General features: G+C 40.3%; 5 protein-coding genes across 5 annotated transcripts; 3 read left to right on the forward strand and 2 right to left on the reverse strand.

The window, feature by feature from the left end:
- Window positions 1–9,495: 9,495 nt before the first annotated feature.
- Window positions 9,496–28,221, forward strand: pip5k1bb (phosphatidylinositol-4-phosphate 5-kinase, type I, beta b; the record flags this gene model as incomplete). The annotated part of the gene is made up of 13 exons (XM_079222366.1): window positions 9,496–9,564; window positions 10,330–10,460; window positions 12,832–12,949; window positions 15,607–15,759; window positions 16,044–16,343; window positions 22,028–22,230; window positions 22,565–22,648; window positions 23,453–23,501; window positions 23,630–23,714; window positions 24,346–24,504; window positions 25,684–25,810; window positions 27,827–27,950; window positions 28,101–28,221. The coding sequence occupies 13 exons, from the start codon at window positions 9,496–9,498 to the stop codon at window positions 28,101–28,103; spliced, it is 1,605 nt and encodes a 534-aa protein (XP_079078492.1). The 3' UTR covers window positions 28,104–28,221.
- Window positions 28,222–29,649: 1,428 nt separating this feature from the next.
- On the reverse strand, window positions 29,650–48,622 carry LOC306739935 (ceramide transfer protein-like; the record flags this gene model as incomplete). Its single annotated transcript, XM_079222025.1, has 18 exons — window positions 29,650–31,285; window positions 32,518–32,653; window positions 33,598–33,727; window positions 33,994–34,122; window positions 34,228–34,298; window positions 34,384–34,516; window positions 34,803–34,898; window positions 35,606–35,683; window positions 35,940–36,032; window positions 36,239–36,325; window positions 36,497–36,589; window positions 38,847–39,004; window positions 39,153–39,236; window positions 40,220–40,358; window positions 40,615–40,722; window positions 45,705–45,821; window positions 48,185–48,319; window positions 48,533–48,622. The coding sequence occupies 17 exons, from the start codon at window positions 48,620–48,622 to the stop codon at window positions 32,526–32,528; spliced, it is 1,869 nt and encodes a 622-aa protein (XP_079078151.1). The 3' UTR covers window positions 29,650–31,285; window positions 32,518–32,525.
- A 2,216-nt stretch (window positions 48,623–50,838) lies between these two features.
- Window positions 50,839–57,292, forward strand: polk (polymerase (DNA directed) kappa). The gene is made up of 13 exons (XM_079221695.1): window positions 50,839–50,910; window positions 51,047–51,199; window positions 51,686–51,817; window positions 51,955–52,105; window positions 52,273–52,494; window positions 52,750–52,874; window positions 53,113–53,279; window positions 53,370–53,402; window positions 53,518–53,614; window positions 54,369–54,540; window positions 54,683–55,678; window positions 56,550–56,598; window positions 56,698–57,292. Exons 1-13 carry the CDS (start codon window positions 50,854–50,856, stop codon window positions 56,792–56,794), a joined length of 2,451 nt encoding a protein of 816 aa, XP_079077821.1. The 5' UTR covers window positions 50,839–50,853; the 3' UTR covers window positions 56,795–57,292.
- Window positions 57,293–57,940: 648 nt separating this feature from the next.
- Window positions 57,941–63,331, forward strand: ankdd1b (ankyrin repeat and death domain containing 1B; the record flags this gene model as incomplete). The annotated part of the gene is made up of 15 exons (XM_079222646.1): window positions 57,941–58,115; window positions 58,694–58,794; window positions 58,916–59,014; window positions 59,123–59,221; window positions 59,494–59,598; window positions 59,714–59,815; window positions 59,954–60,052; window positions 60,531–60,629; window positions 61,180–61,278; window positions 61,463–61,561; window positions 61,673–61,771; window positions 61,898–61,993; window positions 62,323–62,524; window positions 62,759–62,890; window positions 63,011–63,331. The coding sequence occupies 15 exons, from the start codon at window positions 57,941–57,943 to the stop codon at window positions 63,064–63,066; spliced, it is 1,662 nt and encodes a 553-aa protein (XP_079078772.1). The 3' UTR covers window positions 63,067–63,331.
- A 232-nt stretch (window positions 63,332–63,563) lies between these two features.
- On the reverse strand, window positions 63,564–71,738 carry poc5 (POC5 centriolar protein homolog (Chlamydomonas); the record flags this gene model as incomplete). The annotated part of the gene is made up of 13 exons (XM_079222647.1): window positions 71,687–71,738; window positions 71,213–71,296; window positions 70,605–70,755; window positions 69,144–69,251; window positions 68,780–68,979; window positions 67,750–67,926; window positions 67,394–67,498; window positions 66,487–66,666; window positions 65,921–66,104; window positions 64,512–64,636; window positions 64,200–64,301; window positions 63,813–63,983; window positions 63,564–63,698 (listed from the first exon to the last, which is right to left on the reverse strand). The coding sequence occupies exons 2-13, from the start codon at window positions 71,294–71,296 to the stop codon at window positions 63,564–63,566; spliced, it is 1,722 nt and encodes a 573-aa protein (XP_079078773.1). The 5' UTR covers window positions 71,687–71,738.
- Between the last annotated feature and the right edge of the window lie 351 nt (window positions 71,739–72,089).

Below are 72,089 nucleotides of genomic sequence, written 5' to 3' on the forward strand. Positions count from 1 at the left end.
CTGACAACAACTTGATATGACAAATGTTTTTCAAAGAAATATTTTTTTCAGTTTAACCTAATTCTAGATCATCTCAGCTTTAAACATCTGGGCATCTTGGTGGTTTAGCAGCTGAAGAGTGAAGTGTATCTGCTATGTCCTGGGTCTGACTTAACCTCTTAACCCTTTTCATGTCATTGTCCTGTGTCTCTGAACTGCAAAGTGGCAAATAACGCAATATGTTACAATATTTTGGGACTGTACTTTGAATATTACAGACACCAGTCACTAGTTTGGATCAAAGTGTGAAATGGTAATTGGAGAAAATGAATAATTATGCAAATCAGTCTGGTGTGCTTTAAGGTGTTGCACAGGATTATGAGCGCATGGTTTGCTTTAGGAACTTCCTATTTCTTCCTTATTTGACTGGGAGGCAGTGAAATTAGCCAAGCTCGGTCCAGGATGGTCAGCTCGCCGCAGAGGATCTTTGAAAGGGAAAACAGCACATGCAAATCCCCTGCTCTCTCTCCTTGAGACCAAAAACACATGAGCTCCTGTGCTGTGCTGCCTGCTGCCCTGGCACTGATATGCTGCTTGTGAGAGTCAGCTGCATCTGTGCATGATTATATAATATTTGACCTCGGAGTCGTGGTAGAAATGCCATAGCACTTTCGAGCCAAAACCTTGTCAACACAAATTTATATTTTTTCTGTGACTTTCAGCTCTCGTTGGCTCTTATAGGTGATTATATAAATTGGAATGCTACTGGAAGTAATCAATAGCACTGATTCAAAAGCACAGTGACACTTTTTTAAGCAAGCAGTTTATCGTTTTGCTGCTGAGCTTCCTGTGAAGAGGTAGCACAGCAGTTAAAAGTTGTAAGGTATAGTCTTGTGATTTTGGGTCAAAGAGCACTCTACTCTACTTTACCATGGGATCTCATAGGAACAAAACATCAGGCATATGAGGCTCATTAAGAGCCTGTTACATAAGTCAGTGCTCTGAACAGTAGCTCTCATCTCTCTCTCCCTCATTCCTGATAATGGTCCGACTGGCCGATGTGCCTTGTGTCCACACACGGGTGTGACCTGTTGGGTCTTGTTACATTCAAGATGTTCTGATAAAAAAAAAAAATGCCTCACTGTGTTGTGATAATGAAATCCGGCACCTCATAATTTTTGTCTGTGTTTAGTTTGACCTCTCTTCCTACTACACCCACTCTGATTCTCCTTCTCCCAGTCCGGTCTACAGTGCTATAGTCTGGGTCAAAGTGCTAACGTGCTATGTCCCAGTTGCAATGCGATGAAAGCATGACAGAAGTGTTTGTTTTCTTTCCAAAGCTCGTCATATCAGGTTATTCAGCACCATGCTATTATTTTCTTGTTGCTCGTCTCAGCTCTCTTGTGGCAACCTTTAATCAGATCACTTTAGCGAGAGACAGTGTATTTCATTAAAGGATGAAATATAAAATTATTTGCAGGTGGTTTCCGTTCAGACAATGTAACACATTATTCTATTCTATTCCCTTATCCAAACCAGGTATCCTATTCAGGTTTGCAGGGGCGCTGGAGCCGATCCCAGCGGACATTGGGTGAAGGCAGGGTTCACCCTAGACAGGTCGCCCGTTTATCGCAGTGCCCATATGACACACAACCATTTACGCTCACAATCGCACCTACGGGCAATTTGGAGTCTCCAATTAACCTGAGCGCTTTGGACTTTGGAAGGAAGCCACGCTGCCACAGAGAGAACATGCAAACTCCACACAGAAGGGCTTTAAAAACAAAATGTGTGGTCCAACTTTGTAAGGACTTGGTTTTAATTCCTGTAGTGGACATTATTTTAATTTATTTAATTTAAGTTTCCTATGATTTCAGATATCATTCGGGAATCAAACAAATCTGATACATAAGATATCTTTTAACATACACACTCAACACAAACATGTATGTTGAAAAATGAATTGGGACACTGGTTATAAAGGAAATTACAGGAATTGTATTTTTTATGTTTCTGTAATGCATCGTCTTGACAGCGATAGTGGAAAGAATGGTCAAGCCACCCTGGAATGAAACCAGGGACACAATGTTCAGGATATTTGCACTGATGAGGTATGTACCGTAGCCTCTTGGCCATCGTGTCAATCAACCTGATACAATGTCTTATTACTTGGCCGATACATACAGTGATACTGATAAATCTGGGTTAAGTTAATTTAGCCCAATATATATATACTGTCCATATCATAGCATCAACTAGGACCTACATATGTGAAGCATTAACAAATGTTTTTACTAGATGAAATAAAATTTGACTTTATTGTCAAGCAGTGCTGAATAGCAAGGTGCTTTGTAGCATAATACTCGACAGGTCAGTGAGCAGTTTGACCCACATACGCTATTGAGTGGAGGAGGTTTAGCCTCCATACCTCTGTTTAGTTGTGTTGCACCACTACCTAAGCACAACATTGGCTGCTCTTTCTCTGTTTTCTTTTTGTATTGTCCTTTCCTTTCATTGTCCAGGCTTCACTCATGTCAGCACATGCCACATACCCAGTCAGGACTTCATAATAACTGTCTTTGATTACAGTATAGTGAATCAGAATCAGAATCAGCTTTATTGGCCATGTGTGTTTACACATACATGGAATTTGAGTAGTGCAGATGGAGGAGTCTGGTTAATTGTTTATCAGAGTGACGGCCAGTGGAAAGAAGCTGTTCCTGTGTCTGGTGGTTTTGGCATACAGTGCTCTGTAGCGCCTCCCAGAGGGGAGGAGTTGAAACAGAGTGTGTCCATGGTATTAGCGGTCCTAGGGGGCTCCTCCTGAAGTCCACTGTCATCTCCACAGTTTTGATCTTGTTCAGCTGCAGGATGTTCTGACCAGACCAAAGGACCAGCCGTTCGACCTCCCGTCTATACGCAGAATCATCACCATGATGTTGACAATGTTCACCCAGGTGACATCAAATCTATTAGAAAATGAAAGTGTCCCCACGTTATTGTCCATAACAATGGGAAGTACATAAACTACAGTTTTAAAAAGGGAAAAGCTCATAAACAGGTTAATAGATGGTGTAGATGAAACAAAGCATGATTGTTATTTTATTGTTAAATCCTTGAAAACAGCATTTATGTAACCTCAGCTTTTCTTTATAAACCGGCAGTCAGTGGCATGTTATCACATTTCCATTATGAGCTATTAGTGTCAATGTTTTGGCTTTGCTCTTGCTGAAAGTGAAAGAAAAAAGAACGTGGAGAATTAAAGAGCCACTCCACCGATTTTACACTTATGGCATATCTTAAAAATATACCTTGGCTTGGCCTATGAGACTACAGCTTTATAACAAAACCTGCGTTACAAACTGGGAGTGGGAAGTTCAAAAGACCTGAGCATTTACCAAACAGGGAGATCTTATGGATCTCTGGAAAGTCTCTGAAAAGTCCCCCAATTATACAAAAAGGTGAAATTGTCAAAACAATCCTCATTGACAGCATCTCTTGTAATGCTTGATGATGTAATCTGACACGTCAGTCAAAGCCATGTTTCTGCTACACTGGCTTCCCTAAATTCAAGTTTGTCATCACTCTTGGGAAGATTGTCAACACATGCCAGTGTCAGGGTCTGTTAAAAAAAAAAGCCCTTAATTTGCTGTACTGTAGTAGGTGAATCTGGATGTAGAATTTTACGGTGTTATCGCTGTGATCTTAATGACCTCCAAAGGGGAGTTCCACCCCTACTTGGCCCCTGTAACATATCAGCACAAGCTTTTGAGAGGGTGAAAACATTTCCCAAAGAAGGACTGCAGCGGTAATTGGCTGAGAATTCTGTTGGAGGGTAGCAGGCGGAGCAATAGGTTGGCAGCCCTGCAGGAATTCAAATTATTTGGAGGTTGTGGTGTTTGTTGTTGTTTTGGCCCATGCTACCCCTCCTCCTTCCCTGCTCTGGTAAAGACATGGCTTGCAGAGGCCCACTCAGGGAACCCAAGGGTTCTAGAGTGAGAGAATGTGAAAGACAGACGACTAAATAAAGGGTCAGACAGCAAGACATAGTGGGGCGGATGAAAACAAACAAGTGGGATAAAAACAAGACTTAAAGAATGCGGAAATTTAATAACAATAAAATCCCACGTCATTTTCTTGTAACCTCTGATCAATAAAGGCAGGGTGATCTAATCCCATTTTACCCTCACGATCGATCACTTCCGAGAACAATAAACGCACTCAGTTGTCACCAAAGCGATATGCAGGTAATAAACCTGCCTGTGACCGTTGTGGCTTAAAGAAGAGGAAGAGGACCTTTGGACTTCAGGCCCAGTGTAAACGAAGCTGAGCTAGGCTTCATGGGCAAGTCTCTCATCTCTTCTCCATGTCATATGATCATGTTTTCTAGCGGCTGTGAGGTTAGGAGTTGAGGCTTGCTTGTGTAGATATTACTGGTGATTGAATATAATAAGCCTGCTGTAAAAAGTCTATGTCTGACTCTCAGAGAGTGTATCGCTGCATCAGGGCTGCCTCTTCCTTCCTCTGTATCTTAAGAGAACATTGTCTCTGTTTTCCCTCCATATCCGTATCTCACACTCCTCCATTCCCTCAGATGAATCACATGACTCTCTGGACACAGTGGGTGACCTCCTCCTCACTGATTTTCATGCAGAGTGGAACTCGAGTGAGACGCTCTCTGAATTACAAATACACAGGCCAAGTCTTCTCCCTGCGTTTCTATTCATGTTGCCTGAGAAAACACAATATATACATTTTCTTGCTCTTTATCCTGTGAATATGTACTTGCGTTTACAGTGATACAAAAACTGCGTGTTTTGAGTAAAACTTGACTTGGTCTTGTTGCACGTCATTATCACGGGGGTTTAAAAAACATCACACCTTGTGTTCTTTAACCCTGTTTCTCGCTCCCATTGTCTTCTCTATCTTTTTCATTCCCTCCTTCTGTCAAGCTTATTTTTGCTTTTCACGCCACATCTGAAAGGTCATCGCTCACTGTAGGTGCACTCTCTTTCCCTCCCACCTATCTTTATTTACTGTTGCTAAAAGGTCAAATACCATCAATAGTTGGAATGTACATTTAGTTGGTAGAATAGTGGTATATCTTACTCAGATTTATTTTGTGCTCAGAACCCACTGCACACTCTGCTGTGTGTGATGATGCATGAGGGAAATCAGTGGTTGTCATTGTAAAGAGTTATTGTCATTGCAGTTATGTTCAGCTTCACTTGCAGCATCATGTTCCTATGCAGCTAAAACGTATGAATAAAGTGCCAAAATACCGTGGCATGCTAATGGTATGACGACACACTGGATGTTACGTTATGTTATGCATCAGGATAAATCCTTTTGATTTAGGCAAAGTCATAGTCTTTTCATTTGGTGCTTGGCCAAACTTAAATGTTTGCCCCTCTAGTAGTAATAGCAATGGAAGTTATCTCCACATTGTTAATCCAACCAATCAAAAAGATGCATGGGCTGCCAGTGTGTCTGTACTGTTTGTCTTGTTTATATACATATAGTCTCCACACACACTCACACAGCAGCTCTGCAGTGCTGCATAGTGCCTGGTGCACGCAGGCAGACACGACTCTGCAGCACAGCTTGTCTCTCTTAGATGGACGATGAAAACAAACGCAACCCCAGAGGATACGCTGAAATATGGAACAGAACGCACCAAAAACAGTCCAAAATATACCTGCCTTATGTTTTAATGCCTCATTTGCTGCAGGGACTCACCAGGGAGATATACAAAGTGAAGGTGTGCGTACAGTATACTATGTGTTGCGACGTTTTTGCACATGTACACATTGAAACTGTGTGCATTTTATGTGTGCTTTGCTTTGTGTATTTGTGTTTTTTTTATTGTCTGTTTGAATTTAGATGGGTTTTATATATTTGTCCTTGGGCAGATATTTCTGCTTGACTGAACATTTCACAATGAAAGTGTTGGCCCCCACTAAGCATTTTTTCACCCCTTTGCCTGCTTGTCTGTGCGCAAAACACAGTAATTGTTGAAATATCTACCAAGGACATGTATACTTCATCACTTTTTCATCGATCATTTATATTTCATCTGCTAGTTTTTGCATCATGTTGACCGAGGTCCTGGAATCCAAACAACAATGCAGTTGAACAAGTTTTCTGAGTTAATTGTTGCTTGGATGGAGTTTCTGTGAGCTGTAGTCAAGGATCAGAGCAGTTAAGTCGATGAAGCCGATCCCCTGCAGGCCGAGCTAAGCTGACTCCCCATGCATCTTCTTGATTGTATCCGTCCAAATCCAGAGATCTGTGCTTATGTAACATCTCACAGTCGGGGATGGTGAAGGTCATGGAAGCCCAGCAGACCAGTCCTCAGCGCCCTGCATTGCTGGTCTGCTATTGATTCTCCATTATGTCTCCAATCTGCTGCAGTAATCCAATAGTATCTCGGGACTAAAGCAAAGCAGAGAAAAAAGAAACCGATACGTAGTATCTGTGTCCTCGTGAAAGAAACTGTGGAAGCCTTCTTGACCGAATACCTCTCAGTCCTGGTGTCATGATCAGAAAGTTTGAAAGTGATTGTGCTCTACTGTGGAAATTGCTGTTCCACTGTTGCCACTTATTGCAAAGAACCAGGTCTCCCTAAAGGAATACATCATTATGTTCATGTATAAAACACATTTGTGGCATGGTTGATTAAGCTGCCTGATTACTGTCATTACCTTGCCTCCTGACATCAGGGAGGGAGTATTACCACAGCTACTTAGATGTTTTTTTGACAGTTCAGATGCATTGGATCTGCATTTGTATCATACCAGACGTCCTATACCTGCTCGCAGCAACATGTTTCCCAGGACTACTTGGCTACAGTGTGGCTATTTGACTTACACAGAGGTTGAGTGTCACCCTTGGCAATATCCCTGAAACCACGGAGGAAATATGGCATGAGAGCCAGTGTTTGCTCTGCACTCAAGTGTGTTTGTTTGAAGGGTGGTAGAGTTTCTGACAATAGTGTGTGGAGAGTGGGAAGAGAGTTGTTTAGGAACAGAGAGACTGACAGAGAGAAGAGAGAAGTTTATTTCTACAGCACCTCTTAAGAGCAGAAGTCACAGAGTGCTTTACAAGGAAAGATGAAGTGATTGAAAAGTGTTGACCAAGTCTGGGTTTTTACAAAGACAGTCACAGGAAGAGCTGTGGTGAGTTTGGCAAGAAACTTTGCAGTTGCAACAGTTTTTTATGTTTAAAAAAATATAATTTTTTACTGGACAGTTGCTTATTCTGTAAACATAATTTTTTGTTTTGCGTGAATTCAAAGCTTGATAACTGTGTGAAATATAAATGTAAATATTTGTTCTCTGGTCTACATTGTGTAGACGTAGTTCTAACACAACGTAGGAAGTCTTTATGATCTTGCTATACTTTCACAAAGGCGCATGATCAACCCACAACTCAACCCCTCTACACAAGCCAGGTCTAAATGGTTTTCATTCAGATTTAGACTTTCAAGTACAGAGTTTCCTTTGTAGTTGTGGTCAGTTGTATAATTATACCTTTTTGGTCCTCATACTGACCACAATCTGCCAGAGGCAATGATTTCACATTGACAAAAATGCATTTTTGTAGCTCACAATAATGTAATTGTGACTCACAACACAGTATCGTTTTACATGTATGCAACAGTGTGTATATGTGCTTTTTTTCTTTTTCTCCTTGTTGTCCTGTATGCCAGGAGGGTTTGTGACAGTGATAAAACAGATTTTGGATCATCCATCCATCCATTTTCATGTCCAACCATCTGCCTGCCTCTCTTTTGTTATGAAGGGAACAACAGACCTGCTGTTGCTCACTGCAGCTGCAGGCCCATCATAGATTGTTCTAGAAACAGTCTGTTGGGGCACCGGCTGGGTTCTGGGGTCAGGTGAGAGAGGGACGGAGAGAGAGAGGGAGAGAGAGAGAGGGAGAGAGAGGGAGAGGGGGGAAGAGAGAGAGAGAGAGTGTTTTAAACAATCCCCTTTAACGCTGACACTCAGGCTCGGACTGAGCAGAGAGGCTGGGAGGCTCATTAACATTCCTCAGGTTCAGAGCACACAGCAAGTCTGACAGTATGATGGCTCAGGTGGATCAACACTTCTTTGATCAGCGGGGAAGATAACTATTCTGATTAATTTCTAAAGACACAGTCAAAGCTTGACAACAGGATTTTCCAGTTCCAGTCACATGCGACAAAAATAATCTCTGCTGTGTGACATTATGTGCCTTACGACCTTCCAAAGATGGTCACAAAAACTACTAAATATTATTTTAAATGAGATAGTGATGGTTTAAATTATGCATAAACCCCAACAAAAACAAATATTGGTAGTTGGGAGTTGTTCTTCCAGCTAAAATTCATCAGCGTTGGTGTTGTCTCTTGTTTATAGCAACAGAAGAGCTGGTATACAGATCAGGACTCAGTCTGGAGATAAGAGTTTAGTGTCTGGTACATTCTTTTTTTTATCTGTGTGTATCTAAAGACACCCTTCTGCTTTTGAAGACTTATTTGGTGTTTGTTTTTGTCTAACTTTGTTATGATACCGTAGATACCTGGTAGTAAGACTTTCCAAATAAGTGTCATAGAGTGCATATTCTCAGTGCAATCTGATTTGATGGGAATGTGATTGCTGCTCACAGCAGGTGACTGGAGGATATGGCTGCATTTATAAGAGAGTGACAGGGAATGGTACAATACAATCCATGGAGAACATATAAGGAAATTAATGTTTTTTTGTGGCTCAGTAAGGACTTGGTTCTGTAAGCTGGGCAGCAGTATCAGATACGTTCAACCCCCATGGCTAGTATTCATATATACACACTCTGCAGCTGAGAATAAGGTGCCAGTACATTACAGTGTACTTTCTATGTCTGCACAGTACGATTTGTGAATTGGCAGCCAAACGGACTGTCAGGACTGTATTGTTCTCCAGAGCAAGGCTAATAAGAGGAGTTGGGATGGTTACTACACACACATATATATAAACATTTCATGAGTGACTGTCAAAGCAGTGATCTCATGCTGGAGGCCAGTTCAACATTGAAAGTTTCGAAATAGACTGAATTGCCTTTGCTATCAGGCAGAGATTAACAGGAGAGGGATCGCATTAAAGTGGCCTCAACAGTTAATCAAGGTATCTTTGCTGGTGGACATGTTTCATTCCATCCTCAGTCACATCTTAACTGGGAGCAGCTTCACTTAATGCAGAGGCTGTGAGCGTTGTTTTGCCCTGTTTTCTTTCATTATGTAAAACTAGCTTGTGTGTCTGTTCTCTTGCAGAGGGGGACATATCCAAACCTCCTGATGTTGGCTGATAATCAAGAGATGTCGCCCTGATTGCTGTTTTGTCAGGCACAGCTTTACTTTAGGCAGGGTAAGTTTATGCTTTTGACTTTCTCAGTAATTTATGATGGGAATAGTAATTTTAAATTAGCACCAGTGATAAAGTAATTTTACTGATAAAGTAATTTTACTTTATCATGTTTTGTTTCCGTCTTTTTCAGATGTCTACCACAACAGAAAATGGGATGGGAGGGCCTTGGAGCACAAGCAGAGAGAAAACATACAAAAAGGTAAATACTGTGTATGGTTGTATTTTCCTCTTAATGTCAACCTGCTTCCACAAGATTTAATTTGGAAGGCTACTGTTTAGAGCCAACAAGACCAAAAGGTCGTTACTTTTGAGCTTGTGAGTCACATGATTTCTTATAATTGTCCTTCTCCAGGACATAATGTCCTGACCCCTGCCATTGCCGGCTGACAGAGCTCAGTAAAGTGCTGGTGACGCTTGTTTCCTTTCCTTTAAAATATACAACTTTAGACGTCACTGCTTTTGGCGACATTTCTTAAGATGTCACCATTAAAAGGCTACCCATGTACAACAGCTACTACTGTTTCAGGTCTTGTTGTGTGTTTATAAGCCAGCCCTCTCAGGGTTTTAATGAGTTATTGTGGAATACATACTACAAAATTCCACTACACAGCAGAACGCTTTCATTGCTTACAGGTAATTTGCCAGCATCCCATTAAATAGGAATGTACCTTGATTTAACATTCTAATTTAGGAGTTCTGCAAATTAATGGATTATGTCTGCTAATAATATGTTAAACAAGTTTGTTTATATCTGCAGACGACATGTTAAAAATAGCCTGAGCAAAGAACCCCTAATCTTCCAATGTATTCCCGTTATCTAACATAATTTCTCAGTAATTATCGTTAATTCCTATGGAAAGTTTCCACCTTAAATATTCCCAGAATTTTGCTATTGGTGAATGCAATGAAGATAAGAATGACAGTATGACTAATCGGTTGTTTTCTCTTCTATGTTCCCATCTAGACCACGTCATCGGCCTTGAAGGGGGCCATTCAGCTCGGTATTGGCTATACAGTGGGCAACCTCACCTCCAAGCCTGACAGAGACGTGCTTATGCAAGACTTCTATGTGGTGGAGAGTGTCTTTCTGCCCAGGTCAGTGCTATGTAGTGTCAACCCACACAGACACACGTTTATACTTGCGCACACCGCTTCTATACACAGGAAGACATCTTCTATCATATATACATTTTCTGAAAGCAATCCCTCAATGCGTGAGTTAATAGAATTGCTAATTATCATTCAAAATAGCAGCCAGACTTTTGCATAAGCTCAAGTTTATTTGGTCTACAAGAGCCAGTGAATCAGAGGACATAAAAACAGATGATGCGTAGGTGGTAACAGGCTGCTCTTTTGCTGCGGCAATTTCCTGACACTGCAAAGTGAATGAATGGAAAGCAACTAAGACTAAACTTTTTGTGTGTCTGCCCGCTCAAATATTATATGTCTTGATCTTGCATTAAATACATTTAAAACTATTAATCATGCTCAGTGGAAACTGCAAGCGTTGGAAATCCAGTCCGAAGAAATTATGCTGCTACCACAAACTGCAACTGTCATCATTTATCAACAAAGTGAATTTTGGTAGTCTAAGTCGTAATGCAGGGATAAAACTATTCTGGAGGATTATCCTGCCAAGAACTGTGAAATCATCTTACTGTGTGCCTCTTACTGCCACAGTGCAACACACATGTCAGTGTGTGGTCATCTCAGGCTGTATTCACAATCACATCATCTGTTTATAGAGACATTTGACATAATCTAAAACAGACCCAGGAATGTATTCACACATACATTATTGCATGTTGATGCTCAGACACATACTGTATTTATACAGTTGCCTCGTCACTTACCAGCACCAGTCTCACAGTAGAACGTACAGTCAGTTTTGGGGACATTATAATTTTATGTTAGCTGAATGTGTTAATTATTTAAAAACTTGCTTTGTATGTTTTATCCTGGAAAACATGCAATGATTCCTACAAAAATAAATAGGTGAGAATCAAGCAAAATATGTTTATTGGTTGTTTTTTCTATTTGTGGCCAAATAAATGGATCATCCAAGACGAGGAAGAGGATTGGAGTCCAACTAGGAAATACTTTGGGGTTTACCGGCAGATGCTGAACCAGGATATGCAAACTCATTATGGTTCATGCAAACCTGGTCTTGGCACGCACATAGACATTGTACTGCTCAGCAACCAAACTCAAACATTGCTCTTGGTTTCTGTGTTTGCCCTATGTGTTTAAAAACCTTATGTTGCTTGACTGAGAAGTGAAAATAAATATCAATAGTTCAAAGCTAGCTTGTTATATCATCCGCAATCTGCACCCAATATCAAGCCTTTTCACATGACGGTGAAATAGAACTGAAGTTGTAGTTATCTTCAGGGCCAGCTATTCACACGGAAATCCAACTGAAAATAAAAATTAACGTTGGATGGTTAGGAAAAAAGATACAACAAACAAAATACAAAGAAAATTGATGTCTTACAACTTGCATCTTACACGTAACCGTTTCCCTCTTAGTTCTCTTTACTTTCTCTAAGTGTTTCTGATATGTAAAAGCACACAAACACAAACCCCTCTCTTTCTAGTCACTGCCATAGTGTCTTGAGTGAGTGGCTGAGACGACTTTCTCTCTCTCTGCGCTTTTGCTTCCCTCCTTCTCACCACTTTTATCCCTGTATCCCATTACTGAATATTGCACCAGCATAAAACAACAAGGCAGTAGCATCTTTACCCAGAAACCCATCCAAGTCCTCAGAATATTAACTAGATGTAGAGGTGCCCTGAAAATTAAAACTTTTTATCAACCTACTTCTTGTAGATTTGTGGTGGTTGCTAAAATTGACGGCTGACTCATTCTAACCTTATCAAACGCGCTTGCTCCCGTATCGTTGTGTTCCCCTGGGACACGTGTCTTTGTCAAAGCCCGTTAAAGAATGTCAGGTTTTAAGGTCCAGTCAAATCAACAAAATAATGTAGGCTATTTTGTGTGTTTGCTGCTCTCTATTTTCACCTTTTCCCTTTCTCCACCTCAGAGTCGAGGTTCATGTGTTGTGTGGTATTGTTTACAACCAGTAATCAGAGCCACCTTCAGTCTCCAGGCGAAGAACTCTGGACAAGCCAGATTGTCACCACAATACTGGTGAATCTGGGTTCCCAGGGATGACTTTACTGGAGCCTGTTCATTCATGGGTGGAGCACATTACAAGGGCTCACTGATACACTTATTGGGAGTCAATTGCCCGGGCACAAAGATTAGGTGTTAGGGTTCACTTTCCCACTTGGTGCTGCTTGCATGTGATCCTCGGTTGGAGAATGACTGTGTGTGTTATGACACTGTTGTTCACTTATATAATGTTATGCAGCCTTATTTGAATTAGTGTTGGAATAATGTATCTAATGAACCAATATATGTTCTTGTTTCCTGCCGTGGTTGGTAATTCATTACAAATCATAGTGAGGGAAGCAACCTGACCCCAGCACATCACTATCCTGACTTTCGCTTCAAGACCTATGCCCCGCTGGCCTTCCGCTACTTCAGGGATCTGTTCGGCATCAAACCAGACGACTACCTGGTAAGACTGAAAATTACCTGAGACGTAACTGGTTATTGTTTATTCCACCTTCACAAAATAATAATAATAATAAAAAAAATAATCCAGTCATAAACTCATAATCCAGTCTTCATATCCTAATTCTATTACTGAAGTAAAACACAATAAAACCCAGGTTTCTACCCAGGAAAAAAGACTCAAAGCAATAGTTTAATGTTTTGGGAAATATGCTTATTCACAATGACTTCTCCATTGGTTGTCTGACCAGGAAATTACTGCCAAGAAATGGTCCTGCACATAACCACACGTAAAACCACACATTGTAGTTATTCTACTTCTATTTTTGTATGGGTTAACCAAAAACAAATATGACTTAGACAGTGAGCTTTTGAGGAGCTGCTATCTGAATTGCGGGTATAATTTCCAGTCTTAATGCAAAGCTAAGCTAAGTGCCAGCTCACTGTAGCTTCATATTTAGTCGACAGACATGTGAGAGATATTAATCTTATCTCTCGACAAGAAAGGGAATATGCATATTCTCCTCCCTATTGCTTTAAGTAATTAAATCCATCACTGTGCCAAAAAAAAAACACATTTAACATTGTTGAATATCTGATGCAAGAGTACTCTATACTGAACCACACACTATTTCTGCTTAGAGATTATTTGTCCACCTGAGTAGTTCAATCAAATTGTCCATTAATCCATTGTTTCTATGTGTGCATAGTAAAACGACCATTGCACCCATACGCAAGAGACAATTCTCTTGGGTTACTTCAACATTGACTAAACATTAATCTTCTACCTCAGTGCGTACTTAATAGTCATCAAATTCGCTGTGTATTTTATTGAGTAAAAGGTGGGTAATGCCGCACACCATCTGTGCAGAGGAAAGACAAGATGGGAGGATGAAGTCAAGGAAAAACATTGGGGTGGTGGAGAAATTGGAGGTAATGACTGAGCTAACGGAGCGCGTCCTCATTACAAAAGCTTGATCCAGCTCCCAGAGCTGAATGAAATCAGCAGTTGATTCTGTGATTTCCCAGCACAATTAAAGACACAAACACAGGCCGAGAAAGAGAGAGTAATGTTTTTAGAGATGTTCAAACACCCCTGTCAAGGCCTTTTTTTATGTGCTCTACATGCCATCACCAAATTACGCTAACATAAAGGATGGCATGTAGCATCCTTTATGTTTGCGTAATTTGCTGCTCATCAAAGAGTATATACCTTGTTGCCTATTCATCCCTACAAAACAAACAAAATGGGCTTTATCAGTTCATGTTGCCATTTCTTTTTCGTAAGCCTTTCAAAACCCCACAAGCTACATTCTTGTTTTTGAATGCCAAATTGATTACTGCATAAGTGAAAGACAAAGGGCTCTGGAAGAAAGACCAAGGCAAAATGTAACTTAAAGGCAGCAGAGTGAGGACGGCATGAGGCACAGCAGCTCAGAGGATGTACTTGTGGATTGATGTCCTTGAGGTGATGATGAATTCATTCAGACAGAGGCTACAGCAGAGTCTAATTAAAACACACACACACACAGAATGCAAATGCAACAAACCACGGATGTGTTTGTGCTTGTAACTCAACGTGACTGCAAACGGCCATCAGTGGAGGGGTCTCTGGAGAGGGAAGCCTCCAGTGTTGCTCCTCTGAACATGCTCCCATAACGCACCGATTAACATCTAACATTGCTCTTCAGTTGGCTGCTATCACAGTCTCTCCCTCACACGTTGATTGCCACAGTTGGGATGAAGGCTCTCGATCTGTTCTGGTGTTTTATTGAGAAGCAGCACAAGCAGTAACTCCTCCTTATTGCCTGTGTCTGAGGAGCTTCTGTTCATGTCCACGTCAGTAGACAGTTTGCCTGTTTGTTAGCACCAACAGTCAAATGTCAGAAGATCTTATTAACATTTGGCTGACAGATTTGTCATCCAGATGTACTAGAGATCTGGTCAATCTGCAGTTCTCATTGCAACTCATTAGTGTGTTTGCGCAATGAAAACAATGTCGACAGAGATCCACTTTCATTGACATACGGGACATTATGCAGCCAAACGTATGTTGACAATCGTGCATTTTTTGTGTGGATTGTCTCTGGGGCTGTGTTTATACGAGTTATGCTTTAACTAAAGGAAATCTCAACGTTACAGCATAAAACTATATTATAGACAAAACTTTTTTCTTCAAAATGTGTTGCAATAGTTTGTGGCAGACCCATTCCGGTTTTAACATCCACAGTGCCTCTATGAACAGAGTCAGATCCATGTAAAAATGGTTTTCTGAGATTGATCTGGAAGAACTTGCGTGGCCTTGACCCACACCCCATCTCTCACCTTCGGGGTTAATTCTAACAGGCCAGGCCTTATCGCCCAACATCAGTGTCTTACCTTACATAGTGTAAGCAGACACTAACCAAGAAACAAGTATCTGAATAAAAAACTGATACTTTTGAATCACATGATATTTGATACTAAATAAACAAAAGATGTCTGTGTTGTAGCATCTTTTTTTTTTTTTTAGCACATTTAACACATTTTGTCTGTTTCATAGTGTATGTGTTTAGAGCTGTTTATGTCTGGATATGTTCCAAATGGAGCTGTTTTCTTGAAGTTTGTCTATATTTTCGTGTGAAATATTAAACTGTTTTGTGTGTTTTTTTCCTTCCTCAGTACTCCCTCGTAAATGAGCCTCTGATTGAGCTGACCAACCCGGGGGCCAGTGGCTCTCTGTTCTACCTAACCAGCGATGACGAGTTCATCATTAAAACCGTCCAGCACAAAGAGGCCAAGTTTCTCCAAAGATTACTGCCTGGATACTATATGGTGAGTCACTTATGGTGGATCCATGAGATCTCCAGCACTTAGTCAGGAAGCAAAACTACTGGTCTGAATGTTGAATGGGAGTATAAAAAAATCAAAATCAATCAATTTGAGTAGATCATTCTTCAGATGCTTAGGTGGCATAAATCAGATACAGTTAACGTTCTCATTAGCACCATCAGATTTAAAAAGCATCTCAGTCAAGCGGATGGAGGACAAACTAGATGAATACATCAATAAAACATGATTGTAATAAAAGTCAAGCTGTCTATTATGTCGCATCACAGAATCTGAACCAGAATCCACGCACACTGCTTCCCAAATTCTACGGACTGTACTGCATCCAGTCTGGAGGCATCAACATCCGACTGGTGGTTATGAACAACGTGTTGCCCCGCTCCGTCAAAATGCACTACAAATATGACCTGAAGGGATCCACCTACAAGAGACGAGCGTCCAGGAAAGAGAGAGAAAAGACCTGTCCAACCTGCAAAGACCTGGATTTCCAGGACCTGCATGAAGAAGGGCTTTACTTTGACGCAGAGACGTACAACAACCTAATGAAGACCCTGCAGAGAGACTGTCGGGTAAGTGGTTTTAGCAGTGTGTGGAGCTAGTGATTTTGTGGATGCATGCTCATTTTTGTTTATTGGACTGCAACAGGAAGGTCACTATTTTTCCATGAAATGAAACTGCACAACAAACAAGGAAGTCTAGTATGTTTTATTATCAGATTATTTCCCCTCAAAGGCCAATTCTCATGTCTCTCTTTCGTTTGCTAAAACATTCTGACCTGTGTGCAGCCCCACATGGACATTGTGTCTTGTGCCATATCAGAGCTTCGAGCAGATTGCTTTAAACCTAGGAATCACTGGAGTAAAGGGACATAGCTGTTGAAAGGATGTCACTGACCTCTCATTCTTGTGACTGCTTATGAAAGCCTAAACACTATGAATTCATTACATTGTGTTCTAGTTTTGGACGGTGTGTGCACATCTCAGATGGGACAAAATGAAATGTTAAATTTTCCATGTGTTTGTCAGTAGGACTGCAGTATGTTTCCACTGTGTGTTCAGTCTAAGCTCTCAGTTTGCCCTGGGCTCTGTTATACCATCTCTGCGCTGCAATGTTTCAGTACATGACAGCTCTCCAAACACTGAATGTGATTAAGACATGAGAGACTCGGATAGTCCTCCGGTCTAAAGGCTTGCACTCTTCTCTATTTTCACGCAGCGGCCAAGAGACCTGTCTGCTGGAAGGGGATATTGGGAGTTTAATAGGAGACATAATGTGTGTGCTCCGGTGATCCACCAGTACTTCCCTGCTTTTAGAAGCATGAATATAAACGACATTCAAAATCAAATATCCGAAAATAGCCCAGACTTCATTTCATATCCGTTTTTGTCTTTCTACATCGCATCAGTGCCGGAGACATTTTTGTGAAAACAGCCAAGCAGTGGAGCCTAAAGGACCATGAACAATACATTTTCAGATTTTGCTGACGTTTTTGTGGCCCACAATTGTAAGCAAGGAATAAGCCTCCAAGTTTTAAAAAGAAAAGGAAACAGAACAGAAGAGCTGAATTGCTGATTGGGTCGTCCAACTGTGCAATACTTCTTTTGGGCTGGTTCCTCAGCAGACTCAATACATGATAGTGCAGTGACATTCCTACTCTGTTGTCCTTAGTGTAAACATGGAGGATGACCTCTTGGGATAGCTGTATGGCTGATGTCAACGTGACATCCAGACACTGATTTAATGTGCTTCACCTTCATAGTGGTTGGTTAATGATGGGGTTTAGAGCCTAAATCCCCTGTGTTGTAATCCCATTTGTTCTGCTTGACAATTCAGTAATTACACACACACACACAACGTTTCTCCATGGGATCCACGCTCTGATATTCAACCGGGCCCAGAGACGACTTCCTGCTGGGCCCGACCCACCAGACAGTCTGACAGACCTGGCAACCCTGCATGGCACCATTCAGCAAACAAATGTTTTTTTTCCATTAATCCAGCGGTTAAATGTTTAAATTATTAGTGTGTTGGCATAGAAGAACCGTGTTGGTTTTATCACCAAGCATGATTAATGGAGTATGGAACGGAGTTGGCAGTAATGAATAGTGTGGTGCTTTAAGTATACTTAGATTAGCCTGTTAGCCAACAGAGCTCTCTTCTCTTCTGGTTTCAGTTCTCCTCTCCTTTGTGTGTTATTGGAAGGAAAATGTAACTCGACATGAAAATTACTTTTGTTACAGTACATCTTCTGGTTCTACCACAATTGTTTGTGGTTTAGTGTTTCTCTTCTTGGAGAGTGGAGTATTCTTCCAAGAAAGGTCTGTGGTGTGAACAACTGTTGCTTTCCCAGCCCTTTGACAGTATCTTGATCCCAAACATGGGTCTTGTGATGTTGGCTTGGAGAATGATTACCAGAAATAGAGAGCCGGATCTCTTCAGGTTTTGGTCCTCTCTCATCATCATTAACCAATATGCTGACTTTATCGATGACCTCTCTTTTCTTTTTAATGTTTTCTGAGACAGTTTGCACTCCGAATGACATCCTATCCTCTTGCTAAGTCAGTATTTATATAAACTAACAGCACACTTCCTTGCCCAAACGTACCCCGGACATGAACTGTCTACCCACTAAGGCCTCTATGTGCCACATATTGCATGTATAAAGTATATGGTATGGCGTATATATCTGTATGTATGTAAGTTTGGCTGTTAAGCAGCTGCTGTGTTGTACAGTTTGTTATTGTCATGGCTTCCTGCTTTTGCCTCCTGAGCGGGAAGGAAAGTGCCCTCTAAGCAGAATCTCTGTCCATTTTCATGAGTAAGCAGCTAACCCCGTCACCCCAGTTGAGGCTGCGAAACAAAACACAGAGGAGGGGCAGAAGCGAAGCAACAGGGGTGTGAAGGGCATGGGGGAATGAGGATGCGGACTGTTGTTCAATAAAATATATGTGGTGAGGCCTCTGAAATGTGTCTTTTGCTATTTCTCCAGCATTGAGATTTCTGTGGGAGCTCAGAGTTGAGTTGAGTTGAAGCAGAAAGCGATGAGACAAAGAGGTGGATGAGCAATGTGTTTGAGTAAATCAGATATTTCTGTTATGTGGGACACTGCTCGGGAAACACAGGGCACACTTTCTTCCCTTTAAGTCTACTCTCTTCATTACTCTGCAGCTCCCCTGATACTTCACAAATGCCAAAACAACACAAGACATTAATAATTCACGTTGGCTTCTACTGTACAGCGAGAGCGAGACAGAGAGGGTTTGTTGTCGAGTGAGCGTGTGTTTGTACCGTTCTGCTGCTCACTGTGTGTGTGTGTTTGACGAGACGGACATGAGGGTGATATTGATGCTGATGATGTCAAGCGGCTGAGACACTGATGTTCACAACACATTTGGCAGTAGAGACCTCATCATGTTTGGAAAAACACACGCCAAATGACATCTACGTACCATCATAACTCTGTTTAAGAATGTATGAAACAGGAGTCCTTTAATTGCATGCACAAACAAGTGCAGAAATAATGGTTCAGACAATAAAGGCATGCATTCTTGGACAATACGGGTTGCATAGCAGCCAGTGTAGCCAATCATAAACAACCATTTACTGTATAGCTCAGCTGCCTTCTTCTCAGCCTTGGGATTCTGAAACAACAATGGCTTCTCTCAATCTCGGCAGCAAAAAACCAAGGCCCTGGCCTTGGAGTCAGGAGTGAGTATAAGGCTCCAACAGGATCCTGCACCACATTCATAATCATGGCTGTTAATTATACAGGTCTTCAACTAATAATGATTTTCAAAATCGATAATCTGCTGATTATTTTCTTCATTATTCAACTAATTCCTTGTTCTATAAAATGTTAGCAAAAAGTGAAAAACTGCGTACAAAGTGTAGCTGTCTTGTTATAAAGTCAAAGTAAAAGATATTAAGTTTAGCATCAGAGAAAAAAAACAGATCATTTTTGCATTTGACAAGTCAAAAGCAGGAATGTTTTGCCATTTCAGGAATTGTTTTAAATGATTTGATTATCAAAAGTGTTGCCTATTAGTTTTTTGTCAATTGACTAATCAATTGTTTGAATAAGCATTGCAGCTCTATAAAGATCTTCATACCACTTTGTAATGTGAAATTATTATTACATCTGAAACGTATTATCTTTCATGTATAATCTAATTTAAACACATTTGTTTATCCTCCGTTTATGTTCAGTGTCGGAGAGAATAAACGAACACAGTAAAAAAAAAAAAATCTTCACAGTTCAATTTGTTATACAGTCTATATGCCTTTACAAGTGACACAATTATAAGCCATATGTCCCTAATTGAATATGTTGTGTCATGGGTAGCAACATCATCTATAATTAATGAATACAACATTCATTCATTATAGATGCATACTTTAGCAGAGAGATTCCTGTGATTGTAACTGGACTCAGAGTTGGCGGATACATGGGGGGAGTGATCCAGCAGGCCCACAAAAGGAGTATAAAACGCTCTGTGTTCTTCCCCGCAGACAGTCTCAGATTTAAGAAAGCTTGCTGTGTATTAGTGTCACTGCAAAGTGGGGCACGCAAGTGAACACTATGGGGAGCTCTACATCCCTAATGGCACAGAGATAGACAGGTGGAGGACTGCTTCAGGGGGGAATATACTGAGAAACATCAGAGATTTGTTGAAGATCAGGGAATGCTGTGACAAAGCTCGATCCCTACAGAAGTGTGATGATTAGCGTTTCTCACTCACTGTGACAAAACTGAGCAGTGAGAGCACAACCACTTGGCTGCCATGCCTCTAAGAATCAGTAGTATTCCGCTCCACTAACCGATTATTGACTCTTTTTTTTTTTTTTTTTGCCTGTGCAAATAAACAGTATTTCTCGGAAACCAAAGAAAATCTCTTACACACACAATCACAGAAATATGCAGCTGTTTTCTTTCTGCTGTGATGGTTTGATTGTTTGCCTGAGCAAGCTGGGGTCATGATGCACAGTAATAGCCTTCTGTAGGCAGTGTGGTTTTTCAAAATGGCTATAGTTTGAATAGGCTGGGGGAGTTTGACTGAAATCGTTGATATGGAAAAGGAAAAGCTCAGACAAAAGCCCCAGTGTTTGTTTGAGTCAGACGTTAAGTCTATTTAGTGTTTGTGTGTCTGAATGTGTGACTGTGACTTTATATATCAGCCGTTTCTATTACAGAAGCAAACTGGATCGACAACTAATAATGATAATATCTTTTATGACCATGTATTGAAGACCGCTGATCTAGGCAGAGATAAGAGGAAGTAGTTCTTCAAAACATTGGTCTTGCATTTTTCACTCAAACAGGCCAATGTTCTCTGGATTCTGGGTCAAGGCTCTCTTTGATTATATCACACGTTTTTGTATTGCCTCCAATCCTATTTGTTTTAGGTTGTGTTATTTATGAAGTGTAAGTGAGAATGCCCAAGACAATAATGGTGAACTTTAATGAGTCTTAGTGTTATGTGTTTTTGGCAGTTTCTTCTCAAGCCTAGTTTTCCCTTCCCTCTCAACTTCCTCTGTGTAGCTCTTCATCAACTGACACACAAATTGAAGCAATTGATACAGAGAGATTTCTGATTGAGGATTTACAAAGAGTTGTATGATTTTTAATCTTGTTCTCTTTGAGTAAAGGGATTGAATGGAAAGTAAGCTATTTGCAAAAGTACATAGCTTTCACTTCTCTATTTCTGATAAGTCATGCTCTCTCTCTCTTTCTCACACTCTTGTATTCACGGAATTATAAACCAGTGCAGTAACTTTTTCCCAGTCTCGGGCATGAAATAAGACTGGCTACCTGACTCTGGCCCTGTTCCCAGATCTCTCTCTCTACCCTTGACTGGCCATGACTGCTTTACTGTAGCAAACATTAAGTCACAGAGTCTTGGGAAACTGGGTAAAAGGCTCCTGAAGGTCAATGTGTAACACTTGGCTCACTGTGGAGAAACACCTTGTTTATTTAGCTCAAAACTGGTTTCAACAGGAGATTTCCTTTTAATATCTCACAGCCTTTGAGGCTTCACTGCCTTAAAGGTGGTGAAAGTGTTTTGGGAGAAAAAAGAAATTGCTTTTCAAAACAGGCCACTATACATACATGAGCGGAAGGTGTAGCATCCAGTCCAGGAAAGTTCAGGGATCACGCCGGTCATAGAAAATGTGAAATATCAATCTGACTTGTGCCATTCATTATCAAAGCAAAGGATTCTTCTTGTATAACTGCATGTCTTGTAATTTGCTATAGGTGCTGGAGAGTTTTAAGATCATGGACTACAGCTTACTGCTGGGTGTGCATGTCCTGGACCAGAGTCAGAGAGAGGGGGGTGAACTGGGCCAGGCCGGCGGGGACGGGAGGAGACCTGTGGGTCAGAGGGTGCTTTACTCTACTGCCATGGAGTCCATCCAGGGAGACGGCAAGGCTGCAGAAGCCCTCACCACAGACGACACGTGAGTTATGTGCACATATTATGCACACATATTTGGGCATATGCTCTCTGCCTGTTTGTTTCTTATTCTGCACTTTTTTTCTCACAGACACAGTTATACAACCACACTCATACCTCGCACATACCACTCAGACAGTGTACACACAGTCAGGCTCTCATATAACCATAGCTACACAAATACAAACACAGCCACCGCTCCACGTATTAACGGCATTACACATGAATGTCAATACTGTAAGTGCCTCTTTTATAAACATTTGCACAGTGTTTCAAGCATCGCAGAAGAGGAACAGTAGCTATTCTCTGACTGCTGGATTGTTTTTACTATGTTATAGGATGGGTGGCATCCCTGCCAAAACACACAAAGAAGAAAAGCTGCTCATCTTCCTTGGCATCATTGATATCCTACAGTCATACAGGTACTGATGTTTATGGGATTATATAAACCTGCAATCATGTTATTTCTAATACAGAGGCTTTCTTATAATCATCGATTGGATCTGTTGACTTTCGCGACCATGAAACCCATTTATATTTGACTGTTTGATCTGCAGAAATGTTTGTCTCAGTTTCTGAGAAGTAAAATGTCTCATCAATGGCCAATATAGATGTGACAATTAATAGAACATATGCATGAATAGTTGAGGACTGACCAAGGCTACGATTGATGCGTGCCCTATGACAAGACCTCTTAATGTTGAATTATCACCCTGCATTGATGGGAATCCACTTTACCTCAAGCCTAAAAGGACTTTTTCTCTCCGGCCTATAAGTCTTCTTTATTTACAAATTGATTTTTGCCTTTCCCTGAGAGCACAAGTGTCGAGTGACAGAGGAGGAGGCCTTTTGGCACATCGGCTTTTCAAACTCGTGGAAATTGATAAGCGTCACGTAAATCTATGTCAGCCTGTTTGGTCGATGCAAACACGGTGAACAAATGCACACGGAGTGGGCGAGGTGAGATCGGGTCAGGGAGAAATATGGGATAAATAGGCCAATTTGTCTCTGCTAATCCTGCCTTACTTCTGGTAGCTTGCTTCCCTCAAAGACAATGTTACATAACATGAAACTTTGAAGTATTTTCTGCTTAAATGCAAAAAAATAACCTGACTTAGTTTTGTGCCAATGGGCAAGAGTCTCAAGTTTATCAAGCAGAAAGAGGAAGTTGTTGGGTAAGCGGATATATTTGTGACAATGCTTCTTCTTGTTTTGTTTCTCTTCAGGTTCATTAAGAAGTTGGAACACTCGTGGAAAGCCCTGGTGTACGATGGAGTGAGTTGATAGCCTGCTCAAATCTGACACTGCTGCTTTTATGAATGAGCCTTTTATTTGGTAACATACTCTTACATCGACTTGTGGCTCTCTAATAAAAGCCCTGCATTTTCTCTGCCTGTCCTCAGGACTCCGTCTCGGTGCACCGGCCCGGCTTTTATGCCAGCCGCTTCCTCAAGTTCATGAGCACACGGGTCTTCAGAAAGACTCAGCGTAAGTCTGCAAGTTGATCGCCGTCGCACATGGGAGGGAGAGCAGCCCACATGCAACGCTTTTTACTGTTGTCTGTCGCTGGGCATTCGTGTGCACATGGCTAGGTCATTCAAAACAAAGTTTGTTGTTTGTAAATTTAGAAACAAAATTACGAAGTTATAAACTGCTGATCTAGTAATGATCCGGGTTGTAGAACTTCACTTCAACATCAAATATCGTTACAATGTTATGCAACCATGCGGAACCCCCCTCTGGAAATGAACATGGCTGAGGCAAAGATTTGGAGATTTAGCCATGCTATTAAGTTAACTGCCGCAAAGTCCAGTCTGAGGAAGATGACAGGAAAGGATTTAATTTCATGCCCTGATTGGGAGGCAGAGTAAGGATGGTTTAGACGACACTTCAATCTTCATTGTGCATTTTAACAGTTTGATGACTTTACTGCTGATTTTGGAGGCAGAGCATTGGAGTTTTATTGTGTATGAACATTACTTTAATCAGGATAATCGTCTCTTTTCACTATCTCCTCTAATGATCTGCTCCTCTTCCTCTTTCTGCCTGTGCTTCCCTGCATTTTTGTATCACTCTCTTTTCCTATTATTTCCCTCAATTACTCCTTTTTGCTCTGCAGCACTGCGATTCTCCCCTTCAAAGAGGACTCGTACGTCCATCCCGGCTCTGAAGTCGTCCTCACAGGAGATCCTTTCACTGCAGGCAGATGAAAGGAACCGGGAGGACAGGAGGGACGGGCTGGGAGGAGCCTGCAGCCTGGCCAGTCTGGATGGACAAGGTACACAAAACAACAACACTCTCTCGCTCTGACCGTGACAGTTTATAGTTCCATATCCATATCTTGGATATTTGACAACATTCAGGGATGTTCATGGAAGTATCTGAATTATTAAGGAGATTGTTTGTATCTCAAAACTTGAATGATTATCGGAAATGCACTTGCCATTTTATCATTATCCTCAACATGTCTGTCTCTAAACTGCCTCCTAGTCTCTGATGACCTTAATCATTCCCTAGTTTTTATGGTTTATTAGAGCTTTTTTAGAGACACTTAGACCCATAAATAGCCACTTTCCTTCGGCTATAAAAATGTTGTCCTCTTGTCCCGGGGAGCTAGCTGTCACTGGTTGATACAGTGTTTGGCCTTGATGGAAAGAAAACAGAGGCCACCTTGTTATTAGTAGCCCATCAGTTGCATGTGTGTGTCCATAGGGCATGTGTAAAAGAAGAGTCATGTAGTTTAAGATGTGTTATCCGTGCTTCCCTTTTCACTCACTCTCTCTCTCTTGCTCTCTCATAATCATAATCTGACACCAGAACAAGAAGGCATATGAATCAGCTGTTTTGACACAGGATGAAAGAAAGTGTCTGCAATGATGAACATGATCAGCAACAGCGTCTGACCTTTGTGTTTGCTATGATAAGGGGGGTTAGCCAACGCCACGCCGGAAGAAACAAAGGTGTGGAGCAGACAGAGAAGCCATGGGGTCATGTGTCCTCTTTACAACCAAGCACTCCCCCACCAGTGTTTACAGCTGTGGCTATAAAGCAACTTGAATAGTTACACTTCCTGACTCTCTCTTTACGGTTACTAAATCAGTCTCAAAGCAGGAAGAGAGAATCAGATTTGCTTTGAAGCGTGAGGTTGATACGAGGAAATATGTCAGTTTTATTGGAACCATTTAATCAATTAACTTAAATCAAATCCTCATGCCTTGCCTTGTCTCATTCATTAGGCTTGTTTAAACTTTCCACAACAGAAAGCACATAGAAATAACAAGAATATATATTTCTCGTTTTTACTGGTGGACGATCCACAGCTATACGCTGTATTGAACATATTGATTGGCTAATGGGCAGCAAAGATCAGACGGAAATATAGGAAATGGGCAATTGGGAATGTGTGCACTTGTTTTCCTTTGCTGACATCACATCCATATGAATGTTTTCTCCTCAGCTGTGTTTGGCTCAGACCTGCGTCCAGATCTGGTTCCTGCCAACCCGTCCTTCTACGAGGGCTCTTCCATGGGAACCATCTCCACCTCCTCCATCTTTGTCAATGTGGACAACCAAACAGAGGAGAGGTACGGTATCTACTAGTTTTCCTTTTTTTTACTATTTTTGGTTGCTTTCATTAAATCATGACGCTTCGTGTCGCTTTAGGGGTGTACCGTGTACTGTTTCATCTTAAAACCATGATGAAAGGTTACTGTACACATTACAGCCTGGAGGACAAGAAGGACGGCATTGGAATTTGCCACGCCCATAACAAACACACGTACACATACTCCCACGTTATTGTCACCAGACCTCTTCCGTCACATGGTCTTATTGGTGACGTGCGTGGAGCAGGTGACTCAGCTGGCGTGACAACATGCATCCAATAAACATCCTACACAAGATACAGAAACTAAAGTCAAAAGATGAGTGGTTTGATGCTGTTCACTTTTCTTCTCTCTCATTTACAAGACAGGGGGGGAAAAACATTCCAGAAGTACAGAAATCTTTTCATGAAATTTGAATATCTGTTTTTACTTGGAAAGCCTTTGTTGGCTTGACTTTATTTCATTATCCAACTCTTGCATCAGTTTATTGTGTTTTTATGGCACAGTATTGACTAATAGTGGAAGACCTTTATACGTTATTGCCTCATCATATTGCAAATCAAAAATGTCACCGTACATTGATAAATAATAATCAGCGTATATAAAAAACACAGACTCTATTACACCGACAGCACACACTCATTTTACTCCCATATATCATCTGGCTGTAAAGAACAGTTTAATGTTGTTTCTCGCTAAGCTTCTGCACACTTCGTCCTCTGCCCTCTACTTGTTTCCCCATCTTTCACCTCTCCTTCTGCAGCAGTGTCGGGTTCAGCTTGCTCTCTGAGGCTTCATTGTGTGACTTGCCCGGTCCTGTCTCTTCATCGGTCACCTGCTGTTGCGCTGACATTGTTCTGTCAACTGTTTTCATAAATATTTAAACAGCGGCTTTGACATGGCTTCACTCTGTGCCATTATGCTGCAGAAAGGCTGTGACAAAAGAGGACAAGCGGTGCAGTGGCGACTGTGTAGCCACCAACAATAATCCTTGTCTGACAGCTGGTCTGCCTGTTACAGTGATAACACCTTGTGTTGTGTCAGGTTAGCGTTGTTTTAAAACAAAGCTGTTGTTGACATGCATCTCTTTATCCATCCATATATCTCCTTAACTGTACTCCTCTGCGACCTGGCTTTCATTTTGACTTTGAACACAAAAAGTAGTTATGTCATAAAAAGGAGAAGAAAAAAACATATTGCTGAATTTATCAGGGAGTCACTTGATGTACAACCAAGGAAACCCGCTCTTAAACTGCCCCCTGGTGGGTGAAAGGGAAAGAGGGAGGATGAACAATATTGCAATCTCCCGATGGTCAAGCTACCTTTTAAAGATACATGTGTAGGCTCTGTATTTCCTACTTGAAGTACTTGTATTTGTATGTTGCAAATTGTATGCTGATTATTTAGTTTTAATCAAATTACCTCCAAGATTTTAAGAGAAGTTAACATGCATTTTAATTGGCTGCATGGAGGGCTCCTTTTTGCTCTTGCTCAGTTGGCTCCACTGACATATTTGAATGCAAACGTGACACTCCCTACTCATCATTTTGAATACATTTTCTGCTGCACAAGCTGAAAAAAAAATACTTTAATTTAACTTGTGCATTTTCCTAGAATAATCACATTTTGATGTTTGTTTTTATGTCTTATGCAACTGTGCCCATTTGTGGTAAATACACTCCTAACAACGGTCTCATTTTGATGAGTCATTGTGGTCAAATCTGGTCAAGATTTTGTTCATTTCCTGTGAGACATTTCTGAGACTCAGTTTGGCATGGCAATAGACAGGTTTCCCGTCCCGTCGGTTCATCTCTTTGTCTCTTGATGTCAGCGTCTCTGCCAGAGTGTGTGATTTATTTTTGGAGAGTATGTTTTTCATCAGTTTCCAAGCACTGTTTAGACACCTGCTTTACTTTAACTGCCTCTGACCCAGACAATAAACCCTCAGGGCGGTCTTCTACAGGTTAACATGAGAATATATTTTTTCTGTTTCAGAGAGGACGTTGCATCCAGCTCCACGTTTACCCTGGAAGACAGTGCTATCTGCCTCACTTCAGAGCAGAGCACCATGGATTTGGACATAGACCGTGATGACGGATCTGTTCTCGATGTCTACTTGGTGAGTTGTTTCTCCGGTTGTTATTTCAGGTCACATTGGGGTCATTCTCATAAGGTGTTCAGATATTGGTTATCTGTGCTCGGTTAGCTTACCTTGTTCACATTTAGGCTTAAGCCATGTTGATAATCACCTTTTTCTTTCTTCTGACAGTGAAAAGAGCAGCTTTACAACCTTCATTTTTTCCTGCCAATTTAAGACAATCACCACACTCCATTGGACCGGCCAGGCTGGCCCTTGACTCCACTTCCAGTGCTGCTCGATCCATGTTGCCACTTGTATTGCCAACACATGAACATTCTTAGATTCTCCACTGATTGATGGACTAAAAGAAGACACCAACAGAGTCACAGTGATGAACATCTGCAGGAACCATGTGACATGAAATGTGATGAACATCAGGCTGAACCGAGTGTTGCTTTTTAGCGCATGCGTCAATGCAGTGCCAATAAGTTTTATATATGTATACTGTTTTCATGGCCTACACAAAGATCTAGATATTTACTATATTGCATATGAGGGAGGGGGTAGATACATTTATTTAAATGTTTTTTTTCTTTTCCTGCTGACCAGAATGAAATGAAAGAGCATTTCAAAGTTTGCAACTGCACACGTTGTGGATCGAAGAGAAATGTTTACAGTGAATTTATGATGGCATCTTTGTCCCTGATTCAAAGGAATGTGACTGTCACACAAGAGACACAAGCCAGCTCACAACCAACACAGATGAGAAAAGACTCACATGAACAGACATGATGGATTCTGAAACTCCTGAGGCCAAACAGACTGTGACGTGGTTAAAGAGCCCACCTTATCCAAACTGGGCTGCTATTTGTGCAGGACAGGAATCTGAAGCCCTGGCGAAAGTCTGCTGTAAAGTGACGTGAGAAAGGACCATTACTAGATCTTGGGTGAAGCACAAAGCAGAGGGACGCTGGTCTCGCTCTTTATCAAAAGGCACTTTTGACATTGGTTCTGATTACTGTAAGAAATATTTTTTCTCTGAAGATGTTGCTTAATTAAGTGGGTGGGCTACCTGACATAAGCACAGATTTGGATATGTGATAGCACTTTTTACTCTACAAATGCACACCTCTGTAAGTCATTGATACTACATAGAACACTGAAGGAACATTGTAGATTATTTTTGATGTGGAGCTAAAAGTTTTGTGGGGTTTTTGTCATGACTGAAGATGCTTTCACTCAGGATACCCTTTGATACTGAATAAGTGTGTCCTCTTCAAGAAGTAAGGAGACATGCCTCAGGTGTCTATACCTCTTCATCAAGACCATATCCAACTCTAAATGTTGAATTCCATGATCACGCATTGGCTGAGATCATAATTTATTGTCTAAATTTCAATATTTTACCATTTGCTGAAAATAGTTTAATCGCTGAATGTAAAGACAATGCATATTTATATTTAGAGAGACTCCTATAAATAAACTGCTAAAATTTCAGTGTCTACTGTTCAGCTACTTTAGCTTCTCCCCCAGCATGGTTCTCTCTGGCTTCCTGCCAGTCCAAAGACATGCAGTTTAGGTACATTGAGTACTCCAAATTTCCGGTCGGTGTGAATGGTTATCTGTCTGTATGTATCAACCTGGCCACGGTGAACCCTGAACCCCGCGGCCCCTGAATTGGATAAGCGGTTGATGGATGAATACATAAATGCATAGAGCAGTGCCACTAAAACAGTACTTGTTGTATAACAATTTTAATTTACAGAACATTGTCATTTAGTGCAAATAATAACACTTCTGATGTACAACTTAGAAATATACAAAGTCTGTAGATTACTGACAAAATATCAAAATTAAAAACACTGGAGGCATTCTTAAGCTGACATTGCTCATAGTTTTAGCTCTTGTAATCATCAGAAAAACAATTATCCAGATCCTTTCTAACCTGACCCCTTGGACCAAAGATCTGATGGTGAATTTTCCACCATGCAGATCTACTGATTGCAAAACTCCCAACCTATGATGGCATCAACCATTGATGCAAATTTACATCTTGAGGTAAGATGATGTGAAATGCTGACCCTTCCCTCTTCCCAACTTCATTTTAGTAAAGATAAATGCACATCTGGTGGCTGTACAATAAAGATATCCAGGAATTTTAGTATTCGTCCTGGTGTCTTAAGGCTTTCTTGGGGTAGTTTATCAGTCAAAGGGCAGGAAGCCACTGTACTGTAGTGTGGCATGTGAAATGTAATGTTAGAATATGACTAAGAGTCTTGGGTATAGATGATATCCTATCCATCATTTTACAATTTTACCTTATCCTTACATTAGCAGTGGGACTAATTTACAAACCTTTCATTTATTCTGCCTCAAAGTGGTGAAAAAACAATTATGGGATACAACATGTATCCACTCGTCTCTCAATGAAAGAGAGGAATCTGTACCTTGGACACTATGGCTGGCCATCTGCAATGATCTGTCAGAAAACGTGTTACGCAGAGATTACATGCAGATACTCACTTAAAATAGGCCGCAACTTAGCATCTATAGACGGCAGTCAACTCCATTGTTGACATACAATTTTTGATTATCACTATCACCCGTGTCTAAAATATTGCCCAACATGACTTTAGACTTAGCGAATGCTCTTTAGATCCTACTCCAGGTGTCCACATCCTTACTGTCACCAAATTCAAGCATTTAACAGTCAATTCACATTTCTCACATTGGTAAACTAACTGAAAACATATTCGGTTTTCTCTGTACAATACATTGTGTCCCTGGTGCTCCCCGAAGGCTACTTTATAACAATCTAGAAATATAAAGATTTCAAAGCTTTAGGCTCTGGCCCCCCATCACACGGCAAAGAGCCATCACTAGACAGACAGGAGAAGGCACAAAAAAAAGAGTTAATGTACCACACCTGATCAATGCTTTTCCTGTCCATGTCGACTTTCTTCTCTCATAGTAGTAACTTTAGCAGCAGCAAAACAAGTAGCTGTAATACTAGTGATTAAAGCGAACCCAGAAAAGTCAAAAAGTATGTAATCATAAGAAATTTACAAAACAATTTACAAAACAAAGCAAATAATTGGTAACAATTCAAAAAACACTTAAATTTACATACAAATGTACCAATGACCAACAAATGGTGTTCAGCCATGTTAATGTGGCTGGGATGTCAACTACTGATTGATTAAAGCTGTAAAACCAGTCTCTTCTACAAGCAGGTGTCCTGTGGGACGTCCTGAATGATATAGTGTCCTGAATGTAGTAGTTGGACAAGACATTCTAATTGACAGGTGAAGGAGTCTTGGAGTCATTGAGAGACGATTCAACGATGCAGTCTCTCCAGTGGGCCCTTTGCAAGCCTGAAACAAAAAAGGAGATTAAACATCTACAGCAGGGGTATTCAACTAATGTTCAACAAGGTCCAGTTTGAGAAAATGTCCTCATGCAAAGGTCCGGAACATCACAGTAATGTCTAACTTGCGCTATGATTTAGTCCCATATGTATTGAAGTAGCCAGCAGTTGTTTCAACATCTGTATGAAGTGAACTGACTGTCAAATCAAATAAAGAAAGAACAAAATAATATCTCAACAATATTTATTATCGTTTTTAAAATGTAACTAGATAAATTACAAACACTCTAATAATAAATACATATTATTCTCTCATTTCAATAAGGGCTGTATTTTAAAATGGAAAAAAAACATTACTAAACGGTTTTGAAAAATGTTTATCTTAAAATAAAGTACTCATTTTACAAAAATAAAAATTTGACTTAATTGTCTTTGCCCTGTAGCTTTAAATCCAGTTAATTTAGGTGTCTATGTCAACCAAAAAGCCATGACATTATATTATTTTCTTATAAAATCTGTGCAGGTATATCTGTTATTGAAACAACTTGTTCCAGCTCTATTCTCTCTGTTGACATTATTGTGGGACAGTGAATGGATGCGTTAGGATTCTGATCATATTGGCTCTTAGATTCTGTTCCTTCATTTTGGATGCGAGTCGATACGTTTGCTCAAAAGAGGTGTGCTTTGTCTCGCAGCAAAGCTTCACATTGCGCTTTTAATAATAGTCTGAACACATGAGACATACGAGTTTTGAACTGCCTTTGGGAAGAATGAACATAGAAGAGTCTGGTTAAAGTTCTCATTTTGGAAAACGCCATGTGAAATAACTTCTCTCACTCGCGGACTGTTCGGCCTCTCGTCCAGTCTCTCCTGTCTCACACTCAAGCCGCGACGCTTATCCAAATACGTATATTTGATTGGCCGAGTAGCATCACGTGATGTCATTTACAGGCATGTAATTGTCAGTGTGTTTACTGGACCGCTGAACGAGTGCCGTAAAGGCTGAAAAAGCTGCGCCGGTTAAAATATAGGCGCTCTGTCAACTTTGAATAATTCTCAATTATCGATCGATCATAAGTCCAGATACAACCGCGCCTGTTAGTGATCTACAGTATATCCCAGAAATGAACAAAACTGAATTAGATTCTGTACATCGGCCTCTCTGATTCTACTGATCAGTTTAGCTCTTCTAGTCAGTGCTCTTCTAGTTATAAAAGAAGATGTTTGGGTTACACTTACCTTTGTGTTCAGAAGAGGATGGGCTTTCCAGCAGTTTTCTCCTGGACGTAGGAGGTGAAGCGTTTGAGGAACTTTGGATACTCTCTCTTGGCCACGGCTCTGAGGACTGAGGCTGGAGCCCAACCTCCTGGGTTTACTGCAGCCACATAGAGGGAAATGGTCAGGAAACTGTATACGTTCTAACTTATGACAAAACTAGTCATAAGTAGTCATAACCTCACAGTGTAAGAGTGTGCACATGGGTGAAGGTTGCCTTCAGGGCTTTCTGCCAGAAAAGGTTTATTTGAACCCAAACCATGGTCTTTTATTAAACCTGACATAGTAAGTTTGTTACCTAGACCTAAGGGGATTTGCCCTGAAGGCACACTTCTCCCATGTGCTAACAGCGTACATATTCAGTACATAATCAGAGGTCTAGGGTGCCCTCTAGTGGTATTATATTTTTTCCCATGACCTGCCCAGAGTCTCTATTGCGGTGCTGCTTTATTGTCACAAAAAACTTACAGGAAGTCAGGGTAAGTGCAGGTCTGGACTGACATTTCAAAGACACAAGCACACAGTCTAACGATGTGAGGTCATTCAGAATTATTTGAGAAAAACGATGTAATACAAACAATCCCAAATCAGCTGTATCATAGTCAGCGTCATTCATGAAAAAATATTTAGAGAGAAAGAGATTTCTACAATGGTTCCATATACACTAGATAGACTCAATCCACCCGTATGTGACTTGCAGCTATTTCTTGATGGTGAAAACAGCCGCTCACATCTCAGTAAGTCAACAAAAGCATACATCCGGCACATTCTACAAGTGACAACTCAAGTAAACATTCAAACCATATTTATTTAGGCTGTTGTGACAGTTGAGCTCTTGAGGACTTTTCAACTGCTGGTCTTAGGCTATCATCAACAGACACAGTCAGTTTTACCAGTTTACAAATGCATTAGTATGAATATCAGATCTTGTGTTAAGTGATACCATTAATGCTTTCTTTCATTTCTCCTCTGGAGTTTAGATAATTCGGTGGCTTTTGCTTCTATTAGCATAGACTATCTGTAGATAAGAATTATGGTACTTACCATTGGCAACGTAGGTGATCTTACAAAGGATGTTGTCTCTGCTGATTTCTTTATCACCCTCTGGTGGGCTGACCAAGGTTTGGCAGATCATAGCAACATCGATTTTGGCACGAACGCACCGGTTTGTGGGCTGGAAGTAAAATAAAATGTAAATGAAAACACATACAAGCTCCCACAAATCACATCAGCTAATTTGACTGCAGTTAATGGGTCTAAAACTATTCTTTCTACCAATTATACATGAAGGAAAGCCCCTATGACAATGTCTTGTTTGACACTATATTTTACATTATATGCTGAAATGAATCAAAAATATTGTGTATCTACTATTGGATGCCTGATTCACCAAACTCACTCTATTGCATGATAGTGACAGGTGTAATGTAGTAATCTTACAAGGGCATTGTCGTGGTCCACAGAGAAGTTGCAGACCAGCCATGTGTCGGGATCATTTTCATTTGTTGCCAAGATCTTCCTGATGGCTGACAGATAGAGCACATCTCTCTGAGAGGCAGGCCACACTCTCTGAAACACAACCAGATGCATTCAGTTGGCAATCAAATAGACGGCAGAGTATTACTGATCAACCGCGTTTCAGCAACATCTACAACCACTTAGAAGTGAATTCACCTTGTGCGTCTGGTAAACAATGACAGCATTATCAGAGACCGTTTCCACAACGTTGAAATTTTCAATGGTGGCTGAGGAAGGGAGAGTTCAGTCAGGTCACGACGTCAAAACAGAGCAAGTCAAATATGATGGTGACTTCTGAAGTAGTGGACTTACTTTCCCAGTCCATTCGGACAGCCGTGTCCCAGAAGTAGTGGCAGACCTCGTGTCCTGTCACCCCCTTCACAGAATGCGTAGCTTTGAGAGGATCCAGCACAATACCGTTTTCCTCTACTTCCCTCCTGTACACCTGTTTCACAAATGGAAAGACATATTATCACTATGAACCTATTCTCAACCTCACTATAAAACATATCTTGAAGGATCCTCTTGATTTACCGACTGATAACGTAAGCTGTTTTTTCCTTCATATAGTACTGATAACTTATTTTACAGATTTAATGGATTATTTTTTACATTGTGGCATGAATTAATTTAAATATTTGTGTCGCTCTTCCCCCTCCAGCTGATCAATTAATTATCAGCTAGGATTCAAGGGAAATGCTTCATAACAAGCTTCTCTCCTCTGCACTCACCTTCATCTCTCCTTCTTCTATTACAAGCTGCCAGTTGGCATCTCCGCCTACATCCTGAAGAGAGTAGGTCATATGATTCTGCACCATCTCCTCCACCTATAAGATGGACAGGTGATGATTAAATTAATATGTTGGTAAGTGTTTTACTGTTCTTTACCTCTGTATCTGAGGACATGCTTTGAAACAGGACACAGTTTGGGGAGAAGGAGAATGCATTGTATTAGGGCTGCTTCACTCAAGTTTAATGTTAATGTCTTGAGCAATTAACACTCCGAGCTCCAGTGCAGGCATTATATTTTAGGTTTTGACAACATTGTCAGGGGCAAACAGTAAAATTATGCCCCTTTCAGAGTCTTAGAAACTCTTTAAACAAATACATTAACCACTGAACTGTAAGCAAATAGATACACAGCACTTGATCCTCCTTGGGCGTGTTATCCAACATCCTAACAATGCATTAGTTTACAGTCAGTCTGGATTCATGCCTGCTGATGCTGTGGAAGCCAGAGTGATAGGAAAGGAGGAGGTGGAAATGAAGAGCTTTCACTAGTTTCCATGCAGCATGACATCAACGTTTTTCTTATTAGTGGCGAGACGACTGTTCTGTGATGGAGACAACCTGTCAGTCCCTCCAAGAATATCAATTTTGTCCAGTTGTTTTTTGTTATGGTCTTAGTGCATCATAAAATACTTTAAAGACTTTGGTACACAGGAAATGTTCGTGAAATCGTGAGACTTGTTAGTAGACATTCTCATGCATCCCCCTGTAGACACAGGTGCTCGCTGTTGACCAAATACAGTACCTTAGCGCTGAATCTGTGAATGTCATCTGAAGCACTGACTAGCTCAACAGAAGACAAGGAAGAAGAATGGCTATGGGGCTGTGCAGCAATGAGGAAGCATGAAAGAGAAATGAATAAGAAACAAAATAGAAAGAGGCACCGTGCAGCAGTCCAAAGGATGTAATAACATCCTGATTAAGTAGTATTTCATATTACAGGTCACACTGGTTGGACTAAGCTTCAGACAGAAAGGATGAGACACTGCAAACCGTAGCACCCACTAGTTATGTATTAGAACTAAAGCAGAACGGTAATAAGATGTACATTAAAGAGAAATAGGACATTTGTTGAGCACCTTGGTGGCAAATCGGTGTGTACCGATGGTGGAGTAGGCGTCTCCCGGAGGAACTGGAGTTAGTCGTGGTATCCTGACCTTCTCTGATTGGCACTGAGGGACAGAGAGAAGGAAAAGGGGAGGAGAGTGACGATAAAGAAGATACGACAGAGAAAGGCCACATGTGTAATGTGTGTAACTGTGCTTCAGTTTATTTGCTTTGTTTAAAAGAGAGATAGATGAAGAAGGGAGGGTTAAGCAGATCTTCAATGTGTTTTCCAAACTAAATGTCTAATTGTTTTATACATCTTCCATCAGACCTGCTCCTCTATCTTGTCCTGTCTGTCCAGGGCAGCTTCTACCGCATCGAAGAACTCATCCTCATTGATCAGACTGTTGGGCCCCTCCTGTGAAAAACAAACGTTGTCAGCAATATAAGAACCCTGTGACGACAGCTGTGAAAAATGTGCAGAAAGATAAGAATGCACATGGTAAGAGACATGGGACAAAGTCGAGAACATCTTTCAATGTGTGTCTAGCAGTTTCGAATCCATTCATCACATCCAATTTCGTCTTGCCTCGTAGTCTGGGCCTCCGTAGTGTGACTTTTTCTTCAGTTCATTCATAGCAGACTTGTAAGCATCTTCTACCCGCCTCCTCTTCTCTAGCTCCTGAACAGAGAGAGAGCAGTGTAGTAGAAATGATTAGTCGACTAACACTCATACGATTTTGTCGACTAATCAATATGTTTATTTAATAGACAGATCGGTGTAAAAAAAAAAAAAAAAAAAAAAAAAAAAAGTCATAAAGAGTCATTCAGTATGAAAAAGCACAAAAAATCATTCTTAGTCGACTTGGTCCAAATGACAGATTAGTTGATAATTTATTCCAGTTGTTAGTGCAACTGAACTAAACAATAAATAACCGGGACGCATGTAAATAGAAACGCCAATTAAAACATGTGAAAGAGATCAGTTGATCCTCTAATTTAGACAACAGTTATAGTAAAAAAACATCTCACCCGCAGTGACAATGCTTCTTTTATCAGATCTCAGTTGATAAAGAGTTGCGAAAAAAGGGGAAGAAAAGAGAGGTCTGCCGCTCACAACCAATCTGGCAAACTCACCACATCATTCAGCCGTGTGTGCTCTCAAACAGGTTTTACATAATGTCTCATTCCCTGCCAGATGAATCAACACACTTCACCCAAGTGAACTAGAAACAACAGGCCACTGCTATGCAATGAAGAACTGAAAAGATTGGAATATCCGTTTTCTCACCATCTATTGAAACATAGCAAATCAGCCTATGTATTTGGTCTCTCTGTGATAGCAAGTTCATCAAAATACAATATAATGTACTATGTACACTAAAACCACTCTGCCCAAGAAACTGTTCATATTCTAGACAGTGTATCCACACTGCAATAAGAGATAGCAATTAAACACAACTCATTATTATTAAAAGTATAATGAAAACAGAAGCGCTCTCTCAAAGGTAAACTGGAGGTGATCCAGCAGCACGTAGACACCAGACAGACAGAGACCTACTTTAAAGAAGAGGCTGCAAGTCTGTAGAGGTATCCATCTCTGTTTCTGGTATTTGAGCTGCTCTGTCCTCCTTTGTAGCGCAGGCTTCCACAAACTGCACCATGAATACTTAGCAGTCATTTTTTTACTCCTCTCTCTGTACGAGTGAGCAGGCGTGTCTTGTTCCTTTGAGAGTGTATTATGAACTATTTCTATTTCCCTACTCCACATCGGCAGCTAAACTTCACACATTTAACCAAACGCAGATAAGATTGAGGTAGTGTCACCCGAGCAGTCCAACTAACTGAAAGCACTTCCCTGCTTTTGTAGGTTTCAGGGTTGGGCAGCATGTATTCACACACAGAAAACTGGTTTGACAACATCAGCTGAGCCGGATGTAAGTATGAGGTTCTCCAGAAAGCATACCTCTACAGACACTGCTGGCTCTCTAGATGAAACAAAAAACAATTAATGGAAGAGTGTTATGAGAACTTCAACCACAACCAAAAATAACACGATCAAATAAAAAAAGGATTAAAGCTCATTATGGGCAACAGGCACATTTGTGCTTCTGGTAAGCAAGTCTGACTATTTTGAAATCTATATTTTCATTGAGTTAAAACGATTAATGTTACAATTGATTTAGCTGGTTTTCAGTAACTACCTGTAAACGCGCTGTATCCAATTTAAAAAATAAGAGTTTGCAGTATGCTGAACTGTGTAATTTGAGGACACTTTAACAGTTTTCCCACAGTTATTGTATGCTGACTAAGCACTCTTTTTTTCTTAAACATCATATTGCTTTACAATTGTAAGTTGAACTGGGAGCTTAATCGTGAAATATCTTGCTAAAGGCACCATCCGTTAAAGCAGCTTAACATTTCCCACAAAAGATTATTGATAGAGCATTTAAACACAAACAGCTCTACAAATGAACTTAAACACATATCCCTATCAAAGCTTCTATAACCAAGAAAGATATATAACAAAGACTAATATTAGCAGATCTGAACTACATCCGAGGGAATAGAGGCTCGTCTAACCTGTTCATTCATATTTCTATGTATTAAATACAGCTAACGGATTATATATATATAAATCAATATCAGAGCCAACTCCATTAAATCACCTTCTAGTCTTTCCAAAACCAACTACTGTGCATTTGTATTGTAACTTGTTTCCTCAACTTCACCATGAATAGTTGACTGTTCTAACTTTCTACAACCATTGTTAGACATTTGGCCAGCAGATAACAATAGCTCCTCAGTATACGTCACTGTCCCACAGCAGTGACTGATGACTCACCTACTCAGGAAAATGTGCATTAGTCATACTACAGTCACTACACGTAGTGATTAACATGAATGTCACAGAGCGTGTTAAGAGTGAAAGACTGCACCTTGTCCACTCTTTTTTGCCAGCTGTCTTCTCGTTTGACCATCAGTTCGATACAATGGGACAAGGTAGAGAGGATGCCTGCTGTGGTGGCCTTGAAGGTGATGGCCTCACCCTTGAAGTCTATTCCATTCATACCTTTGGGACTGGCAGGGGAAAACACTGGCACAGACAAAAACAAAGAAATAACGGAGTGTGACAGCTGCCTTGTGACTTGATTAGCTTTTCACATTAAAGTGAATCAGTCATTTCAAATCCACACATTTCACAGATATTCTCAAATAAAGCAATGATCTGAAAGTAAACTCACATTTCTCTTTGCTGCCATTGTTGTTGTAATTATGTTCACCATCGGGTCTTGCAGTTGTAGGAAAGTCTTCTTCGTCCTCCTCTACTACAGGTAAGAAAGCAACGTTTAAGATGCATCGTCTGTCTGTCCAGTTAACCAAACTATAACATTTCATAAATACCTCAACCTAGACTTACATATAGATGATTAAGTATAGTTAAATATTGTGAAGTTACTACTCCTTCTTAATTGTACAATTGTTGAAGGAGCAATAGGACATTTCTAGCAAAAGCTCAATTAAACTACATGTTTTATTAACCTGCACAAGAAAATAGGTTCAATATGAAAGTGACTTTGAAAGCTACAGAAAGCCTCTGACTCAGATTAAACAACCCACAGAGTGCCCTGTAAGTGTATTGATTTTTGTTTCCTTTCTCAATGAGTTTTACCAACCACTCTCCTTCAACTTTCAACTTGCATGAGCCAAGTAGAGCTCCATCTAGGAAATATTTCCATGCACAGTAAACATCAAAATTCCTTTTTGCCATGACCACACTGCTCTAAACATCCGTCTTTCTTTAGGTAAAACTATACTATAGCTCCATAAACACTGGCTGCCGACCAAACAGCTGACTACACATTTAAGTGTAGTCAGCTACACTTAAATTTACAGGAGGGACTTTGTTCAAATAATCTTGATTCTAGTCACATAATCTTATGTAAAAAAGTAACAGTAACTTTCACAGTTTAAAATGTCCCTAGAATGTTTTTGTGCCATTGACTAATCATGCAAACTAATTTCAGATACCCCAAATTGCATTTTAGTAATCCAAACATGGTACAATTTCCTGCAAAAATATATATGATCAACTGGGTTTTATATGTTTTTCCACATCATATATTTTCTCCTAGCTTTATATTTTGGTTATCCTGTCAGTAAACTGCCCATTGGTGTGGAAGTATATCAATATAAAAGAAAAGGGAGAGGAAAAATGTCACCCAAAATTATTAATCATTCACTACATGTTTACAAAAGAGGCAAATGTGCATGTATGCCAACTAAATAGTGTATTTAGGCCACAGATTACCTCTGTCCCTCTGAAATTCATCTTTGGAGACAACATCAGCACAGGAGTCAAAGTATTTCTGCAGGGTGTCCACTTGTCTGCACAGAATGTCCCGGAAGGTTTCCATTTCTGATAGTTTCTCACGCAACCTGTGCCCTTTCTGAGCAGAGAGAAAGAGAAGTAAAGAGGCATAGTTCTCTTGTTTTAACCACAAGGCAAGATCATCATGAAAAAACATTTGATAACTGAGAAAAGAAATAACAACAGATATCGTGGCTTGGCTTTAGGTATTTTCAGAAGGGGATTTAATAAATATCGCTAAAGTTTAAATGTGTATTGATGAAAATACAGTAGCAAGGGACTGAGAATTTGACATGATCCGAAAGTGCCAAACATCTTCAGACTCATGCTTTTACCTTGAAGGAGGATGTGGATGTGGCAGACAAGGCACTGGCTGCTGAGGTAAGGGACAACATGGAGCCATGACGTCGCAGACTGGTTTCTGAACCATAACCAGACTCAGCCTGAAATCCAGAGGCAGGGATTGAAAAAAAGTGAGAGTATGATATGGATGATAAGAAAGAAGAAGGAAAACAGAGGGAACAGAAGATCAGTATGTGCACAAAACACATTAAACAATCGGCAAATTAATTAAAAAACGTCTGCTTCTAATAAAAGAACAAGACAGAGACCGAGAAAGGGGGAGATCAATTCTAGTAGTCACACTAGGGAAGGAGGGAGTGGCAGTGACTGCATTCCTTCCATTAATCAGCCAATTTATGACTGGGCAATCTCTGACTGCAAACTCAGCAAAGTGTCAGAATGTTATTATACATAGTGCACACACACCCAGCCAATCCAAACAAAGACAAATGTATTGTTTAAACCACATGCAGCTGTTAACTATTATCCACTACATTAGAGCGAGACAGCCAATTCATGACCCAATATTAGTCCCATACAAAAATGCATACATTTCCTCAATTGGTAGAGACAGTACTGAGGAGCGTGTGCAACGAGCCAAAGTCTGAAATTCTTTTATGTATGAGTCAGGATCTTTACATGCTTGTGGTATTTTTTTTTATGAGCCTACATTTATATTGTCTGAGGTTTAGTCATGGCCTTTGTGTGCACTTTCCTCTTGATTATTAAATTAATAAAAAGACTGTGCGCTATTCCTGTTTACTAATAGGCATGCAGAGGTATTTCTTGACAATAGTGAGCAAACTAGAGAGAGAGAGAGCACCCTATATTCCTCTGCTAGAGGAGCTTTTATATTAACATGTATAACATAGCGACAGACCGAGAGATGTTACACTGAATATTGGTGAACAGACAGAGAGAGAAAGGCAGACTGTTCAGGACCAAGCCAACAGATAATAAAGTAAATATTTGCTGTTAAAGGGTATGTTTACATTATTACAATCCCGTAATTGCTGTGATATTAACAGTAATAATAATAATTGTAATCCTACTAGATATTTCTTTGATCCAGCACCCATCCTACCAGTCACTGGATGTGTCTTTGTTATTGCTCATAAATTTAACCATTTACATAATTCAAACTAATCACATCAGATACAACTACAACTACAACACAACCACACACACACACACACACACACACACACACACACACACACACACACACACACACACACACACTAATATAACGAGAAAAACTCTGGCCCTAAAATTAACCCGACCCAGTCTAAAAATACAACATTATTAAAGATGATTATTAAAGACGCTATGGTACAATTAAAAACGGTCTGTAGTGCTGCTCAACCTGGTGAATCATTATTGTGTAAAGAAAGACTGGCCATGTGTGTAGATATTTGCAACACACTGAAAGTCTTAAGTCAAAGTGTTCAACATACTGGTTTCTGTCAGGCTGGACTGGTCACATTGTGTCATTGGGAACTAAAAAAAAAGTAAAGCAGTAAAGTTACTAATAATTAGCAGAGCTGCATTCCAGGATTTATTTCTCAAAATGGAAGTCAATAAGTATTGACATTTTGACTTGTGCCTGCAATGCAATAGAGATATCTTTGTCTTAATTCACTTCTACAATAGTCTGATTGAAACTATCTCATCCTCAGTATTACTGTAATCTGTGTCCTGCTATTACATAGTAAATCCTTAAAACAAACAGAGCCTGCATTTATATCGCGAGAATAAATTAACATCGGACTAAAAGTTGTCCTTTCAACAATCTGACCAATCTGTGACAACTCCAGAGACATGTGCACCTGCTAAGCTGCACGTCAGCCACGCAAATCAAACACCCACCCAATCACATCACAAGAAATGGTATTTTGTACCCACGGCTTTGTGACGGTAATGAGATGAGTGTACCGTAACTGTGATCATAGCAACCACTGAGTACTTCTGCACATCTGCGCTTACTGCTGTTTGCTAAATTACCTGACATTAAAAAAGCTGGTAACCCAACACATAGCCATGCAGCATTAGCTCAATTTCTAAAAATAAAAGTAGTGACTGATATCTTTCAATGACTGACATGCAATTTACTCGCATACTAACTAAAGACTTCAGGGATGAGTGACAGTAAGCAAGCCATGCCGACATGCTATAAGCCCACCATTTGACCATTCCAACACCCAAAGCAGAGCAGGACACTGCTGCAGTCCCGACGGCTTGCTGGCCCCAACATGGCCCAGACGCTCCCTCAACACTCCCACTGTTCTGACAATTCAGAGGCTTAAATCCAGTATTCCGGTTTCTCTCGACACACCTCACTGAGGAATAAAGGGGAAGAGGAGGAGGTGGGGAGGAAAAGCCATACGGGCTCAGCTTAGCTTATCATGAAAAAAAGCAGCTGTAGGAGTGGGAGAGGAAAAAGTAATTTTCTCCGTAGCAGTCAGAGGAGTGGCAGACACCCGCAGCTCCATGAAGCAGAAAAGACAGACTGAGCCAAAAGGACGAGTCTTGAAAATCGTCAGCAGAGCGAAGCAGGTCTTCCGCAGGAACACGCATGGACTCAAAGACACACACGGACATGCTCTCCACTCTTGCTGCGTACACATATCAACAGACCACACGCCAGGATATGTGAAACCTTTTCATTATGTCCATCTTTATGTCCAGCATCCATCACTGAGCAAACAAACATGACTGTGTGTGTTTGCATGTAAGAGACGCGAGAGAGGGATACAAAATAAAGGCTGCATGCATATATGTATTAGAGAGAGAGAGACGAGGGTTATGCAGAGCTGGCTGTGTGATAAACCACCAAAGTACCAAATGGGTGGGTGAGTGAAGCAGCTTCTTGTGCATTATGAGAGAAAGAGAGAGAGTGGGAGTCAGGTAAGAACATTTGTCTGGATCCTCTGCAGAATTTCCATCTACCTGACTCTTATTTCATCTTTTCTGATTTATTGATACATCATGGTGAAGTCTGATCTCGGTCAATACTCTTCAGACTGTGCCAACAACCAGCCTGAAGAAGTGGTGGAACAAGTACAAATAAATACAGGCCCCCCCTCCCCTCCATATCACCCCTCTGAATCTGACAGAATGGAACAGTCTTCCCAGTGTCCCTCTTGATTTTTGTTGCTGTGAGAACAGGCGATAAAAAAAATGCATTATTCATCACGAGCTGCACTTAACGCCCCTACACTCAGCACAACTTTTTCCACCACCAACACAAACACACCCACACATAAAAACACAAAGCTGTAAATTTTATAATATGGATATGCTTATACAAGTGGCTTAAACAACACACTCAAAAGCTTAATAATTAACTCTTCGACCCATGTTAAAGCGCAATTATATTATAGTTATTAGATACTGACATAAACTAAGCTTGAGTTTATAAAAATTGCTTTACTGGTAGATACCAACATGAAGCTAAATGCTTAATAGTTCAGACAGGAAGGGTTATATTTAATCACTAGTAGGAAAAAACATGGATGAGAATTTGAAAACAAGATCTTTGAAACAGATGCAACAAAAAGGGCTTAGTGTCTGTAAGTGTGCTCTACGTTTTTCATTGGTCAAATTTGGAGCATTGGGAATACATATTTTCAGAACAAGATGTTAGTATGTTCAAACAAAGTCACAGAAAAATTAGTTCATCCAAAAGGTAGGCTACACGATTCCCTTTCAGGGGAATCACTTGGTACAACACATACAGTAAGATATATCTATACTATACGTGTTGTACCTCGTTCATCTCCTTCAGGGAAGAGAAGTTATAGACCGAACATTTTGTTTCATGCCGTCTTAACACAGACTAAAACCAGAAAATGGTTGCAATGGTGAACACTGAATGCAACTTCTTATTTGTCCAGTTTGGAGCAGTGCAGACACACTCACCTATAACAATGCTGCAGGTAGAGCTGCATTAAACTGACTGAGGTTACTGTAGGTCACAATCCAGACATAACCCTGAAATACTCGCACAGCGTCGTTAATGGACTGGAAACCAGCAGTCACTCACACTCAATTGCCAACACCCAGTAGCACTAACAATACCGTCCACAGCACCATTTTAGTGGAGAAGCTGGCTTGATGAGAATTCACAGGATACTGATACATTTTTTTTTAAGGGTGGTACATTTATGGTGGTTTCTTAACTACAGTGTTTTTATGTGGCAAATGCACTGGTAATATCACACACACACACACACACACACACACACACACACACACACACACACGTTGATATACTGTCTGTAGAGTAGAACACTCTATAAGCAACACAATGAAAACAACAAAGCTAAACAAAATAATAATTAGTTTATTTTTAGAGCACACTAGTATCATAATCATAGTATCAGCTAGTTTTGAACAGATCACAGCATTATGTGAATTGATCAAATTCAAAGAGGGCTTCTCTCTTATGACGACATATCTAGTGTGCTTTAAACACCTTAAGTTTATGGTAACTTGATGTCATTGCAGAGTGAGCAGCTGCCTGGTATTTGATAACAGGGGATACCCCCACCACTACACCTCACTCCACAGATTCTTCACATTCCCAGGGTGAAGGGCTGTTTGTGTGTGTGTGTGTGTGTCCGTCCGAAGCCCTGTGCTACCACACCCAGCTCACTGAACAAAACAGATAACTCCCTGTCTGTTCTGAAATAAAAAACCTGACATCAAATTGAATGTCAGGTTTAAATACTTGAAAAAAAGTGAATAACACAATGTTTTTTGCAGATGATTTGCTAAGCCAAAACATTATTTAGTAATCATTACTGCCTAAGAAACTGACTAAATGGAATAAGACATTTGTTCTTATTCTTTACAAATACCAACATGTTTCTTTGACATTCTTAAGAACAACAGGGACTGGATTCAGGCAAACTGGCTGTAGTATGAATTATTAGATGAGGATAATGCAGCGGACTTGCTTACAGGGAGGCAAAATTCCCATAAATAACTGTATCACATGACAAACAAATCAAGGTGTGAAAGGAAGCTAGCGAGAAAGATCCCAAAAATCTATAAAGAAAGAGAAACCCATTCCACTCACCTTGTGCAGCTCAATTGACTCAATCCACTGGAGTCTGTGCTCAGGATCTTCAGCTCTGAGGTACCAAACACTGTCATTCACACTGATGTCAAAACGACACTCGTCAAACTCATGAGGCTGTAAAGAGAGAGGAGAGGGCTCATGAATGGTTATTAGGCAGAGCATGGGTCATGTCAGAAAACACTATCATCAACACCAAATATCGATATATTTCAATACCAAAATACAAAAACGTAAATGCTACCTTTTCCCCTAGTTCAATAAAATGACAGACGAATTAGAGCAAAAAAAAACACTATAATGCTTGTACAGTTTGTTTATGACACTGGCTGACTAGTGATGACACATTCTAGACACACATGGATTCCATCAGTCACAGAAAAGCCTCTGTCACACAATAAATGGGAATTTTAATTAGGAACTGGTGTCTTATGTCTGCCAGCGCAACCCTACACGACCGCAGCAGAACTGTGCAAAAACAGATAGTCTTTCAGCATGCCTCTGCATGAACCTGGGTCATCATAACTTTTACTGCTACTATTAGGTCAAATCTTTCAACTGTTTCACTCCCTCATCCTACACTGCACCGCACCCGCCTCGAACTACAGACCGCCTTAGGCACCCAAACACGTGCACAAAAGAATTCCTGTTTCCTCTGAGATTGGAATTTGACCACTGCCCTCAGCTGAGGAGATATCTGCTCTAATTAAGAACTAAGAGAGTCGACTTGACTCTCCTTCCCGTATTTCTAATTCGTAGGACCAAGACTACAGCCCCTCTGTCAGCTGACATAACCTCATGTTGTCCAAGTTTAATTAGATTTGCTGAATGTTCATGCTCATGTGCTGGTTTAATCGAACAGCAACAACATGTACTCTGAACACGGCCTGCATTACTTTATGCAACATTGTCTTTACACTTTAACACTAAGTCACAGAAAACGTCAGAGCAAAAATGTTTCCCTTAGAGACAGGTGTAAAGTGAAATGCCCTCCAGTTTCTACATTTCACTAAAAGGAGGGTTGTGCAATTGCAAGCTCAAGTGCATTCAGCCTGGATGCCATTCCTGGTTAGAAAAATACAGTCTATCTTACTGTGCTGTATCAGACACAGCCCATAAACCTCTGCTTTACAACCCCGTTTATACCTCTGCCTTGAACAATCGCCTTCCTCTTGCATACGCACTGCTGAATGTCCCTGCTGTTCCCCCTGTATAGGACTGTGGCATCTTCAGTGTCCCAAAGGGGACATCTAAGACTCAAGATTTGTCTTCTATCAGCTGCCTTTAAGATGGTCTGTGTGCAAACATGCTTGTAAATAAATACAATTAATATATGCGTTTACTCTGTACAACAACATGTAACTGGCAGGAAAACACCAATGTATTGACAAGAGGTTGAACTGTTTTATGTTTAGGCATTTTCAGACAGTAACATTTCCTGCACATTTTGATTCTGTATGAGGACAGTCTGGTGTGTCTGCAGCTACACAGTGTGTAACAGACTGATATTAGGCAAGAGAAGCAGAGGCTTGTTTCTGCATTCCTGAGTGTTCATACCACAGTCTCCATAGGCAGCACTGGCTTTATTTAGGAAGAAGGGAAAGGCAGTAAGAGGTGAATGTGTGGGTCACACTACCCTAATTATAAGTGATCATGTGTAATTAAATTGTGTACACTCTTAGTTAGCCGTCTATAAACACAATTACAAATCACTATGAATGTCTTGTGGAGTTCCATTCAGGTCTGTACAAACAGAATAATTGGCATAATGCTCACTCAAGTGAGTAGCGGAAACTAACTGTAACCTTTCATGTTGTGGTTATAATCCTATTGCACAAATCACAGTAAAAAACATTTGTTTAGGCCTCTGTACTTGGTGGCGGTATGCTCAGAGAGACCAGTGAATATTTAACCAGGGTGTGATATGTCTACCGTACCAGGACCGTACAGGTCTGATATCTACAATATGTGGTCAACGGTTACATTTGAACCATCGGGAACACCAATTTCAAGTATAGCCGGTGTTATAACTGCCATGGTGGATGACATGATTTATTTAAACAATTTACACAATTTTGCAGGATTAATACATGATCTATCTATCTATCCATCCATCTAGCTATCTATGACATCTCAAATGACTGCTGGAGCAAGAATCTGCTAAACTACAGGTCCCTACCAATGTGATCTTAATAGCAGCCTACGTACTAGTTAATGTTTACCTTTCTATCTTTGAGGAACATGGATCGAAGGAATTAAAGTTCAACTCCATGCTAATGACAGGAACAGACGGGATCAAAACATTGAGACATTCAAGAGAGGCAACCCGACTCCAAAAGCACTGTTGCAGAAAATGAGGCCATTCACGGCCCCCCATCTTATGAGGTCGTATTCCCTGACTTGTTGGACAGGTGCTAAGCTCATTCTGCTTTCTATCTGTGCAAAAGACAGTAGCAGTATATACCATGGCATGTACTTACTGTGATAACAGCCTTGCTGAGGCACAGGGACCCCCTGCAGCCGTATTCCCGCTCATCCTTTGATTTGTAGTAGCTCAAAGTGTTGTTTTTCAACACGACCCATCGGTCCTGCCATCCGTGGATGTAATTTGTCCACTGTAAACATGCAGGAGTTAAGTTACAAGACAAACAGCAAGCGGAACTATGCAGTCAATAGATGTGGAGGATGTGTGGACAGGGATTAATTCAACGGTTGCAGCTCACTAGTAATGTTCCCCATGCTTTCAGACTGGTTGTGTGTGATTAAGATAACTGGACTATAAGTTATTTTGTAGCATTTAACATTCAAATTGGTTCACCTAACGTTACCTTGCTTAAAACGCCACCGAGCTCCACATGCTGCCCGGATTCCGGATCCACATCCTCATCCGAACCGGACGATGAACTCTTCTCGGACATTTAAATCCCAAAAGAAAACGTGAACTTGATCGTAATGAGAGAACCACGTCCCTGGACGTTTACGTGAGTTGCGGGTTAGTTTTAAATTCAAACGCGTCACAGCCAAACCTGCTGACAGCTTCTTTAGAGTAGGCTTAACGACAGTTAAATACCGTTATCTAGGCAATAACCGAGTGCATCAAACATCACATGAACGGCGTAACTTCGGTCGGTGGACAGACTTGTCCCTCGCAGGCTTGTTTTGTTGCAAGCCGCTCTGGAGATGACAGCTGTGCCTCAACTTCTCCGTTTTGCGGGCTTTGTTTTGAAACTGACTAAGAATATAAATGTGACTAGCTAGTTAGCGTTAGCTGTCAAACGACGCGACTAGCTTAGCTTACGTTAACTGAACTAGCACGTTGTGGCTGCTCTCGCTAGCTTCCTTAGCTGGAGTCGATAAGCTCCTAAAAAGAGTGATCGATAAGGAAGAGCTCCGTGTGAACGCAGTGCCTCAACTTCAAGCTACAATTGACGAGCAACGGTCTGTGTCGCTGCTGTAGTTCCGCAGTTCAGTTAGCAATAGCGGAGGACTGACTAGCTGGTTGGGGGAGGAGCTGCAGCCACGCTTTACTGTGTACCTTACAGAGTGGGGTCAAGTTAGAGGGTGGCACCGGAAGCGGAACACATTCACTTTCAAATTAAAAGCATGTTTTTGTCATAGGGATTGCAGTGCAACATAAACCGTGCCAAAATAAATTGGACTGTGGGGGCAATATTATTTTCATTGATGATGGATCCCTCCAATAGACTGTACATTCCTCCGTGAATACACTATGACATGAAACGTGGAACTGCACGCTAGTTTAAGGGGTTTACTTAAAAAAACGGAAATACAAGTTTTATTTTGGCGAACTTAGAATGTCCCATATATTTTCTTGTCATTTGATGGGTTGTAAGGGAATTGATCAGCAAGAAAACTTTTGGGATATGTTTCGTATACTGATTTTGGCGGCGGATATGTCAAACTATGCCTGAGGCTACTCGAACAGTACTTTATACTTTGCTTGACCTCTCCCCAGTGGGCCTTGATTTTCAAATCAGAAAACTCAATTTAAAAACACGAAAATGAATTTCAGACATAAAGTCTAAAAGGAAACTTCATCTGGTCCATGAGGGAAAAACAACCCATTATCATTATCTTCAGCTTGAAAGGAAAGCACATGATGGAACCTGTATTATTATTTTTTTTAAATAACATCTGTAACATAAATTGTACTATGTGATATCAATGTGACTCTTTCCAGACCATATCGAAGAATATGTGGAGCCATTTTATGTTAACGTAGTAGTAAAGGGGGAAATCGTAAAGGTTATCATGCAGTCTGTGGTTCTCAAAGTGCAATGTGATCTCCTTACTGAATTAATTTATTTAGACTAAGTCCCGCCCATTCCGGTGATGACGCGTGTACGCGGAAGTTCCGCCAAAACAGTCGTCGTTTTCAAAACATGTCCAGGCATCAACATAGGACGGCTGAGCGCTTTTGATTCAGTGTGATATTTTTGAGTGAAAAGGTTGGTATCCGAATTACTGTTGATATTCTGAATTAGCTAGAAAAGGCACACACACATAATGGGATATATAGCTACGATATCTTAAAGGTCTATCAACTAACTTTAGAACAGAGTTGAGGTCATTGTATATTGGAACATACTGCCAAACAAACCCGACTGTTTCCTTATTAAGGATCCATTCATCAGGATGGAGAATGGGATGGCATCCACCAAAGGAGAGAGCTTCCTCTCCAGGATGGCCCTCAATGACAACAAGGCTGGTATGGAGGGTCTTGACAGGGATAAGATCAACAAAATCATCATGGAGTCATCCAAGGTATACTAACAACTCAAATATATTTGTTTTGATAGTGCTGTATGGCATACCAAGAATCTCCCATACATAGGAATCTGAACAAAGATAGTGGATGTGTGAGAAAGGACAAGGCTCTACAGTGTGCTGTGGACAATGGGATGATGTGAGGTCCAGTTTTACTGGCTGTGTCCAGCCTTGTGTGAAAGTCCCATATCCCCTCTGTAATCACATACACTCCAAAGATAGATATTGCTGCTAGCTCTTTATGATAGATGCGCTACAGAATCTGTAACTCTTGATTGTCCTTGTCGTTTCCCGGCAGGGATCGAGGTTTTATGAGAGTGAGCTGAAGAAAGAGGAGCAGGTGAACCACCGCATCGAGAAAATGATGCTCCAAAAGGCACAGATCACAGAACAACAGCTAAAGAAAGCACAAGCTCAGGTAAAACATGGATGTATGGTTTGGTATCAGGTCATTAAAAAATGCATGTGCAGACAAATTTGATCTGCTATGAATTGAAAAGGCTACAATCTAAATATCACACTACTTAAGTGTTCTTTATTACATTTATTTATAGGTGGAGAGGATGGCCACCGAGCTTGAAAGGAGTCGTGATCTCAGCCGTGTGATTGTACACGTAGACATGGATGCTTTCTACGCTGCTGTGGAGATGAGAGACTGTCCTGAGCTCAAGGACAAGCCCATGGCTGTAGGATCCATGAGCATGCTGGTGGGTTAAAATATGGAAAAATGTACACAATTTGGCAGTCATTTGTTAGATCATTAAATTGAATAGTGAAGCACACTTTAATCCAAGAAAGACAGGATAGGAATAGAAGAAAAGTAATAGAACATTTTAGGTTACTGTTCACACAGTACACTTTTTCTGTTATACAATTCATCACTAACCCATATCAAACAATTACAGTCTGTTTTATATATTTATAACGTACTGGAAATCATTATTGTGAATCTCCTAACCATGATCCCCTCAGTATAATGCAGCAAAACTACATTTTCACAAATCACAGTGGAGGAATAATTCTTCATATGTGTATTTTATATATCAATAAATTCTTAAAATGATAAATTAAATAAACTGTACTTTACTGTCATATTAGAAATCATGGCTATTTAAAACCAATGCCAATGTTTTATGAATTACTTCAAGACAAATTTAAAGTGTTTCATATAGATCTCACCCTTTCTCTTGCAGTCAACGTCTAACTACCATGCCAGGAAGTATGGGGTTCGAGCTGCCATGCCTGGGTTCATTGCAAAGAAACTCTGCCCCAACTTAGTTATTGTTCCAACCAATTTTGCCCAATACAGAGCTGTGAGTAATGAGGTAAGATTGATGGCAAAACACACACAAAAAGAGATGAATACGTCTTGAAACTTGCATGAAAACAAATGCTATGTGACTGTGTTGTGGGCCCTTTGCTTCAACCAACAGGTGCTTATGAATTTGTATCTCTCTGCTAGATCCGGGAGGTTTTTGCAGACTATGACCCTCACTTCCAGCCGATGAGCCTGGATGAAGCTTATCTGGATTTTACAGACCACCTGGAGCAGAGACAGAGCTGGCCAGAATCCTCTCGTACACATCACTTCCGTGCCAGCAGCGCCGCTACAGGCAGGACTTAATTATGCAGAAATGTAGAATGATCATATGCTGTGATGGGTTTTTGTAACTGCAACTTTTGGCACATTTACTGTATACATAATATGACAGGGAACACTGTTCCATGATCCAAGTTTCATACACTAGAATCCATCAAGTTATTGTTCTTTTCTGTAAAGGTGAAGAGCAGATTGAGCTTCCCCAGGTGCCACTGCCAGAGAAAGAAGACCTCTCTCCAATCCTGTTTGAGGACAGCCCGAACATCTCTCTCTGCTTATTGGACTCTGAAGGTGTCAATGCTGCTGCTAATGCGTTTGAGGTGTTTGGCACGTCTCTTGAGGAGGCTGTGAGAGAGATGCGCTTCCGCATTGAGCAGAAGACCATGCTGACTGCCAGTGCAGGTAAGTGAAAGAGCCTTTCTGAAGTGATTAATAAAACATTACCCCTTTTCGTCAGTGTCTTAATATTGTTAAACATTTGCCGTTTGAGTTTCACAGGAAAATTTTAAGTATTCAATGAAAGTTATTTGTTCCCTCTCTTTCCCACTTTCTGAATAAAACCAGAAACTCTACGATTATATAAAAGTATAATTAATTCTTCATTCTACAATAACAAACTGCTCAACAATAATAATAAAAGTCTATTTACTCTTCTAGGAATTGCTCCAAACACGATGCTTGCCAAGGTGTGCAGTGACAAGAACAAGCCCAACGGCCAATACAGACTCCCCTCCACTAGAGAGGCAGTCATGGAGTTTGTCCAGAATCTCCCAGTTCGCAAAGTACGGCACACATTGCTCAAACTAAACCATATACAGAGGGTCTTGGAGTAGATTTGGTGAATAATTACGGAAATTACGGAAAGATGTTCAATCATGTGTTTTTGTAATATTACAGGCTGACAGATGGGTGTAAAGGGACTAATGATGTACTGCATAACGGGGAAAGATGGATGGATGAATGAAAGTAAATCATTAATATTTAAAGACCGTAAAACATGTGTTTGTGTATCCTTTCCAGGTGTCTGGCATCGGGAAAGTGAGTGAGAAGATGCTGAATGCTCTTGGCGTCAGTAGCTGTTCTCATCTTGGCCAGCAGATGGGGTTGCTGTCGTTGTTGTTCTCGGAGACGGCCTGGCATCACCTCATGCATGTTTCTTTGGGTCTGGGCTCCACATCTATACCTAGGTACTTCACTGTCTGTTTGATAAAACTCAACACAATTGATTAAGAAAGAAAAGAATCCAGCTAACACTCACTGTCTTTGCTTTTATACAGACATGAAGAAAGGAAAAGCATAAGCACAGAAAGGTATGGTTTTAATGAGACATAAGTTGATTGCTGATTTATTTATTTATTTATTATTATTTTTTTGTCCATCCTCTCATCTCTCTCATTTCCTCTTTGTCCCACCTAATCTTTACAGGACATTCAAAGAACTGAGTAATGTTGAGGAGCAGTTGTCTTTTTGCAGGGAGCTCTGTGAAGACTTAGCAGAAGACATAAAGAAAGAAGGTCTAAAGGTAGTGAATGAGGGTTGCTTTTTTTATATTTTGCAACATGACCCGACCTCTGTGCATATCTTATGAAGAAGTGGGTTGTCTTGATCACATAGTTGGCTACCTGTTCTGGTTACATCAACAATACATGGGGTTACACTGTATGCTGTTGAGACATTGCTTGGATGGATCTTGTCTTAAAACTCCATGTGATTGTCTCAGACTGAGCCAATAGAAGCGAAATAAAACAAGCACTGGGGATATTTGCACAGAAACAGACACCACATAAATGGATCGAGAGAAAAGGGTAATAACAACAACAACAAAATATTGTCTTATTCTCGGCCTCACTCGAATCCCCCTTACTCTAGACAGAATCTCATACAATTACCTCAACCTGTTCATTCATTTGTGAATTGATAGAGAAAAGTCTGGTTGACTTGGCACAACCATCACCCCCCTGCCTGGGTCCTGATGTGGCCTTGATAGCTGGAGGAAATAGAGGGCCATTAAGGAGACGGGGCTCCTATCAGCCTTGGAAATGTCTCCCTGGGAGATGATCACATTACTAAGAAAGCACTTTGTGGTGTTTTACTCACAAAAGGCATTCTGACAAGTGATATGACAGAGTATACAGATGTCTATTTCTCGTCTATGGCCTTTCCACGGGGTCATTGATTATGCTTATAATTAAGAGGTTGTTTGACAGTAGACATGATGACCGTAACTGAGTTCCCTGATATGAATTCAACTGTGTATTTTCTTCATTTTCCTTCAGGGTAAAACGGTAACACTGAAGCTGAAGAACGTGAACTTTGAGGTAAAAACCAGGGCGCTGACGCTACCGTATGCTGTTGCAACAGTGGATGAGATTTTTGCTGTTGCTAAGGACCTACTGAAAACGGAAATCCACAATGAAAGCCCCCAGCTACTCAGATTGAGACTCATGGGTAATTAGATATAGCAATATAACTTGATATAACTATCTTGAAATAAATCTAAATGATCCGTAACGCACTGCATTTGGAAATAAAAACACAGTTGGCATTCATTTTAAAGTTTTCTCTCGATGATTTGTTTTTCTCCTCGTAGGTGTTAGAATCTCCGCCTTTGTCAGTTTGGATGATAAAAAGCCTCTGCAGAGGAGCATCGTTGGCTTTCTACAGCCAGGCAAGACAAACGCAAGTGGTTCTTCCCAAGGAACGAATCAAAAACTTGTGAAAAAGTATCTCTCCAATGACTCCTTCCAAACTGGGCCGATTGCTTGTCTTCCCCTTGCACAGAAGTGCCAGAGACAAGAGGAAGTACCCAGGGGGAGTAAGCAGAGGGCGTTTGAAGGGGGTCAGACGAGTGAGGAACACAAACAGTCTTTCTTCCAAAGGGCTCATGCCAAACGACTGCAACTCCAGGCAGAAAATGCAAGCACACAAAAGGAAGTGCATGGGGAGAATGGTTGTGTGATGACTTCCACAGGCACATGTGCTGAAAAGGGTGTCGAGTCGTTAACAGAAGCACAAAAGAGTGACTCTACAGCCTCAGATCCCTCAGAAAATCACTTTGTTTCCCACGTAGAGGCCCAAGCATCCACATCAGGCTGTGGTGTCACAGTGTCGGAGAGCCTCACCTGTCCAGTGTGTTTCAGGCAGGTGGAGACCACTGATTTGAATGTCTTCAACACGCATATAGACCAGTGTCTCAGTGATGCCTCTAGAAGTAAAAGCCAATGCACAGTTTCTGACACAGAGTCAGACATGGACCTAGAAAATGGCCAGAAGGAGTGTGAAGAGTTTGAGTCGAACAGAGTTGATCCTCAACAAGACCAGCACAACTTGGAAAACGATTCTCTTCAAACGATTTTGTTGATCAATGCTGACAATACAACGGTAACAATGCGATCGCCTCAGTCATGTAATGAAAAAGGCCCCGTCCTTATCTGCCCAGTATGTCAGCTGACCCAGGATAGCGATGACCTCACTATCTTCAATCACCACGTTGACCTCTGCCTGAACCAGGAGGTCCTACATGAGCTGGGGGGGCAGACGTCATCTCCCATAAATCCACCTTCAGTTATAAATAGCAAGGCCATAGGTGAGTGTGTGTACTACATTTAGTTCGGCCCCTTGGGGGCAGCAGAAATGAATTGTGAGCACAACAGTACTGTATCAACACCTTTTTTCTTATTCAAACATCCAGCAGTTTCAGTGCAACATGAGCCTTCAATTGGAGTGTGATGACTCACTCTAGCGATGTTTTTGGTTTTGACCATCTCCTGAGACAAATATGTCTTTAGCCGCTAAATGCTCCACACCAGCTTTTTCACTAACTGTTTCTCTGCTGTCCGGTGCTGAGCAGGCGGTGTACAGTCAGTTGGTTTTAGAGTTTCTCCTGCTGAAAACCACTGCTTGCTGCAGCTGAAAGCCAAAAGGAGCTGCAGATTCAGTTGATAATTCTTTAAATATTTGTATTATAAAATAATAAATTATATTTTTTTTAATACAAAATATTGATTATATCCACTTTGATGACCCATTTTGTTCCTTGTGTACTTCAGGGTTCCGGGTATGGTCATTGTTGGATCCAATCTGTGCTGGTGACGGATATGACCCTGTTAGTAATGCCTATAAACAGTGGCTGTATGACATTTTTGGAGTTAATGGAATATCTATTTGGGAGGATGTCAGTGTTATCTATTGTTAAGTTTGTATCGATTCCCACTGAGAAAAGACTTCTCATTTCGGCCAGTGGGGCTTCCTTTGCCTTGAAAATAGCTAAATTACTTTCTCACCTTTTCATTTTCCACAATTAACTGCACCCCGGTTTCCTCTTAAACAAGCCTCAGAAATTGCATTCTCTAGATCCCTGAAGAGGTGCGACTATTGTGTACCTCCTTGGTGGATGTCATTTATGTTGTCAGAGCGTTTTTTTTTCTATGTTCATGAATATCTATTTCTGTTCACAGATAGAAGCCGTCTCCTGCCAATGCAAGCAAGTAAAGGCAAAACTAAAAGGTGAGACTGCTTGATTACAGACTGTTGCTGCTTGTTGTCTCTTAATATTCCATGTAATGTACTGTCGGTAAAGTAGAACGCTTTTTTAATGACTTTCAGACGGGACTCTCCTTCCTCTCCTCCTTCTAAAAAGGCTAAATGCCTCGGGTCTCACAACACCATTGACAAGTTCTTCAGGTCATGCACGAAGAACTGAGAATATTTTTCTTCAGGAAATGGAAAACACCACACCCCTTCTGCTCAAATGAGCAGTTTTTTATTGCACACAAAGCCATATAAAAATGTTCTCCTCAGAAATCTGTAATTTATATAGTATTTGCACTATGTATGCGTTGTTTGTCTTTTAAGGTAGACACTATACGGGTAATTAAAGATGACAAAAGACAAACTAATTATGGCAAACTAATGGAAACATGTATGCCAGTTTTATTTCCTGTTTGTTACTAAAGATAAGCGTAATGTTTTTTTTTCACTGTATGTATACTGATCATAAGGATATTTATGTATTACACTGCACTGAGGTGCCTGCCTCTGTGAGTTTCTTCATTCATTTATTTTATTCATATATTTGCTGTAATTTACAGTTGTATTTATTATGTTTCCAATGATAGAATTGTCTATGTTTAATAATGAAGATAAGAGAATCCTTCTATCGTGTGAATCAAAGTTATATAAGAAATAAATTACTTTTCTGCTGAAATTTCACTTTGGGTGGTGGTATTTCCACAGTTCATTATTATTATTAATCTCACTTTTTAACCAACAATGTTAGCGTAATGAAGAAATGGTTTACAGGTTTAACACTGTAGTGTTGCTGCTTTAAAAACAGAAAAAGATTAAAAAAAAAACATGCTGCACAGTGACCTAAGAAGACTAGTGCCTCAGGTGTGACTGTGAAACATTGCTCCGAAAGAACCCGTGTATAATCAAACATCCCTCTACAAACAAGTTAAACTTCTATTAGCGCCTTATGTTAATCTTGTGTAAACATTGCACAACATTCTCAAACCATAATATAAATGAAGCCACATTCATGCCACATACTAGTCGTGGAACACAGGTGAAGTGTGACTTGTTAAACAGTCTCTGTAGATATCAGCAGTTTCTCCAGGGTGTGAGCTGGTAAAGTAAACACGGATCAGCCCTGCGGCATTGAGAGAATAGCAGGAGGAGACTTCCACCTCAAGGCTTGCTGCTGTTTATTTGAAGACAGGAACTGCACAAGGTTAACATCTTTCGTGGAATCTGTTTCCTCGGGTATCTGGTTTGGTTTACTTTCAGTGTTATTTAGTTGACCAAACCCACCTTGGACAAACAAAGAGGTAATTTAAGCAACTTCCCAATGGAGAAAAGAGCATTGGCTTTGAGGGAGCTGATCAAGAAGCATCAGCCTAAAACCGAAAATTTGGACCCTCGGAAGTGGATGAAAGAGGAGACTATTAGGGGTTTTGCTGACTTCATATTGAACAAGCACACCGAAAGAGAGATGGATAACAGCTTCGACAACAAAGAGATGTGTGAGTATGCAAGAATAACAAATGTAGTAAAGGTGGAAAACAAATGGAATATATACAAATTATTATGATTACGAAGCAATATTTCAAAGAAAGTTTCTCTTGTTCAGGACTGAGCCTTCAAGTTTATACTGTTAAAGCTGGAGTTAATGATTAGTTATACATGACTGACTGTATGCCCTATTTCTTTACAAGAAACACACTATTTGCTTAAGGCTGAAACCAAGGCAATCTCCACCACAGCACATAAAACACTCATCTCGGTTGACCAGTGGCGGGCCGTGCTAGGCCTGCTGTCTGATATCGTATACATAAATACGCGCATGACGGTATGCTGTTCGGCAAATTATAAATATATAAATTATATATTAAATTATAAAATAGCTATAACTTTGCGATTCTGTTTAGGCCAGCAGAGATGGCTGCCGTTGACATAGTATGCTTCTGCTGAGGTTGCAACTCGGATGCCATTATATATTCCTCACACATCATCTAGATGTGTATCAAGCCTAAACATGCTGTTATGTATATTACATATAAAAAGCCATATGCAAAGCCTTCCTGTCTGCTGTGTTGTGCAGTGCTTGATGCAGAGAAGCAGTTTATGGAAGCAGCAAAGAGAAATGATGTGGAGACCATGAAGACGCTTGCAAGAGGGCTGAATGCCAATGCAAGGAATGTGGTGGGTCTAATAGACAAACACTCAATCTGCATCTCAGTATACTGCATTGTATAATACCACACAAACAGATATTGAAACCCATATTTAATGGAAAACATACTGAAGAAGTTGTTTGACTCAGGATAACAGGACTGCCCTTCACTATGCTGTAGCTGGCAAAAACAAGGAAGCTGTGCAGCTTCTTCTACAGCGGAGGGTCAAGGTGGACCAAAGGGACAAGGTGAGAGGGTTTTAACTACTGCATCTGAAAACTTGAGCCACTGACAATTGCTAATGTAAAACTCTTAAGTAACAACTTCCCATTCTGTTATTGTGTTGCGTCTGGCAGCATGGTGTGGCGCCCATTCATTTAGCTGCCTGGTTTGGCAGTTTGGACATCCTGAAATTATTAGTGCAGGCCGGGGCTGAACAGAAGATTGAGAACGAGGTAAAGAAGCAGGAAGATTTTTGTTCTACTTTGTCTCAGTAATTGGTAAATTTGACCATTTGTCTTCATTTTGATTATTAAAAAAAATGCTCCCCCTAAGGCAATTCAATTCCATTATATTGGATTATAAACCTAACATGTGTATGCTTATCTCAGCCCAGATGCTCTTGTCCATCATGTTATACATCCTTCTATTTCCTATTGCAACTCAACTACATTTATTATATTCCACACTGCTTGATTAAACATTAACTTGCTTGTTTCCACCTAAGGAAGGACTGAATATCCTGCACTGTGCTGCTATCAACAACCACACTGAAATTGTAGAGTATATAATTAATGACCTGCAGATGAAAGAACTAGACAAAGATGACCAGGTATCTACTCAACACCCATTTTACACAAATCAATATAGTTCACGAATGATATGTTATTCGGGACGACCACAGTATATGAAGTAAATATTGTTTGGACATCAATTCTTTTTTTCAGTCAGGACAACGGGCATTTGCATTGGCGGCAGAGCATGGATGTATTGAAATGATGGATATACTAATTGTGCCATACGACATGGGCACCATGAAGGCCAACAAGGTGTGTGTGGACTTGTTCAGGTTTTTGGTTTGTGTCCCATTTGTGCTCACATGTGTCTGAATGCACATTTGTGTGTTGCAACTGCAAGTAAGATCAATACTCTTTGATCCGGTTGTTTCCTTCCCTCCCATCTGCCAGGGCGGGGACACGCCCTTGCACTTGGCTGCCAAGAACGGCCACTCAGATGCCGTACAATCGCTGCTGCAGAGCTTCGATACACGGGATGAAGTCAATATGGTACACAAGCCCTGTAAACATCATCTCTATCACAGTTTGGGTTGTGACAGTGTGTGCTCAGTGGCTAATCCACTGCTGGGTGGCTGCTCCACTTTGTATTAACTAAGATGCATCAAACATGTACTGGTTACTATTATATAACAAAGAAAAGTGTGTTTTGGCTTGAACGTCAGTTATACTTGATAACATTTACTTGGTATTTCTGGATTCTTCCAACTGGGAGTGGAGATGGATATCATCTGAATAAAGATGACTGAGTTAATAGTTATTAAATCATTTAAAATGTTAAAAGACTTCAGCATAAACAATGCAGTTACAAATGCCTGTTTATTATCCAAGGGCGGTTCCTTTCTGATTCGTAACTGATTACAGGCCTGAAAACATTGTTTAAATTTTGTGAGCATAGTAAGACATTTTCTGTGTCTGTTGGTTATCTTGCACCACTACTAGATTTTTGTATTTTATTTTTGTCTCGCAGAATTGTGAGACAGCTCTGTACCAGGCAGCAGACAACGGCCATGAAGAATGTGTCCTGATCATGCTAGAGGCCGGCTGTGACCCCAACATCATTACAACGGTACAATAGGCCACCTTTCTGACTTTAACTGGCACATTTCTTAGACATCAGATATTCCTTTTATATTGTACATATATATCTCTATGCAACCCCACCTAGACTGATCCCTATTGCTAACCCGATTTTGGCATTGTGTGTGTATATATGTATATATATATATATATATATATATATATATATATATATATATATATATATATATATATATATATATATATACATATATACACACACACACAAACACAAATATATACATATATATATACACACAATTGTTTTTTTATTTACACCTTATTGTTGTCTTCGACTTTTATATTTGCACTAATTATATGTACACATATGTATTTTGTATTGCAACTGCTGCACAGCAATTTCCCTCATAAATGAAGTTGTATCTAAATATTAAAAGCTCTGACTTGGTGCCCTGTTGTTGATAGTGTAATAGTGTATTTAATGTGGTTAATCCTATAGGCACAATCAAAGTTGATGTGGTAAATAATGTTTTGCCAACAGCTGAACAGCTAAATCTCCCTCTATGCCTCTCTTGAAGGCCAAATGCAGCGCTCTCCATCCAGTTTCAGAAAGAGGAGACATGCCTCTCGTCCAACTCCTCTTAAATTACAAAGCCCATACGGACTTCCAGAATCAGGTAAGCAAACACAAGCTAGGTGGCAGTAGTACTCTCTCTCAGTAAAGTGTTTTGGTCACACACATCAGCTGTGCTGCAGATATTCAGCCTGGATACATATTATTGGGATTTTGCATATTTTTTACTAAGCTAACTCGCTCACTTTTTGGGCTCATGTTGTGAAACAGAATATTTTTCCTCTCAGCACCTAGAGGCTCCTATCCACCTTGCAGTGAAGAACAGTCACATCCCTGTCATCCATTCTCTACTGGCGGCTGGCTGCAACATTAATGTCGCTGATAAGGTGCGCTAGTCTCAAGTCAAATAAGATGTAAGTCAAACTATATATGAGAAAAATAAATAGAGAACATAATTGCTGCATTGTGTTGTCCTGTCTGATGCTATGAACTGTTAGAGGTCCCAGACTGCTATGCACCTTGCTGCAGAGTTGGCCAGAATAGAAGTCGTGGAAATGCTTCTGAAAGCCAGGCTGGATCTGACCCTCCAGGACAGGGTAATACTTTTCACAAACTTTATTTCTAGAGCTAACAAAAGGGGCGTTGCCATATATGTTAACTTATGCTCTCGTAGTTTACAGTTGTGTATTACGTTTTTGTTGTACATGTTGGATTCGGAGTAGCAGGGTAAGACGGCTCTGGGTGTGGCAGTCAGGGCAGACGAGGTGATTGTTGTGGACATGATCATCAAAGCAGAAAGATACTACACCTGGAGGAAGGTGAGAAATGGTTAAATTACTTGAAACTTGTACCATTGTCATGTGTGCCATAATTCATGTTTGAGGCCTTGAAATCAATAATTACATTCATCACAAATGATTAATTTTCCAATGTCAAAATCTAGATTAGTTCAATCCTCTCTAATACTATTAAAGCATCCAAAGTCAAAAAAGAAATAAAAAGGATTTGCAACCCAGAAGAATTTGACAGGCAATTTATCCATAATTTAATTAAGAGCATGTCTGAATCATTTCCTGTTATGTTATTGTTACTAAAAAACACGTTGACTGAGGCTTGTGGCCTTTACATAATTTAATTGCCCTTTCAGGCAAACCCAGAACTTAATGAGAGCATTCACAGCGAGAATCCCCTAACGTTTAAACTCGACCACCGCGGCGAGACCAAGCAGCTCCGTTCCATGGCCTGGCGCCTGGCGTACAAGCTTCTGAAGGCAGGAGACTGGAAAAGACTTGCAGAACACTGGGGCTTCACGAAGGAGCAAGTGTCGGCCATCGAGGAGCAGTGGACAGGTGCTATAACTCACACCGCCTGGACAGGCTTTTGACTGTGCATTTGGCAACTCTCTGAACATTTAGAAAATAAGCTTTTTGTAGCCAAAATGTTTGAGGGAAATTTTGCAATGAAAGGAAAATCCTTGGATAGCTTAATGTTTTCAATCAGATTGGACTATGTATTTTTTTCAATTGTATCTTCCAAAGCACAGACTAGTGCAATTGTTTTGCTATGTGTGTTTTTTTTCACAGGTCAGCAGAGCTATCAAGAGCATGGAAACAGGATGCTGCTGATCTGGCTCCACGGGGAGGAGTTGGCTCAGAAGAGCACTGCTAAAGAACTCTACCAGGGCCTCATCCTCACAGGGAACAGGAAAGCTGCAGGTACATTCAGAACATTTGTTTTACCAAACAAAAATACTGAGGAATGTATAAACATAAAGGTGTGCTGGCTGGGGATATGTGCCAAAATGTTATCGTGGAAATTGTTAATTTGTTTTACAGATATTATTCGGATGGAGGCAGAGAATTCCAACAGCAAGAGCTGCAGGATTTCATGAGGATGAACACATTTACATCATTTTCAACTACTGGAGCAGTAAAATAATTTATTTTGATCAGTAACATATGACTTTGGTGTATTAAAACAATCAACCTGTGGTTTTGGACGGTCGGTCTCAATAGAGTAAAATACAATTAAAAATAAATACTTGCAATTTTAAATCATGCACAGGTGAAACTATTCTGTTCAGTTATTTCTTTCATAGAAATAAATGTCCATTTTGTAACTCTAAACTCTGTCAAGCTGGTAATTATAAAAAACATTTACACGTACGTTTCCTGTGTCTATGAAGCACTTTCCTGAGAAAAATCCTATTGCTCAAGACATTATGCACATTCATGATAGGAAGTTGAAAAAAAATCTAATGTTCACTTCAAATGCAGAGAGCGAGGGCAAATCCACTCCAAGATATAAAAATAAAATGGACTTGGAATTAATGCCACGTAACTATTTCTTGGATAGTTGCAACATCTTCTAAGAGATATAAGTGTGTGGTCAGTCAACTACTTTAATAGAGTGTACATGGCATGTGCTGGTGTGTGTTCTGAAGGAGCTTCTGTCTCTGGTGGTGCTTTGGCCCTGTTGGGAGGAGCGAGGAAACTTAGAAGCCATGGCCTGACCGATAGTGAGCTGAAAGAACGAAAGAGAAACAAAAGAAAATGTTTTTTCAGCTTCACATAACTAAAGGTATACACATAATACTGCATAGATAGTAATACAATAGTGATGCACTCTGTCCCATACCTGTGTAACAGGATGATGGCGTTCAACTATTACAGAGCTCATGGGTGGAGCCACACTCATCACCTGGAGGTTGCTGCGTGCAGCCTTACCAACGTCAGTGCGTGCAGTGATGCGAGCCGTTATAGTCTTTGAGGGTTTTTGTTGACCGGCTGTGATGACACGACTGCTCACCTGAAACAGCAAATACTATTGTGTCATGTATGAATGCGATAACTGTAGTAGAGACTTATTTTCTACTAAACTTGAGTCATTCTGTGTTAATAACAATTTAATCAATAATATAAGTATAGTCATAGTTGCACATGGCTGTTGTGAAGGTGAACATTATCATTACTTGTAATGACTTGTGCCATAGTCAACCAACCGATCAGTACGTATAATGCCAACCTGTTTGTGGGAACTTGCAGTGCCCCCAATTGGGAGGGAGCTGTGCACTACTGTAGTGGGAGGGATCACTTCTGCCCTCGACACAGGGGCACCAGAGCCCATCTGAGAACAAGGAAATACAAACACTATTTTAACACCACTACTGAATATGAATATTTCTGTTTTAGTGGAATCTACAAGAAAAGTTTAGCGAGAAGCCAGAATTTGCAGGGATTTAAAGTAACAACAAAGAAAAAAATCTAAAGAAAATAAAAATAAAATTATTATTATTATGGTTATTATTATGGTTTTAATGAGAAATTGTCCTCTCACCATATCCTCTACTTGGCTGTGGGAAGGGTCTGGGCGGTCAAAGTGGACTGGACTAAACTGTGTGGAAGAGATGGGATATGATTGAAATTGAGCCAATGTAGGCTCATCCTGGGGAGGCAGAATATCTACAGAAAGAAACAAATACATACATTTAGTCAGTCTCACAATATGTGTTAACAAGCTTCGTGTTTGTTATTATTGCAGAAAATCACACATTTTTGTGATAAATGTTGGACTGGAGTTTACAATTATGATGAATCTTTCCTATTGAACCTATGATCTTGATGACCAGTATACTTTGAATCAAAAGCCTACCCATCTAACATTTCCTTTTTGGTTGAACACTTGCACTTCATAGCTCTCAGTACTAATGATTGAGAAATGGCGATGTTATATAGGTTTAAACAACATATCTAACAGAGAAGCCAGAGACACTACACACCTTTGCTTTAACAAAATAAAAGGAGACTGAACGTTAATTGTATAACTCTTATCAGTACATATACTTAAAAAGGCTCAATAGCACTTCATATCAATGTATTTTGTGTTAGTCTGGTTGGCGAAAAGAGTAGGAAACGAGTATTCAATTAGCAGCCCAGCCCCAGTTTGACAGCCACATAATGAAACACATTTCAGGTTGCAAGACTCATTAAACCTGAAAGCAGATGGATGAGCAGAAGACCACGTTAGGGTTCATTTGCACAAACTAAAAGCAGTGAGATCCAGCACCAGTAGCCATGTACTCACCAAAAATAGCACAGAGAACAACATAAAACCAATAAGAATGTATCCTGATAATCGTGTAATGCTATGCGTTTTTAGGGCAAGTACTAGGCTGATTAGTGCTATTGGACATTCATTTTAGTTGTATACTTTAATATCCTGAATTGGTCCAAGCCTTTACCCCATTTTTTCATAGCGCTAACATACGACTAAATAACAGCAATTTCATGATTTAATAAATGTGGCAAAGGGCTATTTAACTTTTCCAGCTACATTTTTCAGTGCCACATCAAGGTTATAACCTGAGCAAAGTATACCTCAGTTAGCACTCAGCACAAACCCATGACTCATCACTCCATTAGATGAGCCAGTGAATGACTTCCAGAAGAACAAAGACCACCCTCCACTCCACTCCAATCTGCACAATTGTCAATAGCACACGCCTGGACTCTATGGAGAAATGGTGTTTCTTTCTTTTGCCAGTTAGTTTCTGTCATGATTGATGTGTTGAATCGATACAGCAGCGCGGCAAGGCCAGCGATGCTTTTATGCTTTGTTTAAAAGAAAAGGGGTCTATTTAGGTAGTTATATGGCTTGTGATAAGGATAACAGTGCACTTTTAAAAGTTGTTTAAAAAGGGTGGGTATTCTCTAAAAATAGCTTTGTGTGGTTATTCTATTACAGACCATGCTGATCATGAACTGAAGGTTGCCCTGGCCGTCCCTCTGTAGTGTGAAACATGCCGAGAGCCTCCATGTTGAGAGCACACACGCCCCTCATGAAGGCTTTCTTCATAGATTCTTCATAGCGCTCTCTCTCTAGTCGCAGTCTCTGAATCTCTGCCTGCGCCTTCTCTGTAGCCACACAGTGCTGTGGAGACAGGATGTAGAAGAGAGAAACAATTAATGTATCAGTTTATAAAGATGCTGACAAAAACAAATGATGTTCATAGCTTTCATTCGTATGCCTTTGTGTTGCACCCTTGATATACATTTGATGCACCAACAACAACCATTTTCCGATTTAACCTTTGAATTCTTAATCTATTAATCAAGAGTAGTGTGGTTGTTGTTTATCGAAATGTTCAATTTGTATATATTTATTATATTTAACTTAAGAAACAGTTGAAAAATATGTATCTTGCTGACTACAGAGTGCTATAATTCCTACTGTAAAACATGTCAATGAATTTAGCAATGCAACATCACCATACCACAGTGTTTATATGCGGGGCCTTCACTTGCTTGTTTACCTCGGCCAGCTTGGCCTCATACTCTGCAGACAGACGGGTGCAGACCTCTTCAGCCCTTGCACGGCAAGCCCGTTCTACCTGGACCTTCCAATGTTTCTGGATCAGAGACTGCCAGCCAAACCACACCTTCTTCTTCAGCTGCAAGTTGTAGTGCTGCTGTGCTACCTGAGCAGCGCGAGCCTAGCAGGGAACCACAATACCATGAAAATAGTCACAAGGAAATAATTACACCCTTGATCATTCTTGTGCAGTACCTTTTTCCTCTTGTGGGGCACTGTCTTTGTCAGGGTTTGGACAACAATACGAGACATCCACTATATTTTCCATTTTGAACAAATGGCACAGCTATTTTGTAAATATATACATATAAAAAAATGCCGTTGCTAGTTTGATAAGCATTATGGTATGACAAGATCACCAGTGCACTGACAACGTTTCACACATGTACATTTAGTAAAATATAGCATATAATGCATGTTCAGTGTGCACTGACATTGTGATGTATGGGTCGGTCGCTCATGCAGAGTGATTATTTGCATAAATCATAAACTGCACTGACAGTAATCTAGCAATGTTAAGAAACATTCACAACCAGTAATTTCACATCCATTTCCTAAAATTCCCATATATGAAAATCCAAAAAGCAAAACCAAATAGAATTACACTAAATTATACTAATGGATTGACAAACAGACTAAATTAAAAGTCAGACTGAAGATTCAAAGATGATAATAAAATGTTTATAAATGAGATAATTACATGTGATGCTCATATTATGTTCACCTCAACAAAACACATTACTTTAAGAAGCAAACTTGCATTGAAAGGGGCTATGCAATTTAGCCTCTAATCTTCCACTGTAAATAGTTTTTAACCTCTAGGAAACACCACAATGCCATTAGTTTACCTCCTCTTTGGCCTCAGTGTGCTGGATTCTCCAGCGGGTGAAGACCTTCATTTTTTCATGGTTTTCTTTTTGTCTGTCCAACACCTGGCTCAAGTTCACAATCACCTGCGGGAGGACATGTTATACAATAAGCTTGCCAGTCTAAAAAGCAGATAAATGCGTTCCTCGTGTTCTAAATGTACATAAGAATGAGGATCAGAATGAGCAAATGAGAATTAGATAGAGAGATAGCTCAGACATGGATTAAGCCCAGCCAGTCCTACACTAAAATTGTACAAAAATGTGGTATTTAATCCATGTCCAACCTACAATCACATTATGTAGAGGCAAAAGCAAATAAATACACATGTAATCACCTCATCTTTTCTCTGGTTGGAAGTCTCATAGGTGTCCAGCAGCCCTTTCAGGCTGTCTAGCTCTGACCTCAGGTCAGCTGTCTGGGCTGCATACCTCTCCCTCTCTTTCCTCATCTCCAGCTTGTGTTGCTCCCTGAAGGCCAGCTTCCACTTCCTGAGCTCAGTCAGCACATTTGACTAATTAACAAAAAGAGGGTAAGACAGTCATAATGTGTTAATTACACTGCTTTAGTAAATATCAATATATGTACACCTATCTTCAGTCAAGAGTCTCAACACAGCTTAATAGCAGGTGATTGGTTGTCATCTGCCCTTCAAGAATTAGGTGTGCAATCTTAGAGGAAAAGAGCAGTTAGGATGACCATGTCCAGCCACTCACCTCCTCCAAAATCATTCCACTGGGAGACATAATCAAAAGGTCACCATGAAGAGAAGAGCTGTCATCCTATTCTCACCATTGCCTTGTACATTGTCCACAGTTTTTCCTCTATTTAATCCATCTAAGTCTAACTGTTTAATTGCATGAGAATGTGATATATATATATATATATATATATATATATATATATATATATATATATATATATATATATATATATATATATATATATATATATATATATATCTGAAACTAAAACATTTTATTATTTCCCACCATGCACCATTTAAGGTTTTGGAAATGATGTGCAGTAAGAAACAGCAGTGTGTTAGAAAGAGCAGAATTTGCCTTCTAGATTGCTCTTCAAAGGTTCAAGTAATACTCTGGTGACATTCTACGACAGAGTTGTCCACTGTCAACTAGCTTGCATTCTCATTTCAATTTATTGAGAATAAACCTGCCAGCTGGCTTCTATTTTGCTGTTAACTGCTGAAACACACCGTTCCTATTATTCTATCTCCGCTAAGTCAGAGTCCTATATATAGCCCTACAACATTATCTATGGTCAGCTCTTAAGCAGGCAGTCAAAAAGAGTCATTACATTGATTGATTGTGAAAGGACAGTTCTACAGTTTAAGGAAGCAGACTAACCTTCAGATTGTTGCTCCACGTGTCCAGAATGTTCTCCATCTTGCTTATGTTTTCCTCTGAGATAAATATCTCTGTCACATCGGACTCAGGTGGGTGCGGGCTGCTTGGCCTAGACCTCTGAGACACTGTCTGTAACCTGTCTGAGGGAGTGTTTGAGAGCATTGACACCCTGCTAGATGACCGACCTGCCATCTCCTCGGCTAGAAGGCAAAGAAAAAAGGAACGCAGGACAGACAGAATATCACTAGAAAATAATTGGTCGCTGTATTTCTAAGCTCATTTGATATCAAGAGAAATACAATATGCAGTTAGATATCAGACCAACCTAATCATTTTGTTTCTTTGTATTTTTAATTAAATTTACCATGAGAAGTTCTTAAACGTATGGAGGGCTCAACAATCAAGGGGGAGAACTGTGATGATCTCACACTCCTGTTGGAATGCCTCCCATCTTTAGCTTCAGTAGCAGTATCTGAAAGAAGATGGGTAATTCAGAGAAAGATGGCAAAATGGTAAATAGACCTAGAAAGGATGCTGCTTAAATACATTTTTACCTGGAATAAGTGAGTCAAATTAAAAAGGTGAAAGTTGAAACAAAAGACTGTTTAAGACCAGAACAGGTGGTGGCAAGAATGCTGAATAAGACAGGCGTGACTCCTCGTCGAAGAATGTATTTATGTCAATATCTTAATTAAATCCTGCAGGGGGACGAGAAAGCCTTCACTCTAAAGAGCAGTACGGGCAGAGAGCCAGAAGATCATTACCAATCGGCCGTCTGCTTTCCACATCCCTGTGCACTACTCCATGACAGTTAAAGCACTAAACCCTCCAGTGATAGCTGCAGCTGTGCGCGTGTGTGTGTGTGTGTGGACTGTTTAAGATGTGGAGAAAGCTAACAATCTGACAGACTTGTATCATATGCACCTAAACTAGACTGGTTTACAAGCTGAAAATATGAGGCTTGTGATGCCAAATCTCTTTTGACAGCTGATCATGTGATGGGAGCAGTCTCTGGAAGGGCTCAAGTGTGTAGCGTTGTTGCTTGGAGCAGTTTTAATAAATAATAATGAATTTATTATTAAGATTATTAATAACAAAATAATGAATATTCAGCTTCCATGATAAGACACCATTAGCTTAACTAACACAACTTAACATAAGATCAAATTTAGGAGGTCACCAATTTTTTTTTAAATGGGTGGCGATTAAATGATTTAAACAACACAGTGTCCTGTGTGAGAGACAAGAGGGGGTGGGGGTGAATAGCTTACAGGCAGAACAATCAACATCCAGTTCATATGGCAGGAAACACAAATAATTGTAAACAGAGTCATAAACTTAACTATACATAACTTATATAAACTCAGATGTCTTAAATTTAGAGATTTGGTCAACTATGATCTACATAATTAATGCATAAAGACACTCTATAATGATTCAGTATTGAAAGATGAGTTTTATATGACTAAAGAACAAGATTCGAACAAATGAAAACCAAACAGTAAAAGTTTCTTTAAGTTGTTTCTGAACAATTACTGTAGATGTGTCTCTGTGTTCATCAGGAATGTAGATGCTCAGATTTTTTTCTGAAATGTGCGGTCATTAAACATGCTAGGCGTTGAGTTAAAGAGTCTTATCTGCTCTGAGTATGACCAGGTACATGTACCATAAAGAGACCTATAGTTTCCTGAGGGCAGTTTCTCGATGAAGTTTATTAATTCAGATTATGTCATTGACATTTCAGTTTGATCATCTTTCTGTGGATGTACACGACATGTGTGTATGAATGTTTCTTGCATACAACAGAGATAAGATACCACGATACCTGCTGGGCGCAGTGATTTTGTGTTCTCTTTTCTCTGGGAAGTCCGACCCTCTTCAGACAGATGTGAGGCGCTTCGCTGCAAGTGAGCGCTGGTGAGTCTGTCAAGCTTAGGGGTGATAACCGCATAGCGGAGCAGCTCCTCATACTCATCCTGTTGATCCATAAACAATAAAAAACAAAAACTGTCAGCTCAAGTGTATTTTAACAATAGTATCCAAATCACTCACTGGGAAGTGAAAACTATGGTGAATGTTATAGTAAGTACTCAAACTGCCTGTTGCAAACATCCATTACATTTGTCAGAGCTACCTCTGGCTTCAGCTTTAATGATCTACCATACTTAAAATAGTGAACATTTCATTTTACAATGCAAAGGGCAGTTTAAATATACATTTATGGCATGCCTACCTTTGTTTACACTTCCAAATAAGGGGTTTAAATTATTTATTGAAACTCGGAGCCTGTTTAAAACTTGTCTGATTGCATGTGCTGCTTGCTAACACCGACTTAACTGTGAAGATGTGCTACACACTGTCCTTCTGTTCCTATCTGAGAGATATGACAAGTGCATGAAGACATATAGGTTACGTTATGAATGTGTTTTATACCTGAAGATCAGAGGAGACGGAGCTACCCGGATCAGAGTCCTTGGGCAGAACAGGACTGGTTGGTTCCTCTTCGTCTGAAGACATCTAGACAAAATAAATACATTAAAACTACATTTTACAACATATTTGACAGTGGTTTTGCAGGCAAAATGTACACAAAATCTTTAAATCAGCCTACAAAACAGGAGACTGAAAAAGGACGATAATATAAGTTAGTGTAACTTTCAGTTAACGTACGCTGTTTCTGGCAAACATATACATATACGAATATCTCGCTAACATAAATTAGCGTAACATTACAACTGAGACACACGCGTCCTTCTGGCTGCACAGCTAAGTTAAACGTTACACAACTCATTCGAGCAAGTGACGTTCGTGCTGTTTTGTAGTTTCTATCACTAAAATATAACTATAAGATAACGTATCTAACATTACGCAGACAATATATGTGCAGTATGGTGCGGACATATTTACCTGTTTTATATGTTTATGCAGGCTACCACACTCTCGTTTCCCAAGTTACTCCGTCAGTTAGAAAACGCTTGCTTTGCCGTTTCAAACCGATTGACTGTTAAACAACAGACTCTCTGATTGGCTACTGTTTCCTCGGCCCCTTGCTAAATCGCCTCTGATTGGCTACTGTTTGGTCGGCCCCTTACTAAATCGTCTCTGATTGGTTACAATGTTTCCGTGGTAACAGTAAGCGGAAGCACGCGGAGATCAGCTCACCAGCGGCGCTACTGGTGTGGCGTGACTTCATTACAAACAATACTCTTTTATTATTATTTATTAATAAGGATTTTGTGTGGTTTTGTCAATAGTTAATTTGCATCATTTCAGGCAAATCTTCAGTTGTAAGTTGTGCCCATTCAGCAAA

Source organism: Taurulus bubalis (assembly GCF_910589615.1).
Source record: "Taurulus bubalis genome assembly, chromosome: 8".
Lineage (NCBI taxonomy): Eukaryota > Metazoa > Chordata > Actinopteri > Perciformes > Cottidae > Taurulus > Taurulus bubalis.

Excerpts from the sequence above, each read along its gene's own strand:
- polk (XM_079221695.1), top strand. The coding sequence starts at position 50,854 with ATGATGCTCCAAAAGGCACAGATCACAGAACAACAGCTAAAGAAAGCA. Across the intron at positions 50,911-51,046 it reads TAAAGAAAGCACAAGCTCAG|GTGGAGAGGATGGCCACCGA; the intron begins GTAAAACATGGA and ends ATTTATTTATAG. Across the intron at positions 54,541-54,682 it reads ACTCAGATTGAGACTCATGG|GTGTTAGAATCTCCGCCTTT; the intron begins GTAATTAGATAT and ends TTCTCCTCGTAG.